Genomic DNA, 63,678 nt, shown 5'->3' on the forward strand with positions numbered 1-63,678 from the left:
CATCATTGATGAACTATATCCAACATAAGATACAAAAAAAAGAAAAAAAAAAGAAAGCACTATTCTCGTTTGAATTGAATTGTGCCAGGACACTATTAGCCCCTAGAATGAACTTAACCGCAAGAAGGACAGCCGATAAAAACATCAGGATCACTACATGTTATCTAACTACTAGCATAAAATTTGGCAAGACATAACTATTCTCGATGAAATCAACAAAGAAAATGGATGGCTACGACTAAAAAATGAACCCTCAAAATCTATGGAAGAATCTAGAGAGCTAGATTGCAGGCCATATACTGTGGAGGAAAAGAATGAACTATTTTTGTTTTCTATTTTTAACTCTAAGGCACAAAATAGCATGGAGGTGGATTCAAAGTACTACAACAACTTTCTTTGGAGATACGAGATAAGCAGCATCAACTCTGAAACCACACCACCCTGCACATTAAAATCAATTAAGGCAACGTTAAATGTAGATAGAGAGTTCACAATTTCTCGGCCTCCCCACCATGAACTCGACGTGCCCCTAAGCTCATTAGCCTGCCCCATGAACTTGATGCACTAGGCATGAGCTTGCAGTGCATCCCTGGAGGCTCTCGACTTGTCTGGCCTTGGCGAGATGTGAACGACCCGCCCACCCATCTAGTGCCGCAACTAGTGCAAGTGCCATGGAGGCGTCCTCAGTGGTGGTGGCGGCGGCCTAGTGAGGACACGACACCATCATCATGAGCTACATACTATTTCTTGTCACGAGCATGGATATGAACTCCGCTGAGTCATGCTTTTTCTCTATCTTTCGCCACTCAAAAAACAATCACGGCTTTCTGTTGGTTTTTTCTTTTTTCTTTTTGGTTCTCCTTTTCTACTGGGGACTGAGAGGATAATGGAGTCTCGTTGGATTTTTGTAAAGTGAGACCCAACGAACACGAGCACCGGAGCAGAGAGTGAAGAAGTGACACCCAACGAGAGAGCATCGGATTAGAGATCAAAGACAGGGAACTTGAAATTTTGAATTCACGAGAGGAAGGAAGAGAGAAAAGGAAATAACTCTTCGCAATAGGTTTATGGCAGCAATTAATGTGCAAACTTATTACTAGGGCAAAAATTTTAAATAAGAAAGAAAAAATTCATATTTTCTATGGTGGGGACCACTCACTAACGTTGAGCCACATAGAGCTTCCTGATTGGTTAGGAACGGTCAGACCTAATATTTTTTCTATTTTCATCTTCTCTTTGGTTTCACATCAAAATCAATCTTTTATTTTAATTAGGGTTAATATCCTGAAAAACCAAAAACCGATATACCTATGACAAATTTACCCAAATTATAGCCTAAACTCGTATACCTTTGATAAATTTACCCCAAACTAGTACACCTGTGACAAATTTATTCTCTATTAATTTTCGTTAAATTTTATTATCAAATTATTAAGTTAAATGACATCTGACAATTGACTGGTATACCAATTTGAGATTTTGTTACAATTTACAATTTTTGTATTTTTTTTGTAATATTAATCAATTTTAGTGGAAGGTATATTTATCATAAATTTATCAGTTTAATAATTTTTTGCGGTCAAACCACTGCTTGTGGTGGCACGGCTAGCTTCGGGCTTTCTCCCCCTCGTGAAGAGGAGGAGTTTGAATCCCAGAGGAGTCCCATTCATGTGACTCACCTGCGGATGGGTCTGCATGGTGGTGACTCGGTTTCCGCCTCGGGTTTACACCGCCATGAGCAGGCATAATGTCTGATGGTTCTCGGGTCACCAAAAAATATATATTTATTTATTTTTTGTGGTCAAATAAATTAGTTTGTGGTAAATTTATACCATTTTAGAATTTTTTATGATTAATCGGGATAAATTTGTCATAAGTGTATCAATTTAAGATTTTTCATAATCAAAAAATTAATTTTTGATTAAATTTATCACAGGTATGGGTTTGGGTTTTCTAAGGTATTAACTTTTTGATTATAACAATAATTGATTCTCGTTGGTCTCCTATTTCAGTTGACTTCCCTCTGCACATTGCTTGAAACAGCAAAATCCCATCTGTCTCTCTCTCCCTCTCCGCTACGCAGGAGAATCAATCTGACCATTCTCATGGCGGACAACAAGCACGGCGAGGAGCAGCTCTGCACCCTCGAGAAGCGCGGCAACCTCTTCATCCTCACCCTCACCGGCGCCGGCGAGCACCGCCTCAACCCTAACCTTCTCTCCTCCCTCCGGTCCGCCCTCTCCCGCCTCAAATCCGACCCCTCCGCCTCCTCCTCCACCCTCATCACCACCGCCCACGGCAAGTTCTTCTCCAACGGCTACGACCTCGACTGGGCCCAGTCCTCCGAGCCCCGCCTCCAGCTCATGTCCTCCGCCCTCCGCTCCCTCGTCCGCGACCTCATCTGCCTCCCGATGCCCACCATCGCCGCCGTCACCGGCCACGCCTCCGCCGCCGGCATGATGCTGGCCCTCAGCCACGACTACGTTGTCATGCGGCGCGACCGCGGCTTCCTCTACATGAGCGAGATGGACATCGGGCTGGTGATCCCCAACTGGTTCATGGCCCTACTGAGGGCCAAGATCGGCGACCCACGGGCACGGCGTGAGGCCGTGATGAGGGCGGCGAAGCTTACGGCGGAAGACGGGGTGCGGATGGGGGTGGTCGACTCGGCGCAGGACGGGGCGGAGGCGGCGGTGGCGGCGGCGGCCGAGCTGGGGGAGGCGTTGGTTGCGAGGAAGTGGGACGGACACGTGTACGCTGGGAATCGGAGGGTGGTGCTGCGGGAGGTGCTGGAGGCCATCGGTTCCGATGAGACGGTCAAGAAAGTGGCGGAGGATAAGGCCCGGTCGAAATTGTATTTGGGCTTGCTCTTGAGGCCCGTTTCGGGTGTTCTTGTGAAACTGTTCGGCCCACTGGGCCGTTCGGCCGCTTCCTACTCTACGTTTCACTGATTTTTGGGAAACCCACTTCGAAACTTACGTGTTTCCATTTTCGCAAGGTGGGTTTAAATCATTCGAGGCAAATCCCAATGGTTAGCCCATTGTGTGTTTACATGTACACGATGTTTACATATTGGAGTATAATAAGGTGGCCGAAAAGGAGATGAGATCATTCTCCGAGTCACTTGAAAAACGAGAACTTTGCAATTATCAATTATTGCAATTATACACTAATAGTGGTACTTTTTGCGTTGTACTTATCCATGTCTTTTACATCATATAGGCTTACATGATCAAAATCTAGAATTTCATTTATCATGAAATCGGCCAAACCAACAATTTTAAGGTTTGTTTATTTGGCAAAAAAAAATTATTTTTCTGAAAAATATTTTTTGGAAGTTATTTTTCTAAAAAAAAAGTTTACTTTCTAGTGTTTTACTCAAACTTAAAAAAGACATTAAAATTTTTATGTCGTTTAGTAAGGAAAATTAAAAAAAATTTGAACTTTTTTGCTTCTTCCTTGATTGGTCATTACTATGGTGACGGCTAGTGACCGGCCACAGACAAGCGAGCTCAAGTCTCATTAGCCTTGAATGAGTTTGACCTTGCTGCATTTAGCGAGGTTTGAGCTCATCAAACGTCATTTTTTTTTATATAAATATTTTTGTAAGAACAAATGTTTCTTTAACGAAGGACTTGAGTTCGAGTGTTGACAACCTGTACACGACATTTGTGGATTCAAGCTTGAGTGCTCAGATTGGAGCTTGAGCGCCAACAACCCAAGCATGGCCCTTATGGACCTAAGCTTTGATATTGAAGCATCCAGTATGAGCACCTAAGGTTTGGGCTTGGTCCACAAGTGCCCAAGGCCTAGGCTTCACTACTAGAGACCTAGTCCTAAACGCTCTATTGAGGAACTGACATTAGAGTTTTAGTACCCAAACGTGAGTTTTGGATCCATACACTAGTATTTAGTCATATTTTAAAAAATGTTTTTCAATTTTTTCAAAGAACAAATTATTTTCCTAATTTTAAGCTTTAATAAGAAAATATTAATATTTTCTATTGATTTATTTTCTAAGTAAATCATACGGCTTGAAAATATTTTCTTGAAAAACGTTTTTATAAAACAAATGGACTTAGAGTATATTTTATAATAATCATTATTTTTTGGAAATTTTTTAAAAAAGGATTCGAAGTGCCCTTATTTTTAAATAAGGATTCAAAATGAATTTTATTTCAAATAATGACTTGAAATGACATTGATTATTTCAAATAAAAGCCTAATCTCGTCGATTGCTCGCCAACTAAAGTTCCAATCAATCAAGAACACTTTCATCCAAATTTTCTCTTCTTTTTTTCTCTTTTCTTCTTTTTCCTTTTTGGTATCGATTGGCAACCACTAGCAAAGGCTAGCGAGGGCTTAGTGACCCTCACAAACTACTGGGAAGGGCCTATAGGCACTCATGCTACGGTGAGGCCGGCCTTGCCAATGGGTGATGACGCTTACCAGGCATTGGCAAGGGTGGTCAAGCCCTTGCTCGGGGCCAATGAGGGCTAGCCTTGTAGATGGTCGTGAAGGGCGACCCCCTTAGGGTGAGGGTGGTCTCGCTTGGGGCCTACGAGGGTTAACTTTGCGGATGGCTACGAGGGGTGGCCTCCCTTAGGGAGAGGGTCGCCTTACCCAAGCAAGGACATTCCTCACTTGTGGTTGGTGAGGGTGACCTTCGCCCAGCCCTCTGTGGGCATCGCCGATGGTCGACCAACCATTGGGGAAGAGGAAGAAGAATAATAAGAAAAAAGAAGGAAGGAAAAAAATGGTAAGTGACGAAAATGCCATTGATTGCCAAAAAGTCAGGCTTGTATTTGAAACGAATATAAAGCTTCTCCCCATCATCCTCATCTTTGGGGACGGGTGAACTCTAAGTCTAAGAAAGGCTCATTGTCTCCGTTGTCCTCTTATTTCAAATTTTTATTTCGAAAAACAAATATAACCACTTTAAATTTTTATTTAAAATAAGATTCATTTCGATTCATAATTTAAGAAAATGGTAGTACTTTAAGTTCTTATTGGATACAAGGTCTAATGCGGGCTCCCTTTTGAAATTTTCCTTTATTTTTAGGGTTTAGAGTATAATTATCATTATTTCCTAAGTAATCACACGGCTTAATTATGGATTTTATTGCTTTTAGCCTATTTGATAATTTATTTCTTTTTAAAAAATAACGAACCCCGCAAAAACCCTATCGGCGCAATTCCTGCTAAAACCCTGTGAAACCGTAAGCGCCCGAGTTTCAGCGCGCTCCACCGGCGCATCTCTCCCGTTTTCCCTCGCGGCTTCTTCTTCATCTCCATCGGATCGTAGCTCGAGATGAAGAATCTGAAGCTGTACGCGGAGGTCACTCTGCATCTCGGCCTCCAGTCCGAGGAAGAAGCGATCTTGTTCTCTGCCATCGACATCGAGCGCGACCGGTTGTTCTTCGCTTCCTCGGGGAACCGCGTCTACGCCGCTCACCTCTCTTCGTTCCAGGTAAAGGTCGCGAGGGGCTCTCTCGTCGTCTTCTGCTGCTGCTGCTAATAGTGGACGTGTAGCTACGCAGTTCCGTCGGCTGGCGGCGTAGGGATTAGGCCGGCCGGAGTCGGGGCGAAGGCGGGATTCTTTTGGGATCGTTCGAGTCGGGATTTGTCGAAAATTACGGGGCTCGTAGGTGTCTGAGTTTGTTTTTATTCTGATTTTTTTTGCGTTATCAATTACTTGCGTATCAATATTTTCTGAAAAGTAAAAGTTTGTATCGCTTACAAAAATGAATGAATGGAAAATCTTTTCATTAACCACGAAAAATTAGTTAGGTATGGATTGTTTTTGATGATGGAAAATTTTCTGGAGACTAATTTTTCTAAGCGATATAAGCAATTATTTTTCGAAAAATGTTTTCTAAATCACTCATTTTTTCTCGAAATGAACGCACCCTATGTGAGAGAATTTCAGAAGTTGTGTATTCAATTTACTGATGGATTTACAGTGCAATGAACTAAGAGAAGTTCAAATTTATTTAAATTTGCCGGTGCATCGAGAATTTGGATCTTAATCTAACTGTTATGATGTTATTTATGCATCTTTCTGGTTTTTACTTCTTTCTATTCAATTTAGTAAACTCTTTTTGGGATCCTAAATCTATAGCCTTTGAGATTCTTGCACTGTCCAAAGGTAAACATGTTGATGATTTTAAAGTATTCTGCATCTGGATTCCATGTAGTTTCTTATTCTTGAATTTTTGTTCAATAAGGTCATTAGCTTTGGAATCATAGTTCTTGACCCTCCATTTAATGGTTTTTAGTAAGGACTTGGTGTTTTCTGGGATAGTTTTTGATTCACGTGATGGGAATTTGGCCAAACACAAAACGAGTACAGTGAGTACAAAGAATGAAGATTACTCTTTTACATTTGTTATCCCTCTTTTTTTTTCTAAACTTAAGTGCTTGTGCCAGAATGACGAAGCATGGACAAGTACCTCTCTACCGGCTGAAGTCGATATTATTGATTTGGAGCCAGGGGACCGCATTACTTCCTTTGATTATCTAATGGAGAAAGAAGCTCTAATATTGGGTACATTGAATGGACTAATCATTCTCCATAGTGTGGATGAAAGTACAACAGAAGTTGTGGGTAGAGTGGACGGTGGTGTCTCTTGCATTTCACCCAGTCCTGATGGAGATCTGCTCGGAATAATCACTGGTTTTGGGCAGCTACTGGTGATGACGCATGATTGGGATTTATTGCATGAAACTACATTGGAGGATTCTCCTGAAGGGGTTGACGTACGTAAGGACCTTTATCCATTATCCGTGATCCATTATTAAACTGTTCTGGACATACTTTAGATTTTGATTTTGTGCAATTCCTTTCTAGCAGTATCCTTATTTGTTCTTGAGAGCGCAAAATTGCGCCTGGTGATGGCTTAGTCCTAAACAGTTAATGACGGCTCTTGGACTGTAAGGGGCATATGCATTACTACCTACCTGCCTCAAAAAAGAAAAAATGAAACAAAAGAGGCAATAACTTTGCTTTTAATTTGATCTTTCTTCTTCTTACTTTGATGCAATAGCTAGATGTAAATGTTTTCTTTTATTTATGCTGGACCTTGCTTGATTTGATTTGATATATTTCCCCCTGATTTCAGTTGAACACGCAATTGCCTCTGGACAAATGCTTGAAAGTTCAGTCTCTTGGCGAGGTGATGGAAAGTACTTTGTAACACTGAGCGAGTCCTGCAATTCTCCTCCTTCTTCTCATAAGAGGCTTAAGGTTTGGGAGCGAGACACGGGGGCAGCACATGCTACTTCTGATATGAAGGCCTTCATTGGCACTGTCCTGGATTGGATGCCTAGTGGGGCTAAAATTGCTGCTGTTTATGACAGGAAGAAGGACAATGAGTGTCCACTGTTAGTTTTGTTCGAAAGAAATGGATTGGAGAGAAGCTCATTTAGTATTGATGATCGGATGGATGCAACAGTAGTGATGTTGAAGTGGAATTGCGATTCAGACCTCCTCGTCATCGTTGTCAGATGCGAAAACTATGACTCTGTTAGAATCTGGTACTGCAGCAATAATCATTGGTATTTAAAACAAGAAATTAGATACCCAAGCCAAGAAGGATTGAAGCTTATGTGGCATCCAACAAAACCGTTGCAGTTGATATGCTGGACTCTGAGTGGCAGGAGCACAATTTACAACTTTTGCTGGAATACAGCTGTCATGGAGAACTCCACAGCATTTGTTGTTGATGGATCTAGGATACATGTAACCCCTCTCTGTATATCTCTTTTGCCACCTCCGATGTACTTATTCAGCATTAAATTTGCATATGCAGTTCGGGATGTTGCTGTTCATTTCAAAAGTTCAAGAAACTTGTTAGCTGTTGGTTTGTCAAATGGTGGTTTGTGTATTCTAGAGCTTCCGCAAATTGATGCCTGGGAAGACCTAGAGGGCAAGGAATACAGTGCTGAAGCTTGTTTATCTGAAACATCATTTGGATCCTTACTACATCTTATCTGGTTGGATTCACACACTCTCCTCAGCGTGTCTCATTATGGTGTTGGTCATGGTAAGTACCATGATCAAAATGGGCTCTCTGGTTACCATCTGGAAGAAATTGAACTTGTTTGTTCTGAAGATCATGTCCCGAGCTTAATGACATGTTCAGGCTGGCATGCAAAAACTATTAATGGAATTCCTTTACAAAGACCAGTTATTTCCATTGCTTCAGATCCTGCCAAGCAGTCCTCAGCAGTCATCCAGTTTGATGGTGGAAAAATGTTTAAATACACATCAAAAACATGTGTACGAGGAGGATCTATGAAACAATGTGATTTTAACTTTTTGTCATCTTGCCTTTGGATGAGTCTTGTTCCTATTGGTGGCTGTTCTTCAGAATCGTTGCCTTTTGGACTTGACGAATTGGGAAGGTTACAAGTTAGCGGGAAGATTTTGTGCAAAAACTGCAGCAGTTTCTCATTTTACTCAAATCGCGGGGACCAAGTGATCACACACTTGATTTTTGCTACCAAACAAGATCTGCTTTTTATTGTTGATACTAGTGATATATTATATGGAGATGTGGTGTCAAAGTACGACAATTTTATTCATGCTGGTAACAAGAGGCGGGATGAAGAAAACAGGAAATACATAAATATATGGGAGAGAGGAGCCAAGATTATCGGTGTCTTGCATGGAGATGAAGCCGCAGTTTTACTACAGACAACTCGAGGAAATCTTGAATGTATTTACCCTAGAAAGTTGGTTTTAGCTTCTATTGTCAATGCATTGTCTGAGCATCGTTTTAGAAATGCACTCTATATGGTGAGGCGGCAGAGAATAGACTTCAATGTTATTATTGACCACTGTGGATGGCAAACATTTGTCCAACATGCTCCAGAATTTGTCAAGCAGGTCAACAATTTGAATCACTTAACTGAGTTCGTTTGTGCCATAAAGAAAGAAAACGTTACAGAGAGGCTATACAAGAATTATATAGATTTGCCTTACACAAATGAGACCAAAGATGAGGGGGCCAGAGAAGTGAAGGGCTTTGATCCCGATAACAAGGTTTCTTCAGTCCTTCTTGCGATAAGAACTGCCATTCAAGGACAACTACCTGAAAGTCCTGCACGGGAGCTTTGCATATTGACCACTTTAGCACGAAGTGACCCTCCTGCTCTTGAGGAAGCTCTTGAGAGAATAAAAGCCATTCGTGAGATGGAATTGTCAGGTTCTGATGACCCAAGAAGAATATCTTTTCCTTCAGCTGAAGAAGCTTTAAAGCATCTGCTCTGGTTATCAGATTCTGAGGCAGTTTTTGAAGCTGCTCTGGGACTTTATGATCTAAATCTTGCTGCTATGGTGGCGCTGAACTCCCAGAAAGATCCTAAGGAATTTCTTCCTTTCCTTCAAGAACTGCAGTGCATGCCTGCTGTCTTAATGCAGTATACTATTGACCTTAAGTTGAAGAGGTATGAGAATGCTCTTAAGCATATTGCTTTGGCTGGAGATGCTCATTATGTTGATTTTATGAACCTTATAAAGAAAAATCCTCAACTTTTCCCTTTGGGACTGCAACTGACTACTGATCCTAACAAGAGGAATCAAGTGCTTGAGGCCTGGGGTGATCATCTCAATGATTTGAAATGTTTCGAGCACGCTGCAGCCACTTATCTATGCTGTTCCAACTTAGAAAAAGCTTTAAAGGCTTACCGTTCCTCTGGTAGTTGGGCTGGTGTGCTTGCGGTTGCTGGTCTTTTGAAATTGGGAAAAGATGAGACTGTGCAACTGGCTCATGAGCTCTGTGAAGAACTCCAAGCACTAGGAAACCAGGTGAAGCTGCCAAAATCGCTTTGGAGTATTGTGCAGATGTGAAATCTGGGGTGGGTTTATTAATTACTGCAAGGGAGTGGGAGGACGCTTTAAGGATTGCTTTTCTGCACAGGAGAGAGGATTTAATCTCTGAAATCAGGAGTGCATCTCTTGAATGTGGGGGCTCACTCATAAGTGAGTATGAAGAAGGCTTGGAAAAGGTTGGTAAGTATTTAACCCGATACTTGGCTGTTCGGCAGAGAAGATTACTTCTTGCAGCAAAACTCCAGTCAGATGAACGATCAATGGCTGATCTTGACGATGATACCGCTTCCGAAGCTAGCAGTAACTTCAGTGGAATGAGTGCTTACACCAGAGGGTATGGCCTTTGTGTGTTTACTTTGTGTTGCGTTTGGATCCATCATGCTTTCATAGCTTGTTCCAGACAGACTAAAGTTTCTCTTAAATATTATGGACTTTTTCTGCTTATATTTTTGAAATGTTAGTAGTACTTGCTTCTGATTGCAACTAGGGATGTACACTTTGAATATTGACTAGATATTGAATTTTATTCTCGGATCAGTTGTTAGGATGTATCTTATGGTCGCATACAGTGGCTTACTTTTTTTAGTATCTCTTGCATACATCCTGCTGCAACCCACCATTTGCAATATCCTGCTTAGTGTGATATCATCTACAACATTGGTATTTCCACTGTGTAATGAATTTTTGTAAGCTGGCTGTCTTTACTACCTGAGATAGATGTCTTCTCCCATATTCAAATGTGCATAGTGACACTGTTTGCTTTGTACTCTTTTCTTTCCTGTTGTTCTACGTGGCTTATCCATTTTGTGATGCGGGAGTTGGAACTGATGCTGGTGGTGTGATATGCATTTTTTATGGGTGTACTCTCTGCACCAGTTTTTTCATTCTCTGAAAGGGAACACAAGTTCCATTCATTTAAGTTCCACATTTATCTGAATGTAGTGCTCTTGTAGCATATGTTTCATTATTTTGAGCTCTTGATTTGCTCATGAGCAGGACAAGGACAGGCTCCACTGCTTCCATCGTCAGCTCTACTGCTGGTAGCAAGGCAAGAGAATCAAGGCGACAGAGAAAGAGAGGGAAAATTCGTCCAGGAAGGTATATCTGCTTTAAGTTTTCTTGCTAATTTCTTTTTATTTGCTTCTTTTTAGTCATAAAATAATGGGTCTATGATGTGTTTCACATCTCAGCCCCGGCGAGGAAATGGCCCTTGTAGAGCATCTGAAGGGCATGTCTTTAACCAATGGAGCTATGCATGAGCTACGATCTCTGCTAATTTGCCTGGTGATGCTAGGCGAGCAAGAAATTGCCAGGAAGCTGCAACGCACAGGAGAAAATTTTCAATTGTCGCAATTAGCCGCAGTCAAACTAGCTGAAGATACTATGTCCACTGATGTCATGGATGAGAGAGAGCAAACTTTGGAGCGTTACTTTCATAAAGCAAGGGTTGAGTTGCAAAATTCAGAGGCTCTCTCCTGGCGTTGCAAGGTCTTCATCTCTCCTTGAAAGATGAGTTAGTCCTTGTTTAGAGCGTGCTTGTATTAATGGGAAAATTTGATTAAACCGGATAGTTGGGTTCATCCCCACCAATTTATTCTTCTGAATGAATTTGGCTGTTTCCCAGCACCATAGAAATTTGTTAGTTTTCTAGGGGTGATGCAGTCTTAAAGTAGCTGCGGAATCAGTTATTTATGCTGTGGATTTAGCCGTGCCCTTTAGAGAATAGTAAGGGTCTGATTGCAACGCTACGATTCTTCTGTTCTTTTTGTTATTTGGAATAGAAATAAAATAGAAATTCGTTTGATAATGTCAATTAATTTTTCTATTCCTCATAATGGAAAAGTGGCCGTTGAATAGATTTAGAATAGAAATAAGAAAAAAAAAAAAAAAAGTAACCTCTTATTTCTGAAAATAGAAATAAATCATGTTCTTTTTTTTTTTTTTTTCTTCTTCTTCTTCCTCTTCTAATGTGGAGACTTGATGCTCGCCGCCGCCGCATGCTGCCTCCTGCACAGCCGTCGCTGCTCGGCGACCGGCTAGAGAAGAAAGAAGATGAGATGAAAAAAAAGAAAAAAAGAAAAATCTTAAAAAAAAAAATTATCAAAAAGTTAAAAAAATTTACATCACAAAAAAAAAAAAAAAAAAATATGAGGTTGTACCAAATGTATTCCTTTTTTTTTTTTTTTTTTCGAGAATAGAAAAATTTTGTAAAGTTATTTTACTTAAAAACTGTTTTATAAAATAAAAATAGAAAAAAATTATTTTGAAAAAGAAATTATTTTCAGCAACAAAAATGTTATCAGATGCACTCTGAATTTCAAACATTGTGGGTAAGTGTTGGAAGCTTCAAGCCTATCCAAAGAGAACCTAAGGTTTTACCTAGATGTTACCAGTTAGACTGTCTTAAATCAAAAGCTTATAGATACGTGTAGTTAGGATTTCAGTTTAGGTTTAAGAAATTCCATCGACTAAAACTACGCACCGTCCGTTCCTCTAATTAGTTTGTCTTATCTTTAGCCGTTTAGCTTCTGCAAGATTATTGTTCAACTTAATAGTCGATGGATGAAATACAAGAATTAGTATATGATTCTAATTTATCGTACCTAATCAATTATCCATGAAGTGTGCAAAGAATGCAAGTTTCTGAGCTATCCCGAATATGTTGGTTGCGCCTAAATCTTCCTGACTAGTGATATATTTTCATGACACTTAATTTCCGCGTCAGCTTTTTGGACATGCTCCAGAAATTCATCAGCAATGACGCGCGTCGTGTAATGACCATTTTAGAAGCACTATTACTCAAGGCAAAACTTTTAGTTGCTTATATAGCTCTCACCGGTGAGCAATTCCTCCATAGCCTGTTCATACGCAACCTTCTCTTATCGGTTCATGATACAAGTAATGGCTGTCACTGATTTGACAACAAGATTTGCTTTGCACACTGGCTAAAAGATACACGGACAAGAGTATCCTGCGGCCTACGTTTTCACTAGTCAAAGCCAAGGGCATAAGCGAATTACGAGCTTAGCAATTTTTCTCCCTCGAGTTCGAGCTATTCCAGCAGCCACGAGCAAGCTTGAATTTATTAACACTTCGACTCAGAGTAACTCATGAACATGAGAGTATTGGAAAACCCAGATGCCCCCTCCCCTCTCAATCTTACTCAGCCGCAGCCCTGCGAACCACTGTTCGTTGTTGTCAGTGCTCTTCCTCTGGCTTCTTTGTTGCAGCTTCTTCCTTGTCGCTTTGCCGCCATCTTTGCCACCTCTATCTTGTCTTTCTGTCAGCAGCCAACAGATAGAAACTGGAATAATTTGCTCCATTGGCCTGATTAAATGCATCTTGAGCTCATCTAGAAGCTTTAATGCTTACACTTGGCATTTTCCTAGCAATAGCCAATTAGCAGCCTTACTTTCATCTCCATCTTCAGTGTTGCTCCTTCCTTGTCATCCTTTTTTCATTGTCCAACCGCCGCATTCTGTTGCTTCATCAAAGTGGATTATAATATCATGTGTGAGACTGCTCCAGCATGGCACAGGAAAATATACACGCACTGAAGAAAGGAGTATGCAATGAACATGATACCTCTCCTTTGCATTCACGATGCAAATTACATATGATCCTCAAAATATAACAATTCTGCGGCTCAATGGGATCTCCACCCCTAGCAGGAAGCATATTGTCGGCTTTGAAGAAAAGAACAAGGGGAGAGATTATAAGGTTCACCTCCTCCCCAAACAAGACCATGCAGCTGACAGATTGGTGTTCTCGCTTCTCCAATCCAAAATTCTTGTAATGCTGGATTAATGTGTGGCCACTGTCACCACTCATTCTTCTCTTTAAGCATTGTGCTACAGATTGTCAAATTGGCATGTTGCAGCAAAGTCACCCGTAGTCCTCACACAAGAAGATGCCCTCCCCCAAGTGATGCAAAAGGGTGGCATCTTGCACAATGATTCTGCGGCTTGTAACTTTTGCAATGTATATGATAGCTGTATGGCGGCAGTCTACACATATACGAAGATTCTTAACTCTCCAGTTTGTGGATACAGGTTCTGTATTTTGAAGGGCAAAAGTTAAGGCTGGTCTTTCACTATGACTCTGAAGGAACTGTTATTTCTTCCACCACATTCTGCAGGACACAGCTCCTGTCGGGAATATGCGCCACATTTTCCATCTTCTCGAGCAAACTGTTTCACAAAATTTGCATTTTCTCGTATTAGGGGTGATTTGAGTCACCCACCAGAGATGTGTGAATCCTGTTTTTCAATTCAAACCAGCTACAACCAGGTGTTTTCTTCATCCCGGTGTCTTTTAGGTTTAACCTTCTCTTTCCTGCATCTGCCCACCTACCAGATTGAGCATACATGTTTGATAAAACTACGAAGTGTGTCGGGTTCCCAGGCTCAATTTCAGCAAGACGCTTCAATGCAACTTCACCCAACTTCACATTAGAATGCATCATGCTGGCCCCCAGTAAAGCTCCCCATACTCCAGCATCAGGTTCCATTGGCATTTTCTCAATTAGGCTCAGTGTTTCATCAAATAAGCCAGCTCGGCCTAACAAGTCTACCATACATGCGTAATGTTTGGCATCTGGCTGAATCCTGCTTTCTTCTTGCATAGTATGGAAAATCTTCTTTCCTTCTTCTATCAAACCTGCATGTCTGCAAGCAGACAAAACATTCACATAGGACACAGAATCAACTTCTATGTGGTTTTTTTGCATCAGCAAGAAAAGTGCAATGGCATGGTCCCCTTCACCATGTACTGCGTATCCCGCCAGCATAGAATTCCAGGAGGCTATGTCCTTGTTTTGTATCTCATCGAAACATCTCTTAGACAAATCAATCTTGCCACACTTAGCATACATATCAATGAGACTATTGCCAACCATCACATGTGACAGAAATCCCATCTTAATGATACAAGAATGGTAACTCATCCCTTCTCTCAGGGCTGCCAAGTATGCTGCTGCAGGAAGGATGCTCACATAGGTAACTAAATTTGGCTGATGATTCTCCAATCTCATCTGGTGAAATGCAGATAAAGCTTTCTTGGCTTCTCCATTCTGTGTGAATGCGGCAATCATTATATTCCAAGATACCTCATCTCTAATGAAATCCAGTCGGTTAAACAAGTACAATGCCGAGGGAAGATTGCCACACTTGGAATACATGTCAATGAGTGCACTATTGACATGGCAATCAGAATCAAACCCACTCTTAATACTCAGAGCGTGAACAGAAGTTCCTTGCTTGAGATCATTGTAGAGGGCACAAGCTGGTATCAAGCCCACCATAGTTCCAGCATCTGGGTGTAGACCAGAACACTGCAGTTTCTGGTACATTTCAATTGCTCGGTCCGCTTCACCATTCTGAGAATACCCATTTATCAAAGCATTCCACGTCACAACATCTTTAGATTGCATGGTGTCAAATAGAATGTGTGCATAACGAAAATGTCCACATTTAGCATACATGGACATTAGGGCTGTTCCCATTGGAATGTCAGAATCAACATCCGCCTTGATGGCACAACAGTGTATGCTCTTGCCTAATCTCAGAGAAGATAGTTCAGCGCAGGCTGGAAGGATACTCATCAGAGTTACCTTATTCGGTTTAATGTTTTCATTCTCCATATCTTGAAGTAAAGATAATGCCTTTTCAGGATAACCAGATTGGACAAGAACGGCAATGAGTGCAGACCAAGCAACTAGATCCCTTCCCGGGAGCCCCTTAAGCAATTTTTCAGCTTTCTCCAACTCTCCACACTTTGCATACATGGTTATAGTTGGAGTAGCAACAACAACATCCATGTCAATAGCTTTTTTTTTGGCAAAATTATGTATCTCCTTCCCCTTCTCTAAATCTTTTATATCTCCTGCAGCTAATAGAGCACTTATGACAGAAACCTTATTCATCTGAAGATCTCTCTCTTTCATTTTGTCATATAAACCCAATACCTCAGAGAAACATCCATTATGAGCATATCCAGCCATCATGGTACTCCACGAAACATCATCTTGAGTAAAAATAAGGTCAAACACTAAGCGAGCCGACTCTACATCACCACACTTTGCGTATGTGTCAATCAGAGCATTCGAAAATTCCAAGCCAAAATCCATCCTAATCCCATAGGCATGCATACATCTGCACGAATCAACATCAGCCAATCTTGAAATAGCCGGAAACAAATTCAACAGGCTGACCGACTGGGGAACCACTCTCGTCAGCTGCATTCTCTTAAAGAGTGACAAAGCCTCGATAGGATCCAAGCTGTGCGATAGGCCGGCAATCATCGAGTTCCACGTAACGACGTCTCTCACATGCAAATGATCAAATATTTCTCGTGCACTCTCCAAATACCCTGTTTTACAATACATATCAATAAGACCAGTGCATATAAACACATCCCTGTCCAGCCCTCTGCGACAAACTTCACGATGGATCGAAGCACCCTCTTGCATATCCAGTGCACCGGCACAAGCTTTCAAAACAAAAGTGAAAGTATACCTGTCTGGTTCCAAGCCTACGCTCACCATGGAACGGTACATCTTCAGTGCCTCCTGGTGTCGGTTCGATCTCGAATAAGCTCTTATCATGGAGTTCCAGGATACAACGGTCGGAGTCAGCGCGGAATCGAGGACGGAGCGGGCAAGATCGCATCTTTGAAGCGAAGAGTAGGAGTTTATGAGATGGGTAGTCGTGGAGGCGTCTTGACCAAGGCCTGCTATTATCATGCGCGCGTGTACTTTGAGGAGAGAGCTCAGATTCTTGCATGAGGACAGCAGACGAATGTAGATGTTCTTGCGCATGTAAGATGTGCCAGTTCAGTTGCCGGGAACTTTGGGAAGAACGCAAGTTCGGTATGTACTGCTGTGCTGTCTTGAATGACTTCTTGTCTACAATGAATTAACCTTAAATTAATTCCCAAAGTAGTTTAATACCAATAGTTATTTCTCAAACTGCGTTTGACAAATCATCGTCAAAATTGCCTAGTCACCCTCTTCTTCCTAATCACTTTTACTTCTCTCTCAAATTATTATTATTATTTTTTTAATTTTGCACAATCTTTAATAGTTTTAGAATTAATCTATCATAAATAATCAAAATCTAAGTACAAGTTTCATGCAATCAGCAACTAAGTTTTAATATCTATTATGGATTTTAGTTGTTCTTTATAGTGGTGCAGATTTTACAAGAGCTAATGTCCTAGTCAACATTTGTTGGTGGTGCTCTTGCTCCTTTGACTTGATCTAAAACCATACATGACCAAAAACTGAATTCCATTGAACCTCTTAAGCCAATTGTTATTTTCAGTACTCTACTCCTTCATTTTCTTCAAGTTGATTCGAATTCATACTCTAATTGACATCTATACATAATTTTTGAAAAATACTTATTCTTAAACCTCGATTATGATAAAGATGTGGCATATTTTGATTAGCATCTTTTCCATTGTACATGATGCATAATTAATGTTGTGTATTCCAAAACACTATTTGAATGGTTTTTGCCATAGCTTGATCTTGAAAAGCAAATATGGTTTTTGAATCCTTATTTCCCTTAAAATCCAATACACATCAAATAACTAAATAAAAAGAATTGGCAATCTCATCTAACGAAAATGCATACCCAAACAAAATATCAATAATGATTAACCCTAACAAAAGGTGTACATATCATGGTATATTTACTATTATGATGGGTGGTATCAAATACCGTCCATCACCGAATCATTCATGTTCAGATTTGGACAAAATATCTCTTCAAAATATGTTTGTCAATGGGTTGCGCTTTTTCCAGTCTCACCATGGCAAAAACACTTCCCATCATATTGTTAACCTTTGTGAGTCCAACCTTTTTTAAGCACCCTTTTTGTGTGGTTCTGGTGGTTTTTGTTTGTTTTCTTTTGTCTTTTCTTGTGAATCCCATTTTCTTCCTCCTTTACTTCTCTCCGTTCCCTCTAAATTCTGATCATGGCTTAAGTTTTGACAATATTTGTAAAAAAAAAAAAAGGAAAAAAGAAAAGAAAAGCAAGAACACTCTACGGTTTGCCTCTTACTTGTTGCCTAGGCCACGTAACACTCATTGGTTTTTGATACCCTAAGCAGAGTTTGATGCCTAGGAACACAATAGACCTAAAAGACAATCTTGCATCGAACTTCTTCACGACAATCAGAACATTGGAATCCCAACAATTGATGGGCAACGGGGCGCATAAATGCTCAAACTTGAGGGTCGAGTTTGTAAGCACCTCTTCAGCCTTCTCAATCGTCGATGATAGCAGCTCAGCGACTGAGGTTGGCGAGGAAGTAGGAGAGAGTGTGGGGGCGAGGAGAGGCAAATCCTCGCCATTGAGGATGAAATTGTTGTTCTTTAAGGTGACATTTTTGGTTTGCTTAAGAAAGTTAGAGAGAGTAGGGGCATATTTGGGCCATGAGTTTGGAGGTTGGTTGATGATGGCAAATTGGTGGAGAGGCAAACATTGCCAATGAGCTTGATAAGGTTTTGGGGAGGGCCTTAGCTTCTGGTTTTGAATCTTTAATAGGGGTTTTTCTTCTCTTCATGATCGATCAATTGAAAAGTTTGATGCGAAATGGAACAAAGAATAACACAGAGAGCAAAAGATATGGAATGGGGGTGGAGTGAAGAGATATGAGGTGGGTTTTTACATACAATTGAGCTTTGAGTTGAAGAAATGATGAGAGAAGACTAGTTGGGTGAGGAGGAGGTTTCTGCAAATCTAGGCTTCAACTTAGTGAGTTGCTTGTGTCAGTGATGGACTTTTTTGTGTGTGTACTATTGACGGATGTTGTGGTGTAAAAAACTTGTCTATTATTGACATGAGAGGGGTGTTATAGAAAGAGAGAGAACCGAGAGAAATAAATGAGAAGAAGGAAAGTGGCACAACGAAAAAAGAGAGAAGAAAAACAACTGAAGAATGCTTTAACAAAGGTTGGACCCACAAAAGTTTATGTTGTCAAAACATTGTCACAATGAGTGTTTTAGCCATAGTGAGAGTGGAAAAGGTGCGACCTATTGTGAACTCTCAATTAGGTCACTAATTTTGTGACCCGCGCAATATGTGGTTTTTATTTTTTCTAGAATGCGATTCCATTAGAGTTATGAAATGAGTAGTAATAGTTCTATGGAAATAAATTAAAAATGTGTGTTCACTAATTTTAATATGCTGAAATTAATTGATATATATATATATATATTATATATTTATATATATGTGTGTGTGTGTGTGTGTGTGTGTGTGTTGATTATATTGAGTAAAATAACTTATTGCCATCGCAAATGATCTTCCAACTTTTTTCTGGGCAAAAGTAAGAGTTTGTTGTGATAGTCGCCAGACCTCGACAACTAGTCAGAAGTGAGGGTCGGCGAGGTTGAAGTCGACCTTGCCAACCTTTAGTGAGCATTGCTGGGCACTAGCAAGGCTCAAGCCCTTGTCAGAGGCCATGAGGGTAGCCTTATGCTGGGCAAGTGAAGCTCTCCCTCATTGGATACAGTGGGGGTCAAGCCTCGCCCTCGCCAAATCTAGTGAGGGTCAAGCCTCGCCCAGCCTCTTGCGAAGCTAGCACAAGGCTACAAGGGTAGTCTTGCGCTAGGCTAGTGAGGGCTTAAGTCCTCAAAAGTGCGACCTTATGGCCTCTAGTGAGGGCTCGAGCCTCTCTATGGGCAGGGTGAGGCTCAACCCTCGCCAACCTAGCGCGAGGCTGCTAGGCCACCCTTGCGGCCTTTGGCCAGGTTGACCTTGACCTCGTTGGCCCTTGCCTCTAGTAGGTCGTTGAGGTTTGAAGACCAGCTCAAGGAAAAAGAAAAAGAAATAAATTGAAAAATATTAAAATATTATTAATAGTTGTTTACGTCAGCGCCGACCATATAATATTAGGTTATCAGCGTTCACATCAGCAATATCCAATAAAAATTAGTTGAAATGATTAAATTGACACTAAGTCAAAAGTTTAGGACTAAATTAACATCAATAGAAGGTATATGACTAAATTAATACAAACACAAAATGTAACACTTTTTCCTATATTAAGCCAATCATGAACTTTCAAATTCTACTAACAAAGTTCTAGTTCTCTGCACAAAATTCAAACATAGTCACTTCCAATCAATTTTCATTGGAAATTGTTGATGTGCCGAGGTGCCGCATAAGATGGTTGACAATGGTTAGACTATCATATGAGCAATTTCCAATAAAAATTGGAATTTCGCATATGAACGTTTAGGATTGAATTGACAAAATTGAAAAGTTTAAGATTGAATTGACATTCGTGCAATAAAATTAGGAGTGATCAGGTAATTTTCCTATTATAAGTGAGAATCACCCATTGCCTATTGGTTGAATAATGGCAATTAGGTGCTACCGTATATAGTTCTTCAACATGAGTTGCGCACCCTGAAAATACTAAAGTAAAAAGAGAACTTTGAAGTAAAATTCTCTAAGCCCAAGAAGCCCATTGGGCACCAAGCCCAGTGATAAGGAAATTAGGTGGTGAAGACATAATTTCAAATGTGAAGTTCAACTCTCATGCTGTAAAAAGAGACATAGTAAATGCATGTAGAAAAAGAGAGGAGAGTTAAAATTGGATAGTCAAAATATATAAGAATGTTCCTTCCAAACATGTGTAAAATTCAAATCAGAAAATAATTTCTTATATCATTCTCATGTACTTTTGAACCTCTAAGGGTAAAACAAGAACTATAGAAACGCATCTAATTGTCATCCACGTATGTGAGAGAATCATTTGTAAAGCAATAATACATCTTCATGCTCTACGGGAGGCCAAGGCTTTTCCTATTTCCACTTGCCTGTTACATAGACACACGACATTGTATTATTCGTTCAACCTAACTTTTGCAAAAGTGAGGAAATGCCTATTGTATGGTAGAAAATAATAGATAAGACCAGGAGAGTCACATTCTCAAAGCATTTCTGTCATTGTGATGTTGGGACAGAAAAAGATGCTCTTACGTAGAATAATCATCTCTTTAATGAGCGAGGTACCACAGCATCTTGGCTTGTGGTGGCACCGGCGGGGTGACTGGTGTCGGGTGACTAATCATTTGTCTCTGGCTGAGTGAGGTAGAGAAGAAGACCATGGGGAAGAAACAACAAGAAAACAAAAGAAAGAAATGACACATCTCAGCCACTCAGTGTTCAATAATTTAGATGTATTTCTATTCCGAAGGCCTAAATTTATAATATTCCTATGCTAAACTTTCTAGCCACCCAACCAATTGAAACAGAACACTATTCCGTGGAATGTGACTGCTAGAAATGCGAACCTATTAATGAATTTCTTGCTGATGAAATCAAAGGAGGCACTAGATGGGACGACAAAATATATTAGCAGCACATGACCTCAAGCAAAGCCAAAAGCATGTGGTTCACTAGATAACTACAAGCTGCGGTTCCGTTGTACACACATGGGAGCCATTTTGAAATTTCTCAGAGCCTATACAATAAAAGATCACTGGACATCATAAGACAATGACTGCTCCATATTAGCGTGCAAGATCATGTGCTATTGTCACATGCTAGAGCTCCACGGGATCATAATTTCTCTCATGACAGGTTGCTAAAGAGTAACTTGGAAGCATGGTATTCAGAACCCCAAGACCCAGAAAATTATCACTTTGACCATCAATAAAGTTCCATGCCCACGGAAACAAAGCAATGGGAATAATTGCACCGGCCACTAGAACTACAAGAACAAAGTCCTTTCATCCCAAAGTGGGAAACACTGGCAGCTGGTATATTTCCCATAAACATGCAATTAGGTGCGCATTCGAAAGCATGTAAAATCATCAAATCAAACTCTGGAGGATGCTAAATTACTACAGGTTCGTCCACATGCAAAATCAACGGAGCAGATTTACAATAAATAATTATGACAACCCAATACTAGAACTACATGAATATGTTCTTTGCTTTATCAGGTAAACTAGCCATAACCAGAGGATAAAAGAGAGACAATTTGCAATTAAGTGGAGTCTATACTATACACACCATAAACATCACATAAAAACTGTATGTGTTGCAATCCCAAACAAAAAAGTCACCATTACAACCGCATATAAGGATCTGGAGCATCATCCGATGCTTAAGATAAAGACTTTGATAAATTTCAGATGACAAGCCAATAGATAAAGTAACTGGAATTTCTAGTTCCCAGAAGATGTAAATATGACACATATAGGACGCAAATGGTGTTAAGAACCTGCATTGCATATAAAACTTTACATTTAGGTGGAGCGGCTCCTAATTACATCAAGGCCCATCTCTGTCGGATCAGTAGCCTGCAGCTCAACCTGGATACCATCCAACTCTCTCTTGAACCTGTCTTTGGAGCTTGCATAAATCATCTTGTTTCTCACCTTAGAAGTGTCAGGGGACCTTCATACAAAATGAAAATGAGTTAAGCAATGAAAAACAAGAGCAATAGTTATTGATGGGTGCAGTTACCAACTATTACCAGGCAATGAAAATAATCCTGCTCTTCTGACAATTCTCTTCAGTCACATAATCAAAGTCATACACAGCATATCTGCACTCATCAGCAGGAAGGCTGGCAGTGAAATCTTCATAACTATTAGTAGGTTCTCCAAGTTTCTCAACAATGACTTGCTTTTGCTTCTCCTCAATTTTATATACTATGAAACGGTAGGTCCTTTTCGCCTTCAATTCTAAGAATTTCAACTTGCAATCATCATGCACTGCCATACCTGAAGCTGCATTTGCCTAGAAGTACATAATCACCACAAGCAAAACATTATAAACAGAGGTGATAACATTATGTAGTAACACAGTTGAGCAACTTCAATGATTGTCACATAATAGATATACTTGGCAGTGAAATCAACTCCTCATCCAAAATTAATTTAGAGTAAGACAGAAAGCAATCCTTCCCACATGAAGTAACTCTTCTGTAACATAAAAGAATTTACACTACGATACTAACTGCCGAACTGCTCCCTCATGCTGAGTATTTGGTGGCGACTCATCATGGGTTAGTATCAAATCAAGCATCGAATACCAAATTCTCCAACAAAAGATGCATCCAAGCCCAGTTTGCAGATCAAAAGCGCTCATCAAGGAATGCCAACCAAAGGAAACGTGCACCTAGGCAAACAAAAAGCAGCCACCTATAAACTAAGGAAAGCAAGAAGTCACCCAGCCAGCCCACAAAAAGAGCAACCCTGCATTTTGTCCGATGTTCAAATCCAAGGCACTTGTGCCAATCAAAAGCATGCGAGATAGTCAAAGACAAGAATCGACAAAATCTGAGTCTTCAGTAGTATGTCCAAACATGTGTAAATTCTGATAAACTCAGTTTAAAAAGAATTAATCAGCCAAAAACATTGCTAATTGGGCATCAAAATAGCTCCCTCGGTTTTCTATCTGTCATCTCTTTCTCCTATCAAATCAACCAACTTTTCGGTTCATTGCTGTTACAACAGAATTGGTTACATCTCTTAAAAGAGAATCTTGCTAACCAAACAAACTTTACAACATTCACTTTCACATGCTTTGGTCTTTGCTTGGAATTACAATTCTCAGCATTTCCTCAAACTAGAATACCGGCGAAGATGGCCTGTGCAAACTCATCGCATTCATCAGTGACCACTCGGCCATCCATCGCGAACGCGCATCATCACGCAGCTCCGAAGCATTAAGACAGAGAAAAACCGAACAAGAAACCGCCGCGATGAGAGGTCGGAGATGCACCGAATCGAAGGCAAAAAGGACGCCCCGAATCAGTACGCAACAAGATCAATCGCCCGAATTAGCCAACTCAAACTCAAATCCGTTGGGAAAAATTCCCGATTATCAACAACGTCGTTCAAGAGAATAGCAGAAAAATACGAGAAATGCCGCCGCGATGGCATGGAAATCGGAGAAGTCGGAGCAGACGACGGAGACGGTGACCGAGATCGCGAGCTCCATTAGACGGACGGTAAAGACGACTCACCATTGTGCCTCGGGAACGGAGCAGGGAACCGGAAGTGAGAGGAAGACGGTGGAGGAAATCTAGGGCTCCAGAGGGGCAGAGAAAAGATAGAAAATGGGATAGAAGAATTCGGAGTTCCTTCGAGTAGGCCTCTTTGCCTTCGCAGTGGACCGGTCTCGATTGACCAAAGGAGGTGACTGGTCAAAACGGGTTTTTCTTCAACGTTGAAGTGGTCTTCTTTATCTTGAGGGTACCCAATTACCATTTCTTAATACCCAACTACCTTGATCAATAACACTATTTGGTTATTAATAATTAGTTTAAGAGAATGAATTGGAAAAAAATTTGCACCTGTCCAGTTCTACGGGGAAGATTGTTGCTGCCGCCAACGATGGTGCTCGCCCCCAAAGAGGAAACGCAACCATCTCGCTAAGCTCTTGGTTAGCGTCCGAATTTGGCATCTCTTGTATGCGTAGGCGTGCACATGAAGAGAGAAAGGGAGATAATCGCACGTTGATGGTCGACGTTCTTGTGATCGTATTCTATTTTAGAGATTGGTTGTGTAGGTTGAAATTGGGTCTAATACGAGCTTCTTATCAAACCCATTCTAACAAAGGAATGGACAGAGGCAAATACGACCCAGCTTAAAAGAAGGAACTGGGGGAGAGAGAGAGTGGGGGAAGAAAGAGAGAGGATCTCAAGATCAAGAATTTCCAGAGCGTAAACTTGCAAGTAAGCTGCAGAGAACACGCGATCTCTCAGCTTCAAAGAGACGCTAACGTAGACAGAACGATAGAGACAGAGTCGTCCCCAACAAAAAGCTACAAGAACAAATCCTCACCTCCACCTAGGGGATCAGAGTCGCATGAACGAGCACAAAGAATCGAATGTTTGCCAAAGGGAACATGCGGAGGCTCAAAGTTAAGAGAATCCCGACACTAATTATTAAGCAACACGGTACTTCCGGCCAACCCCAGAAGTCACGCTGCTATGATTGCCATAGGTTCAAGTTAAAGTCATCACACTGGACAAGCATGAACATCCATCAAACAAACACATACAAAACTCATCAGGACATGCAAGGAGGTAGCTAGATATCTAGCAAATGTCTCAGCATATATAGGCATGTCCTCAAGTTAAAACCTCCTGTATCCACTGGGGAAGAAAGAGAGACAAATTGGCAAACATTGGGAGCGTATACACTCCATAAACCACAACATACAACGCTGAACGTCGCAATCCCGAAAACAGCAACCATTACAACATATAATGATCCTGCGCCTTAACTAGCGCTAAAGATAAGATGGAAGACTTCTTTGACAAGCCAACAAGTAAAATAACTGCCAGTCCTATGTCCCAAGTGTCCCGAGAGATGCAAATATGGCACATATGGAAACCGGAATGGTATGAAGAGCCTTGGCTGCATATGAAACTTTACATTCAAGTGGAGCGGCTTTTAATAACATCTAGGCCCATTTCGGTTGGATCAGTAGCCTGCAACTCAATCTGGATACCATCCAACTCTCTCTTGAACCTGTCCTTAGAACTTGCATAAATCATCTTGTTTCTCACTTTAGAAGTATCAGGAGACCTGCACGTAAAGTGAAGATGAGTTAAAGAAAACTTCAACAAACTAAAAAAGGAATTCGACGAGTGCATCGCCAGCTATTACCAGGCAATGAAGATAATCCTGCTCTTTGGAACATTCTCTTCAGTCATGAAATCAAAGTCATACACAGCATATCTGCACTCATCAGCAGGAAGGCTTGCAGTGAAATCTTCATAACTATTTGCAGGTTCTCCAAGTTTTTCAACGATCACTTGCTTTTGCTTCTCTTCAATCTTGTATACTATGAAACGGTAGGTCCTTTTCGCCTTCAACTCTAAGAACTTCAACTTGCAATCGTCATGCACTGCCATACCGGAAGCTGCGTTTGCCTAAAAGCATATTGATGATAGAGATAAGACAGCAGATTGGGCAAGTGGAACCAAATTATGAAACCAAAACATACACATTAACAAAATTGAGCCACTTTAGAATGACAGTCACGCGATAGATCTAACTGACAATGGACATTTTCTCCTCCTTCGTTTTTAACACGAGGAAAGGAAGATGGAGACCTATCTATTGCACCTTTGTAACATATGTCAATTTCTCACTCTGCTAGCAACAGCTCCCTCATCTTGAATATTTAATGGCAACTTGTGATAGTGTTCAGATTCCAAGAATGTTGCATGGTCAAATAAAAAGGATCAAATACCAAATGCTACATGAACAGATGCACACATCATTCACTTAAAACACAAAAGTTCCCTACAATGGATGATGTGTGCTGCCAAATTTACAGTGGCCATTTTCCAGAACCAGAAGCAAGAAATCATCCTGCACCCGGGAAAGGTGAGATGGCATTTTAAAACAAGAAAGGCAAAGATTGAACTGCTCAAAGCCACGGCACTTGCTGGGCCATATCAAAAGCACATGAGATAGTTAAAGACCACAGCAAGCGCAATCTGGGGTTTTAACCGAAGTTGTAAGCATTTGCAAGTGCAGATGAATTGAGTGTGAGTCAAGAAGATCTGTTAGCCTTTTAAGGGACTAAGCAGGAATTTCAACTAGCTCCGTTGTTTTTCCATTGTTCATTTTCCCATGCAGATAGATCGACTTTTCCACGCTCACCATAGCCAAATTCAGTTTCTTAGACACGACATACGCTGTTAATACTATGGTACAATCTCAAAGATAATCTCAAACGCCAACGAAGCTTTCCCATCTATCATTCACTTCCAAGGATCTGCTATTGCTTTAGTTCTTCAGTTTCGAACATTTATTCAAATAATAACCAGAGGAACTGCCACGGTTCCACAAAGTCCCCTCGGCCCTGGGCATTTCAAAAGTCGGCACATCTTTTCATCACTTAATCATCGTTCAAGAAACGTTTGTTTTTTGCTTTCACAAGCTTTCTAGCCCCGGATGCTCCGCATGTAAAACCGACACATCATCAGACAGCTCGGGAGCACACGCGTGGCGACAGATCGAACAAGAAACCCCGACCGCGATTGGGGGAAAAGAAAAATCAGCCGCACCGCATCGGACGACAGATCGCCCTCGAATCCACCACATCGGACCCAGATCGGACCGAAAAACCCCCGATTACCAACCGAATCTACAAGGGGACCGCGCGAAAATCGGGAGAAAACCGGCATCCAGCAACCGCGCGGCTCGTTCGGCAACGAACCCGCGTCAAGAAAAAAAGTGACAAGGCAGATATAAGAGGAATTGACCAGATGATGCAGGAGGAGCACAGAAGAGTCTTACCATCTCGCCGAGGAAATCGAGCACCGAGAAGGTGAGGGGACGAACCAGAGGAAATCTAGGGATCGAGGGAGGGGAGAGAGAGAGAGAGAGAGAGGAAGGATTTTTCCTACTTGGTTTGATTTACGGGGGGGATAGTGTAAAGCTTATATGATTGCATATTCCGTGGGCTTAGTTGAAAAGACGTCTTTGCCCTCCGCGGACCGAGACGGTCTCTATCGACAAATATCGGGTGGTTGGTCTCTCGTCCCCGGGGAAAATTCTCGGAGAAGTGATAAGCCCATCACGGTACGGCTAATTCAATTATCAATTTTTCAATTTGACCGGTTGAATCAAGCCGGTTTCATTTACGGCGGGATTGAATCACCAATCTTTTCACATTTTACCAATGAAATTTATTTGATCAATTTTAGTATGACATGGATGCGGATTGTTTTAGATGTTATAATCGATTGATATATACTCTTAAAATTTCTGAATTTTTTATTAATTATTTTTCTTTTTCTTTTTCTCTTCCAAGCCTATGGTCACAAGCGAGGTTGGCCGATTAGAATTGGTTAAAAAAACAAAGAAAAGATAGTAAAAAGAAAGAAGAAATAAATAATAATAATAATAATAATAATAATAATAATAATAATAATAAATTCACTTAAAAATTATAAAAAAAAATTTGTTTTTATCAATACTGAACTATTGGTGTTCACGTTAACGATTTTTGATTAAAATTGAACGAATGAACTTAATTGGCAAAACATAATAAGGTTGATGTATTAATTGACACAATTAAAAGATTTAAGACTGATTTAATCGAAATGCAATAAGTTTACGACTTTTTCGACAATTTTGCCCTTGTCCTTGTGGTCCCGATTGGCCGTTGCCAAGCAATTCGATGCAATTAATTACCTAAGTGCTTAATTTCTTAAAAAACCCCAAATTTTATATTCAATCTCAATTATGTCCCGAACTTTTTTTTTTATCTAAAAAAATCATTAATTTTTACTTGGGTCTTAAATCTATATTGCATCTAAATATTGGCATTAATTTTTTTCAAAATTATCCATATCAAGAGGTTGTTCTTATTTCATATGAAGGTAAAAGTGTTGATGAAAACATAACTTCTAATAATGAAACCCTAATTGGCCCTAATATTGAAAATTTTGAAGAAATTAGCGGCAAGCGGCAAAGTTTGGATGCGGGGTAGAATAGCGACTAAAACGAAAGTTTGTGACTTTTTAAGACAAAAAAATGTGTGGGACATAATTTGAATTGGACCGAAAATTGAGAGTTTTTTTAGGGAATTAAGTAATCGCGAAAGATGTTTTTAATTTGTCATTTTCAAAAAAAAAAAAGTAAAAGCAATTACATTTTCCAACCCCACCTTGTTTTCTTTTATTAGACTTTTATCGAGAGTAACTTTTCCACTTTCCATAAAAAAAAATATATAAAAATATTAAATCTAATAATAAAAAACTATGAAAACATGGTCACTTTTTCTTTCTCGAATATTTTATAGAGAAAAAAGAAGTTAAAATACGTACCTCACGGACCCCCAAAAAAAAAGAAAAGAAGAAGAAAAAACACCATTTTGTACGTGTCGACTGGGGATCGAAGTCGAACGGTTGATTAGTCCTACATTTCCAGCAAATACTAGTCGACGCACGCATGGTTTTGATTAGACCAGTACGGAACACCATCTTTTGCATCGAATCCTTTTTAGGCAAATTGAGCTGTCTATGAGAGTGACAACCCGCCTTTTTAGCTGGAACGGGGACTCGTGCTCATCTTCTCTACACAATTCACAACAGCCCTTCCTTCCCATCACAACTAGAAACGACAATGATCTAGCCGAGCTAAATACCCGCCTCCGTCTCAAGAACCGGCACAAAAAAAAAAAAGCCCATATAATTTGGGTCTCCGGCATCCTGAATCTTTTGCGGACGGGAGAGGAAGCGAGAGTAGTCCTCTCCCCCCGTCCTCGGGTTTGAGAAAATGTTGGGTTTTTGTGGACCTGTACCTCGAGCCCCATAAATCAGAATTGCTCCACGCGATCCTGGTATGTCTGCATCGGTTCGAAAGTGTAATCGCACATAACACTTGTCTGTTTCGATTATGTGAGAAATTTTTTCTCCTTTTGATCATGGCACCAAGGTGTACAGACGAGCGCTATGCATGTTCTAATGAAAAATTGCACGACTTGCAAATGAATTAGGATTTGAATCAGTCGAGGGCTGGGTCGACTCGTCATCCCGGGCAGCCTGGCTCGGTTCGAAATCCCAACAGATATATTGGCAATTTCTCCTCTCCTCAGGTGGTTCCGTCAGATCCGGGTAATGTACATGTCCTTATCTAGGAAATGCGGTCCATTAATAAGGATAGAGGGGCGAATGTATGAACTCGACGTTTTTCCAAGGACGACCGCCAGTTTCCCAGTATTTCTTTTATTCTCTCCCCCAACCCCAACCCCACCACACAAAACCCAAACAGCCCAACACCGCAACTTTCCTGTGCACAGCAGTAGCTTTCAGTTCTTTACACCTCTAAAGTGGGATCATTATGCTGAGTTGCATAAGCTTTAAAGTCTAAAAGGATCTTAGCTAGGACAAAGTTTCTCCATTTTTCACACGGCATAAAGAGTAAGAATCTCTCAAAAAAGGGCTGGTCCTAACTCGCTGCCATCCGCATAATCTCGCTCGCTCTCCTCTTCTTCCCTCCCTACCGAAATGCCCAAAAGTTCCAACCCAGGCCTTCTATTCTATAGTCACAGCCACTGCCTTCAAAGCCCAAACAGAATTCCGGCAACCATATCCAGAACTAGGTACGAAGGCTAATGTACACCTGGACAAAACATCCTCTCCGTCGTACACATTGAAACAATCAAAAGCAAAACCCAGATTCGCAAATGCAATCAAAGCACAAACAAAAAAACCTTGCTGTCAGAATCCTGCAGTTCAATGATTTCTCAAAACAGAAACATGTCGACTCAACCTGACAGCAACTGAAAGGTATTATTCCTTGCTGGCGGAGAAAGGTCCCTTAACGAATTGTCTCAAGCTAAAAAAATTTCAAACTGGACGACAGAGTTCAATGAAGTGCAAAGCAAGCATTAAGTTCAAGCATCCTCGAGCACCGCTCTCTACCTCAAGATTCTTCCTCAGGTAGATTGCTAATGTCCCTAAGCTGATGGAACTAGGTCCTCTGCGTTGTTCTGGTGACGCGCCTGGGCGGCAGCTGAAAATGATGCAGAGAGAACAATAAAAATCTGTTAACATATAGCTTGTCATTTACAATACTACTAGTGCTAACAAACATAGAAGTACAAACAAAGAAGTGAACATTCCTCTTTTACATTTTCTTTGGCTGATTTCACTAACACGCCTATCCTACGACAGGTCGATTTTGATGGAACATGATTGACTGCAGTTTGAGACAATATGATTGATGCGCTTCTGCATTCAATCAGACAAAATAACAGGTGCTTCTTTGGATCATCGCAAAACTAAATGACTTGCTAAGTGCACGTGAACCGATCCACGTGGCAATAGTATGCATATTAAAGCGACAACTTATAGTGCGACATTTTAATCAAGGGAGGCGCTAGAGAGGAGTTGGAAATTAAAATGACCTTTCCAAAGGTGAAAGTGTAGCCGACTAACAGCGGAACCAGCGACGGTAGGAATTACATGAAAAAGCATATCCTCCGGTGTGTCCCTCAGGACTTGAAAAACTTCGTAGATAGTCTTGCCATTCTCCAAGTAGATGCAAGCATTTGGATGCCTCGTCCTCCCCCCAGCATGGAGCTCAAATTGGTAGGGACTAATGTACTGCACCGTTCAACATAAAAGATGAGTTATTTTATGAAACTTCAATTTATGTGATCTTCTTCTATTATTTTTCCTCTTAAATCTCTCCAGGACCAAATAGAAAAAGACAAAAAATTGGAGTACAATGAATTGCTTACTTCAGAATTGTGGCATTTATTGCAGCTGCAAAGAATCTTGTGCCCTTTTATAACACCACAAAGCCTTATCTGTGGAACTCCGTACGTCAAGTGTTGAATGATGAACCATAAAAACTAAAAAAAAAAAAAAACTTTAAAAAGATTTAAGAAATAGCTATATGAGAAATAACTTACATTACGCCTCTTCAATTTGTATTTCACTGGAGCACCATCAAATATCCCAGTCGATAATAGATTTGGAATGGATGATAGGAATGCGTTAGGGTGAGGCGCACCGATCATCCTTGGCTTCTCCATTTCGAAATCATTAGGCTTTTTAGCATTGCTTGCTGAATTCAAATTTCTGTGTGGAGAAGGATGAGCATTTGGCTCAACTACGCCTACTCGACTAGTTGCCTTTGAAGATTGAGCAGAGTTCTGATTATCAACCATTGCCTCATCATTGGCAGTGACCTTAACTCCTCCAAAAACAATGACATTTCCTCTGTGCTTATAGTTGCAACCTAAGGTTCGATAGGCATGGCCTCCACCATTGCGAATCACATACACCGGTATGTTATTCCAATGAGCATTTGACTCAATAATGTTCGTCTGGCTAGTTGCTCCTAACAATTGAGCATATTTTGGATAGTCTCCAATCGTCCTGTTATAAGTAATGGCTGTGCTAGATGCATGTTTAGCTTCTTCATCAGTTGTGCTAGAAACAATGTTCTCCCCAGAGTTGCGACCTAAGGTGAGTCGTAGGTCCAATTCTTCATCCTGAATCACATTGACCGGTGTGTTACTTCCATCCTTAATGTGAGGTGGACGACCTAAAGACAATAAGGTGCCATAGCACTTATTACAAATACCAGTCCTCAGCAATCTTCCGTCATCGACCTTTCTCAAAAAGCTGTTTGTCGGCATAGACGTTACATTTTCAGAACCATGAATGTGATTGACTTTTGTCTTTGCAATTTCACAAAGATGGTGAGAGTGCGCTGAGGCATCACCTTGACATGTGTTCTTGAAATCCTTCCTTCCCGCATTCATACCGTTGGCACCAGATGATGAATCAGCCATGTACAGAAATTGTGAGGGCCTCGATATAAGTTCACCTCGAGCTTGGCTTGGAATCAACGGATAAATGGAGGCTTTGCCTAATGGATAAACAGTCCGGTGTATAAAATCTGGCCTGCTGATTGCACCTTCAACTGCTTGTTTCTTGTTGCTCGCCATTCCAGGGGTTACATAATTTAACCACGGATAGACACGCTTCACATATACTCTTGGAGTATAATAGCGCAGCCCAGCATAATTACTGCATCCATTGTCCTTTGCCGTTGGAAAAAGTTCATTCTCGAAGCTCTAGAAAATAAATGAAATTATTTATTTATTTATTGGGGGACAGATGACTAATTGACAAAAAAAAAGAATCTAAGTATCTTAAAAGGAAGAGAAGTGTGTACTGCAAGCGAAAACAAGTATACTTTACCTAGCAGAATGACAACCATTAACTCATGCATAGGATGTACACTGCTGAATTGACATAAGGCCCTCATGATAATGCAAGGGCAACTATAGCAATTTCATAGAAATAAATGTCGCTTATGATAGCACAATCAAAGTAGTCGGACTGTTCACAGCACATCAATATGCCAAATTACAAGCTTCACACACATGCGTTGTGGTTATTAAGGAAATAAGGGAAAGATATTCTTGAAGCCAGAAGTTCATTTTCTTAAGGATAGCTCACTCATTTTCTTTTGAGCACTTTATTCTTTTTAATTGCACTGGGGCTTGATGTGGAAACTGAAAACTCATTTTCTCTTCAGCAAATCCCTAATAAAGAGTTTCTTGAGAAGCCACCATCTTCTTTCTAAACCATTGCCAGGATTCGAAGGGAGATAATTTGATTGTAAAAAGATCTTCCAGTTTCGTACTTAACTCATCATCAATGAGCTTCCATGTAAGTATGGATATGACTATCATACGTGAGATGGCAGAAAAACTCATCATTCTCAAAACTCTGAAACATGTTGCACTATTATGATCAATTGTCAAAGGCATCTTGTTAACAAATGTTCTAGGTCGCCAATTAAGCCAACTATGCATAGTAAGTTCATATTTTCAGGACACTTGAACCTAGTAAAGTGCAATAAATCTGCACATCACAACAAAATTCAACATGAAAAAGAATGAATAAGCTTTCTTATCCGTCCAAAACGAGCTACTTCTTATCTCTGCAAAACAAGCTAAGTGTCCTATGGAAACTGTTAACGACATCCTAATTAGATATCTTTCCTAGCTTATACGAGGGAAAGAAATTGCAGGTAAAAAAATTGAGAAATGCCAAAAATAGTCGTATCTATTTCCTAAATGCAACATCAGATGCGTAACTGTCACATATAAGCATCAGTTACTTTAAAGAATAGCAGAAGAGTCATACCATTATCCGTTTTGAGCAGAATATACAAGAATCAACACTTAAATAAGAGAAAAATATGACTTCTTAAGACGAAGATATTTGTGGCTTACGTGACCCGCACCTGTCAACTTCGAAAAAAATCTAGAGAGTTCTAGTGTTAGCAAATTTGAATCATGACGAAACTCTGCTAAAGTTGAGCATTTGAGTATAGACAAGTATTCTCTCCATATTCTCAACCATGTTTCTATATTCTTCCCATGTTCCTAGTCTCTAGCTTTTGATTGACACTGAGGCTTCGCAAAGGGTGTTCTTCAAACTTGTTTAACAAAGGCAACACCTTACTCTTGATGATGAGTTTACAGTCAACACTGATCCTTCATGGAGAAATGTAAGTTCGTAGGCAAGACAATCAGTTTTGCTATTTTTACAAATATGGGATCCTCCGTCACACTTGGTCATGCAACCCAGATGCAGATGCACGCTATCATGAAAGTTGAAAGATTTTCTGACCTTACTGTATTTTAGTTCCCTCTACTGTTTCCCCTTTCTATAGGGAACATGAGTAACACTCATTTTTTAAGTTGTGTTTTCTCAACTACAAAGGAATTGGTTAGTCACAGACTTGAATTAGGATCTTCGATGACCAAGAAGCTACGGCGATGTGTGAAGGAGAACTGTGACTATTTGGCGGACTGCATAACGTGCTGGTTGCTGTGTTGTCTCATTGGTCCCAACCGCCTTGTGTCTATGATAGAGGTCAAATTCTTCTCTATTCATATGTCACCGCGGTCTCTTATGGAAGCTTTTCTACTGTTGCCTGATCTTATAATTGGAAGTACTATAAATACAAGTCCTTTCACGGGACTCAAGCTGAAAGGAATTCTGTGAGTGTATCCCACTATAGCTATTGTCGTGTTTAACACTATCATACGTTGGTTTTTCCTAGTCATCTTAGGGTATGCACAAACAGACGCAGGGCGAAGCATTGGATGGGACAATTCAAGCAGTTTTATGGAAATTGTTCTAAAAATTTGAACTGTTAGAAGAAAGCATGGTCTATTATTTAAATATTCTAACACTTCTCCTTATGCTTAGTCTGGTCCCTTTGCCTAGTACTAAGCGTGGAAATTTAATGGGAAGGTAAATGGAGTTTGAAAAGATGTGAACTCATTATCTCCTCATTTGATACCATGCGAGATTTTGTAAGACTATTATCAATTGTTCTAAAAACTTAAACTATTGGAGGAAGGCGTAATCTATTATTTAAATATTCTAACAATACATATGAGTCCTTTCATGGGACTTAAGTGGAAGAGAAATTCAGTGCGTTTATCCCACTACAGCTATTGTCGTGTTTAACACTGTCAGAACGTTGGTCTTCCCTAGTCATCCTAGAGTATGCACAAACAGATCCGAGGCGAAGCATCGGATAAAGACAATTCGAGCAGTTCTCATTATGAGAGGAAGAGAAAGTGGGGAAGTTTTCACAGTTGATGGATGTCTAACAGGCCTGGCTTTTATCATTGCCCTTAATATAATGCTTGTTCGAGTTAGTAAGACACTCGAACTATCTGAGGCCGGCAGAAAATTGGCATTTGTACTTGTTCATGAATGTAATCAAGACATAATCTCACATTCTAGGACGTACAACAAAAGATAAAAGGAGCTGAGTAGTCTCATAGGCCTTCAAGAGGAATCTTAAGATTTAGTTTTGTGGTGGAAGGAGTCCTAGGCATCTCTCCAGATCTAGAAATGTGCAAAAGCAATTGTTCAGGATCATAAATGATCTTTTTACGATTCCGATTCGGTTTGAATTACCATTTTCTACCCTCAAGTCGTGTTATGGCAAAACCTTAGTAGCTAAACTTCCAGTAAGTTTGTAATAAACCGACAATATTAATTACAATTACGGATAAAATTGCTCATAGACGAGGCACGTGTCATGCCGAGCAATGGCATCGAAGTATGCTTAAGTATCATAAGAGAATTCAAGTATTCCAATTCAGCAGATATGTTTCAAATAACTAGATTAACTGCATATCGTGAGCCTACTGCTTTGAAATCTTGATAAAGTATACATAGCCACGATAAAAAAGTTGAACTGCAAGGGAAACAAAAGATCAATAGCATAGATCCTTCAATCTACAAGGAAAACGCTTACCGCCAAATATTCAAAACCGCAAGATTGCAGAATTCGAGAGTAAATTTACAAGAGAAAAGCTTCACTAAGAGTTCAAAGATCGGTACCATTTTTCTTGCTTGAAAGTCTTGCTAGCAAAAGCAAGGTCACCGTTTAGTCACCTTGAGGTCGTAGTACACTGCGTTAACCACCAAAAAATCATAAGTTTACCGGAATTCTTAGATCTATTAGACGAAAAAGAACAACAATAGCCTACCCAAAGAAAAAAAAAAAGAAGAAACGCGCGCGCACATACAAAGGTTAAAACCCGAATAAGACGAACAAGCAACGACTGATGAATTTCAAAGCTTCTAAAGGTTCGGTCTCCATAGATGCATGCACATTGGCGCACACACGGAAGTCGGCATACTCCAGGTATTTCACATCTTTTCAAAGGAAAAAAGGAGGAAAATAGCAGACATAAGCAATAAAAACGACATGTCCATAGAGTGAAGTACCTTGGTTGGAAATTAACCGGAGTTGTCGCCTAGCCGGCGGCTCTTTTTTTTCCCTTGACACAGAGATTAGGGCGAGTACTCTTCTGAGGAAAATGGAGGTGAGAAAAGGTTAAAGGTATGACTCTTTTAAATTACTAATGGCAAGGTCTAAGAGTGATTGCATTACCATCTATGCAATTTCCATTTTCAATTTCACAGCTTGGAAAATCATGCCTAATTAGATGGGTCCATTGTCTCCATTCCTAGAGCCAAATTATGTACCAAATATTCACTAGCTGAGTTATGCCTCATAGAAGTCGAGCTGATATTATTAAATTATTGGCAGAGTAAATTTTAGAACAAATCATGATTATAAATTGTACTAATTGTTTTTTTTTTTACAACACAAATGAAGAATAATTGAATAAATTGCATTTAGCATCGCATGAAAGGAGACCAAATGATATGATGAGTAAACATTTTGTTTATTTTTATTTTTTTTTTGAGTTTTTGTATGAATATCATTGTTTTTTAATAGAACTCGCTAAAGAAATTTGAAGGACGTGTTTCGGCAACAAGTTTCTGTCAAGGAAATTGTATACGCGGAATTATTCTTCAAAAATAATTATTGCTGGGGAATTGTTGGCTTTTTGGATTAGCCCAAACCAGATTGCCTTCCAAATGTGGCAGAAAACAAAATGAAGGGGTATGGATGGATGGTATGCTCACGTGACTTTCATCATGCACGTAGATAAAGGAACAGAATCCAACCCCATAATTAATGCCTTCATCGTTCACGTACATGTGAGTTATGTTTAATTACTACCAGGTCTGTTCAGCATCAGTCTTAATTACGAGAATCGGGTAAAGACAGTAACAGTGACAAATTGGGAAGATTGGAAGCTGCACCAAAAACATGAAATCTTATAATTCCTCGTGTATTTATGTGGATAGTTTTCGAGTAAAATTGAATTAGGGGTGCTACAATTTCTTTCCCTAGAAGACGAGAGGGCGCTTCTCTGGAGAACTTCAGGAAATTTTTTTAACATATAAAGCAGTTCAACATTATAGTTCATGAAGATTGCGAAGTATCAAGAGCCACTAATTAAACACGACTGCTGACCTCAAAGTATAGTTCCAAGATTGACCATTATGATTTTTCGGACAAGAAAATCCATTGTAGATAAATTTGAACGCATGAGACACTTTTTAATATCGATGCTCAAATAAAACACATGCCAATGGGGGATCCAACTTTAAAACATTTTGCAGTAGAGAGTCAAAGTTCCTAGTCCACACACATGTAGGTTTCTTAACTACTAAAACAGCTCGTTGTACCTAAAATACAGACAACATTTGCATTTATCAAGCTCATAAGATATGAATAAACCTGAGAAAGATCTGAATGTACTTGTTCATTTATGTTCAAGCCATTATGTTATCTTCCTGGAGATACAACTGAAGAAAAAGGAGCTGTAGAAAGTCGCATAGGCCTTCAAGAGGAATCTCATAATCTAGTTTCGGAAGGGAAAAGTAGTCGACATCTTTTCAAATCTAGAAATGTGAGAAAGCGATCGTTTAGGATCATAGACCATCATCTATATTCGTTTCTGACTTGGTTTGAATCACCATTACCTATCCTCAAGTCAGGTGATGAGATAATCCCAGCAAGTTAAGCTTAAAAAAAATCGCACTAATACCAACCACATTGATTAAACTCTGCTATATACACGATTTGCGGAAGAAATGCTCATGGATGAGGTGCGTGCTTCATGCAACACGATGATGTCCCGGTAAGCTTAAGTGTCACGAGACAATTTAAAATGTTTTGTTTCAGTGGATATACATCACATAACTAGATTGACTGCATACCTTTACCCCACTACTTCAAAATCTTGACTGATTATACATTACCGCGATAAAAAAACTTGAGCCGGAAGGGAAAAATAAAGATCAATAGCATAGATCCTTCGATATGCAACCAAATTCTCAACGCCAAAAATTCATGAAAGTGGAATAAGAACTTCAATAGTCAATTCGCAAGGAAAAAACTTCACTGAGAGTTCAAAGACAACTACCATTTTTCTTGCTGGTAAGCTAGCAAGCAAAAGTGGCGGGATCGTTTTATTGCCTGGAGCAGGAAGTACACTACGTCAACCACAAAAAATCATAACTTTATTGTCGTTCTGAAATTTGAGACAGAACTCGGAAAGTGACTCAATGAAAAAGAACAACAAGTAGCCTACCACAAAAAAACTGCGCATCCACGTACAAAGATAAAAGCTTTTGATCAAACGGACATGATAATAATCCATAGAGTGAATAAGGTACCTTGGTCGGAAATTAACCGGAGTTGTCACCAGTGGGAGTTTTTTTCCCTCGCTGGATAGATTTGGACGATTGTATTTCTCTAGAGATAACGAAAATGTCTGTGAAATAAATGTAAAAAATATTAGGCCTCTTAAATTACTAATGGCCAAAGTTTAAGAGTTATTGTGTTACCACCATTTATGAATTTCAATTCGCAGACATTCCTAACTCGGTACAACTTGGATAATTTGGGCCACCCTTCTCGTTTATGGAGCCGAATCACTTACCAATTATGTACTACGTGAGCTATGCCTCGTAGGATGTTGAGGTGATATTATTGAATTATTGGTAAAGTAAACTTCAGAACCAATCACAATCATAAATAGTACAAGAAAGAAATTTTACAAAAAATTCCATCAATGACATTTAGCATCTTATTTATATAATAGGTCAACATGCTTTACTTGTGTGTGTGTGTTTTATCATTGCTTTTCAACAAAACTCGTTAAAGAAATTTCTAGGACGAGTTCCAGTAATAAATTTCTATCAAAGAAGGTTTTGTATTTAGAATTTTTCAAGCTATAAATGAGATCAAAAAGGCTTTTCTTGTATAACTGATCCATCAATAGATTCTATACTTATTTCTCGGTAAGTTATAATTTTGCGATGGACTTAAATATGGCTATTCTAGTTGTCGGAAACTTGATATGGCTATTCAGTACGATGAATAAGAAGACCAAATTTGGTTGCCCTCCAAATATGGCAAAAACCGAAATGTACGCATGGTATGCTCACTTGCCTTTCATGCACGCTAACACTGAAGGGAATCTGATCCCATAATTAATGGCACATGTAGCTGTGAGTTAATCTTAGTTATGAGAAGAGGTAAAGCGGTAATAATGATCTGGACGAAGCTTTCCAACTAAATTGAATTTGGAGTGTTAAATTTCTTTCCTGCCAAGACGAGAGAGGGCCTCTCTAGAGAACTTCAGGAAACCTTGTCTAAACCATTTAATTTAGAAGTTGAAGCAGTCAATGACTTACCTATTTAAAAATTTTAAATAACACTTTATTAGGGGTGAGAGGTTATATATTCCACATTTCACCTATCTAAAAGGTTCACTAATTTTTAGAACTTGAATCCTATCCTGTAAACTCGAGAACTTAGAACCAATCACCTACTTTGTCACAAGTTCTGTGGTCAATTCTAGGGTCTATGCAGGTCCCACTTGTGCTCTTAATTGAATGATTGTAGTGATTCATCACTGTTAATGACTACTATTTGCAACAATCTATAGATCACAACTCTCATTTACCACATGAAAATTATAACATATTAACATAGTAAAAGTCTTAGTCATGGATATTATTAGAAATGGAAGCTCAAACTAGTGATTTAGATTACACACTTCTCATTGGATGTCCTCATTGGATGCTATGGAATGCTGCAATGTCACGTGAAGACATAAACCAAGCAAAAGATAAAGATTTGTTCTAGGTCCTACTTTCACTTGGAATTTGAAACTTACTCATCATAATAGGTTTCCCAATTTTTGGAATTCATAACTTATTATGCACATCCTAGAACCTACAACCAGATTAGTTCCAATTTATCCGGTTTTAGGTTTTCGATTTTATCCTGAAATCATGCTCACCGCTATATTTATCGATGAAACTCTTATCATCTTTGAATGACTTTGTATTCTAGAATAGGCAATAATAATTTTTTTTTCTTTTTACACGTTGAATGTGCTCAATGTTCTCAAATAAAATAAAAGTTAGTTCGAATACACTTTATTCAATGCAAATAAGGTTTTTCCATACTCGCCAATTATTAAATCATTCCATGCATTAATGCACACACCCTTTAGATTGCGTTTGGTAGTGAAGATAAAATTTAGGATAGAATAATATCTTATGTTGTGTTTAGTGCCTACACAAGACAAGACAAAGTCAAATATAATGGATATAAATCGGATAAAATTATCTTATGGAAAATGTGAGATAAATGTAGATAGAATTTCTAATCCATAAAAGGAAAGTTATTTTCACAAATATAAACTCCTTAAATCAACAAATTTTAAATTATATTTCAACATAAATAATATTTAAATTCTAATATAAGAAATTCAAAATGCCAAAAAAAAAAAAAAATAGTTTTTTTAATTTAATCTTGTTTTTATTTATATATTCAAATTTAATTTTACATTATAATATAAATTCAATATATAAATATATATTCATTACAAATTTTTAGGTGTTTTGGTATTTTAGGTACATTAGTACGGTTTTCTATTTAATAAAAATTTATTATAGAATGATGGAAGGGGAAGAAAGAAATAAAAAGAAAAAAATAAATTAAATAGAGTAGAAAATAAAAAAAAAATAAAATAAAAATAAGGTAGACAAGAGTGTAGTGAGAAATTTCTACCATCTCAATTTATAAAATTTGTGATTTATTTATATTGATATACTGTTTATATCCAACAATATATATAATATGATGTGAATATATCCAATTTTATTATTGCAATCACCAACTAATAGATATGATATAACAAAATCTCATGGATTTCATATAATATCCTATCCAGTTCTATCATGATTAGAAATTCAAATGACCAAACATAGCTTTAGAAGATTGTGCATATCTTAGTAAGGTCATTGCTCTCTTGCCATTTTTATATGCTGTAAAAATGAAGACATTAATCATCCAGCTATTGATCAAATAGATTGACTAAAATAATTTATAACAGTAAAAGCACTATAGATGTAAGGGAATTTAGAAAGAAAAGCTGAACTTTAACTAGATTTAATGCAAAGATGTATACATAATTATTTTAACAAGACATCGGTTTAAAATGAAAGTTTATAAAGATTGCCAAGTATTTGTAATCTTTTTAGTATATATGAAGAGCCACTAATTAAACACGTGTGACCTCAAAGTATATTTCTGAAAATTGAACAATGTTTTTCTGAAAGAAAATCCATTGCGAATAGATAAGTTTTGAACACATGAGTTATTTGTTGAAACTCAAATTTTATTGACAAATTCATTATATATTTTCTAAAGGCATAATAGTTCATTAGTTCCTAGGTTTCCGTTCATGTAAGTCATCCACGCATCCCATAACAATGGGAGATTGAATTCACCGATGATAGCCAATTTGTCCCCTAATCAAAAGTGTTGTCATTCTATCATCCTATATTTCTTTTATTTGCCAAGCTTCTTTTATACTTTTGAACTAGGGATGTTATAGTTTTGATATCTCGAGCCCGGCAACCTAATATTTGACCAATAGAGGTCGGAAAGCCAACCAATATGCCAGTCCAACCTGGCATATTCAGCAAAGCCCATTTAGGCTTTTTAGCCCAATCCAAGCCTAATAAACTTAATTTTGATCCACCAAGCTTCCTAACCCAACCTCAGTCTAATGAGGACAAAATATTAAGATCAAGGATACCTTGGGCCCACCAAGCCTGGCCTCGCCCAGTGTATCAAGCCCCCATTGGTTGGCCTCCCTCTCACTCTTTTTCCCTCAAATTCCTAATCAAAAGCTAGGTGAAAACCTTAACTTTCCAACATCCCTCTATGACCTTAGCACTTCTTCATTTGCTCTAGGGGATAAATTGTACTTGGGATGATGTCAAGGTGGAAGACCACCTTCCCTTCCTTCCCTTCTCTCTCTTGCTTTTGTTATTTAAAAAGCCCCCCCCTCTCTCTCTCTCTCTCTTTAGGCATCTATATCTAATCACTCACATACACACTCCCAAAACATTCTCAACATCTCTCTCTCTCTCTCTCTCTCTCTCTCTCTCTCTCTCTCTCTCTCTCTCTCTCTCTCTCTCTCTCTCTCTCTCTCTCTCTCTCTCTCTCTCTCTCTCTCTCTCTCTCTCTCTCTCTCTCTCTCTCTCTCTACCCCTTTCTCTTATTGCCATCATTTATGGTAATTCATTAGTGTAAACACTATGATAAGGGTCCTTGCTTCTATTGGCTCAAAACTAGTTGTGTTTGAGGCTAAATATTCCTATTTGGGCAAAAGATGTGAAATTAGAGGTGAGCATCGATCAAGGGTTAACCTTGGATTGACCTTAGACCTGCCCAACCCTATCAACCTAGTGTGTATGTGTGTTTGATGTGCACGCACGCGCGCGCGCACACACATTCTTTGTCCAAACCATGGATCACTCCTCTTCTTTCTTCCACCATTTAAATAAAACCCCAGTTGCCTCTCTTTGCTAGATCTCTCACCTCTACTCACTTGCCTCATGAACGCAACTCACTCATCTCTCTTCTCTCACCACACAACTTGCAGCTCAATCGGTGAGTTCTCGGTTTGTGTTGGGTATTTATTTTTTCACTTTCGCTTCTTGGTTTGTGCATGATCTGAGAGCTTCAAGCTCATGTAATTTCCCGATTTGTGTTGGGTATTTATATTTCCCATTTCGCTTCCTAGTTTGTGCTTGATCTAAGAACTTTAAGCTGGCTAGAAAAATCCTTTTTTTTTAGGTGATGATAATGCTTTCTGATTTACCGTTGCTCACTGTTTAGTTGCTCAAAATCGTATTGTCAATGAATATGTTATTTGAAATAGCACCATTGTCCTTTCAAGAAATGCAAAAAATGAAACAAAAAAGTTGTGCTTGGTCTCAAGTTGACTGTAGAATCGGATAAGACCCATAGGGTCGGGCCAATCCTAGATCGGTTTTGGGTCCCAAAAATTGCGAATCGACACTATGCAGATTGGTCCTTAGGTTAAGTAATGGATTGGTCCTATCTGGACTATGCTTTAGTCCTATGCGCAACAGGGTATAGAAGGAGAGCCACTAGTGGGATCATTTGAATTAGTCATGGTCTACCCATCATGGGCGGTCCATCTTAGTTAAAAAGTCCAAGAGATAAATTGGCAAATCCACTCAGGTGATTCCACGAGATATGGGTAATGTACATGTCCAATATCTAGGAAATGTAGTCAATAACATTAGGATAACTTGAGGCTTTTCGAAGGATGCGCGCCAGTTTCCGAGTATTTCTCTTAGTCCCCCAAGAAAGTCAAAAGTTTTACCGGGGCTTCTAATCACAAAACTCTGTGAAATGTGCTTTCCCACTTTCCTGTGCTGAGCTGTCGCAACTTTTAGTTCTCGACACCTCTCAAGGGGGATCATTATGCTGATCTGCATAAGCGTTTAAGTCTAAAGATCTTAGCTAGGACAAATTTCTCCATCTTTCACACAGCACAAAGAGTAAGAAACTCTCAAAAAAGGGTTGTTCTTACTCTCTGCCATACCCGTTTACTCCCTCTCTTCTTCTTCCCTCCCTGCCCAATTGCTTAAAAGCGCAACGGGGACTTCTATGCTCTGGCCACTGCCACTGGCTCCAAATTCGAAAACAAAAACCCCTTGACCATGTTATTAATCATTTTTGTTGTATTCGGAGAAGTTAAAGTCACCAATCCCAATCTCAGAAGTGGTCCATGTTCTTTGTCTCCTGGGCATATCCTGTTGAATATTTTGGCAAATTTGAAATATTTTAGAAAACAATGGCTTTGAACGAAGTTATAGTCGCCATGAAAGCCATTACTATTTTGATGACTATATAACAGCCTTTTAACGGTCAAGTAATGGCATTATAATAGCTTTGTAATGATTATTTCTTCATAAACTCTCTATTATTTTACAATGACTTTATAATGGTCACCTCTCTGAATTGATAAATATTAAAATTTAAACCACAATCCTTAAAAACACATCGAATTAAAAGAGTACTTTTCTTTCCTTGTCATTGTTTCATTACACATTACGTTGTTACTATTCATTCTATTATTCAGTATGGAATAAAGAAGAAGTCTATTTAAGAGAATAACAATTAGAGCCTATAACACCAAGTTTCATATTTCAAGGGGTGCAATTATCTTTAAAGACAGTGTTTACACACCTCAAATATTTGATATTATTTTTTTATGTTTTCATATTTTCCACAAATCTCCAGCACTTTCTTGTTTTTGATATTTTCTAATATTTTTCCAACATATCCTAGTACAGTCTTCCTTTATTCGCGCCCTGGAGCCTCCAGAAAAGAACTCAAGCTGAACAGATGGCACCCACATCACCACAATTGACAAAGAACTCCAAAAAACCACATCCAGAATTAGGTACAAAGGCTAATGTACACCAGAATATAACATCCTCTCCGATGTCCATATTAAAACAATCAAAAACCAACCCAAATTCACAAATGTAATAAAAAACAAAAAGTAGCTGTCCGAATCCTGCATTTCAATGAAGTCCTAAAACAGAAACACTTCGACTCAACCTGACAGCAACTGAAAGGAAAGATTCCTTCACGGAAGGGAAAGGTCCCTTAATGAATTGTCTCAAGCTAAAATTTTTCGAACTGGACGACATAGTTCAATAAAGTACAAAGCAACCATCGAGTTCAAGCATCCCCGAGCACTGCTCTCTTAACTCATGATTCTTCTTCAGGTAGATTGTTAATGTCCCTTAGCTGATGGAACTTGGTCCTTTGCGTTGTTTTGCTGAAGCGCTCGGGTGGCAGCTGAATATGATGCTGAGAGAACAATAAAAAAATCCGTAAGATATAGCTAGTCATTTACAATTCTACTAGTGCTAAAAAACAGGGGATTTGTACATTCTGCTTTTACATTTTCTTTGGCTGATTTCGCTGACCCACCAATTCCATGACAGGTCGATTTTGATGGAAATAATTGACAACAGTTTGAAAGAATATGATCGATGCGCTTCTGCATGCAATCAGTCAAAACAACAGGTGTTTTTTGGACCGTCGCAAAACTAATGACTTGGTAAATGCATCTGAACCGATCTACTTGGCAATGGTATGCAAATTAAAGCAACAACTTAAAGTGGGACATTTTAATCTGGGGAGGGGGCGCTGGAGAGGAGTTAAAGATTAGAACGACCTTTCCAAAGGTGAAAGTGTAGCCGACTAACAGCAGAACCAGCAATTTTAGGAATTGCATCAAAAAGCATATCCTCCGGTGTGTCCTTCAGCTCTTGAAAAACTTCGTAGATGGTATTGCCATTCTCAAAGTAGATGTACTCATTCGGATACTTTGTCCTCCCTCCAGCATGGAACTCAAATTTGTAGGGACTAATGTACTGCACAGTTGAACATTAAAGATGAATTACTTTACAAAACTTCGATTCATATGTTCCTCTTCTATTTTTCCCTCTTAAATCCTTCCAGGCTAAAAAAAAAAAAAAATCGAAGTACAATCAGTTACTTACTTCAGAGTTGTTGCATTCATTGCAGCTGCAAAGAATCTTCGGCCCTTTTATGACACCACGAAGAATTATCTGTGGAACTCCGTATGTCAAGCATCGAAGAAAGAAATATAAAAATTAATAAGAAACAAATCTTTAAATAGACTTAAAAACAACTATATGAGCAAGAACTTACATCACGACTACTCAAAATATACTTCACCGGAGCACCATCAAATATTCCAGTTGATAATAGATTATGGACGGATGATAGGAATGCGTTAGGGTGAGGCTGAATAGTCCTCTTTGGCTTCTCTCTTCTAGAAGCTTTTTGTTTTTTCGGATTCACTGCCAAATTCATAATGCTCTCTCGAAAAGGATGAGCCTTTGGTTCAACTGTGCCCACTTGACTGGCTGGCCTTGAAGATTGAGCAAAGTTTTGATTGTCTAAAATTGCCTCGTTATTGGCAGTGACTGTAACTTGTCCAAAAACGACGACATTTCGTTTGTGCTTATCGTTGCAATCTAAGGTTTGATTCACATTGCATCCACCGTTGTGAATCACATGCATCGGTGTGTTATTTTGATAAGCATTCACCTTGATAATGTTCATCTGGCTAGTTGCCCCTGACAAATTAGCATATCTTGGATATTCGTCAATTGCCCTGTTATAAGCAATGGCCGTGCTAGATGCATGTTTAGGTTCTTCATCAGCTCTGCTAGAAACAATGTTCTCCTCGTAGTTGCGACCTAAGGTGAGCCGCAGGTCCAATCCTTCATTGCGACTCCTGCGACTCACATCCACTGGTGTGTTACTCCCATCCTTTATCTGAGGTGGATGACCCAAAGACAAGAAGCTGGCATAGCACTTACTACAGACAACAGTCCTCAACAATCTTCCGTCATCAGCCTTTCCCAAAAAGTTGCTTATCGGCGCAAACATGACATTGTCAGAATCATGAACGCGATTGAATTTTGTCTTTAGGATTTCACGAAAATGGTGAGAGTGCGATGAGGCATTACCTCGACGTGCATTCTTGAAACCGTTCCTCTTCGCACTCATACCACCGACACCAAGTGACGAATCAACCATGTACGGATATTGCGAGGGTCTTGATACAAGTTCACCTTGAACTTGACCTCGAATCAATGGATAACTGGAGGCTTTGTACAATGGATAAACACTCCGGTGCATAAAATTCGGACTGGTGAGTGCAGCTTCAACTGCTTTTCTCTTGTTACTCGACATTCCGGGCCGGGTTACATCCGTTAACCACGGATAGACGCGCTTCACATGTATTCTTGGAGTATAATAGCTTTGTTCAGCATATTTGCTCCATCCGTTGTCCTTTGCCATTGGAAAAAGTTCACGCTCTAGAAAATAATGAAAAAATATTATTAATTGGGGACAGATGACTAATTGACAAAAAAAGAATCGAAGTATTTTAAAAGTAAGAGAAGTGAGCACTGCAAGTGAAAAAAGTATACTTCACCTAGCAGAATGAAAAACATTAACTCATGCATAGGATGTATATTGCTGCATTGACATAAGGTGCTCGTGATAAAGTAATGGCAACTATGGCAATTTCATAGAACAAGATGTCGCTTATGATAGCATAATCAAAGTAGTTGGACTGTTCGCGTAAAAAAGCCAAGTGTCCTATGGAAACTGTAAACAAAATCCTTATTAGATATCTTTCGTAGATTATATGCGGGAAAGAAACTGTGGATACAAAATTGCGAAATACCAGAAATAGTCATACCAATTACCTAAATGCACTATCAGATCATACCTGTCACAACGAGTTACTTCAAAGAATAGCAGACATAAGAGAGTCATACCAGTTTTCATTTTGAGCAGAATATACAAGAATCAAAACTTAAATAAGAGATAAGTGAATGACCTATTAAGAAGATGTTTATGGCTTACTTGTACCGCACCTGTCAACTTCAAAATAAATCTAGAGAGTTCTAGTGTTAGCAAATTTGAACTGTCAGGAAACTCTGCTAAAATTTGGGCATTTGACTTTAGACAAGAATTCTGTCTATATTCTCAACCGTTATGTTTCTAGATTCTTCCCATGTTCCTAGTTTCTAGCTTTTGATAGACCCCAAGGCTTCGGAAAGGCTGTTCTTGAGACTTGTTTATCAAAGGTAACAGCATACTCTGGACAATGAGATTACAGTCATCACTGATACTTCATGGAGAAATGTAAATTCATAGAGAAGACAATCAGGTTTGTTTTCTTTACAAATATGGGATCCTCCATCACGCATGGTCATGCAACCCAAATGCAGATGCACGCTAGCATGAAAGTTGAAAGATTTTCTGACCTTTCTGTATTTTAGTTCCCTCTACTATTTCCCCATTCTATAGGGAACATGAGTAACACTTATTTCTCAAGTTGTGTTTTCTCATTAATTTTAACTACAAAGGAATTGTTTACTCACGGACTTGGATTATGATCTTCGGCAATCAACATGCAATGGCCATATATGAAGCAGAACTACGACTATTTGGTGCAGGGCATAACCTGCTGGTTTGCTGCGTTGTCTCATTGGTCCTGACCACCTTGTGTCTATGATAGGGGACAAGTTCTTCTCTATTCAAGCGCCACTGCGGGCTCTTATAGAAACTTTTCTATCGTTTCATGATCTTTTAATTGGAAGTACTATACACACGAGTCCTTTCATGGGATTCAAGTTGAAAAAAAAAAAAAATTCAGTGCGTGTATCCCACTACAGCTATAGTCGAGTTTAACATTGTCGAATGTTGGTCTTCCCTACTCATCCTAGAGTAAGCACAAACAGACCCAGGGCAAAGCATCGGACAATTCGAGCAGTTCTCATTGTGAGAGGAAGAGAAAGTGGGGAAGTTTTCATAGTCGATATATGTCTAGCAGGCTTGGCTTTCATCGGTGCACTTCCATACAATGCCTGCTCAAGTTAATTAGAGGCGCGAACTATCTTAGGGCGGCAGGAAATTGGCATTTGTACTTGTTCATGAATGTAATCAAGACATAATCTTATATTCTAGGACATACAACAAAAGATAAAGGAGCTGAATACACTCTCATAGGCCTTAAAGAGGAATCTTAAGATTAGTTTGTAGTGGAAGACGTCATAGGCATCTCTGCAGGTCTAGAAATGTGCAAAAGCAATCGTATGATCTTCTTTTTACGGTTCCGACTTGGTTTGAATTACCATTTTCTACCCTCAAATCAGGTGTTGACAATATCCTAGTAAGCTAAACTTTCAGTAAGTTTGTAACAAACTGACGACATTAATTACAATTTACGATAAAATTGCTCATAGACAAGGCGCGTGTCGTTCAACGCAATGGTGCCAAAATAAGCTTAAGTGTTATAAGACAATTCAAGTATTCCATTTCAGTAGATATATTTCAAATAACTAGATTAAGTTTCAAATCGGGAGCTTACTGCTTCAAAATCTTGGTTAAGTGTACATAGCCACGATAAAATAGTTGAACCGCAAGGGAAAATAAATCCTTCGATCTACAAGGAAAACGCTAAACGCCAAAAATTCAAAACAGCAAAATAACAAAATTCGAGAGTAAATTGGCAAGAGAAAAGCATCCCTGAGAGTTCAAAGATCAGTACCAGTTTTCCAGCTTGAAAGTCTTGCGAGCAAAAGCAAGGTCACTGTTTCGTCACCTCGAGCTCGTAGTGCACTGCGAATGACCATAAAAAACCATAAACTTGTACATTTATGACAAATTTACCCCGAAAAAAAATCAAAAGTTTACTGTCATTTGTGGATTTTCAAATGCAATTCATAGATCTACTAGGCGAAAAAGAACAACAATAGCCTAATACCAAAAAAATAAAAAAAAAAGGCCCACACACGTACAAAGATTAAAACCTGAATAAGTCAAACAAGCAAGGACTGATCTATGGAGAGAGACATGTAGTCAGGTAGAAAGACCAAGCTCAAACGATAATGAATTTCTAAGCTTGTAAAGATTTTTTTTTGGTCGTAATTAGATGATTTCATTCAAGTTATAGAAACAGAGCAACTCCTGGCTAAGGCTTCAGTGCGTACAAGATCCAAAAGGGTTTGGGGAGGGGAAACAGCCCAGTTTGGGGATAAAGTGCCACGACCATGGTCTCCATAGATGTATGCACATTGGCGCACACACGTACAAGTTGGCACACTCCAGATATTTCACATCCTTCCAAAGGGAAAAGCGAGGAAAAAAGCAGACATATGCAATAAAAATGACACGGTGCATAGGGAGAAGTACCTTGGTTGGAAAATAACCGAGGTTGTTGCCGGCCGGCGGGTCTCTTTTTCCTTGGCACAGAGATTAGGATGAGTGCTCTTGTGACGAGGAAAAATGTAAGTGAAAGAAAGGTTAAAAGGGTTACTCTTTTAAATCACTAATGGCAAGGTCTAAGAGCGATTGCATTACCTTCTATGCAATTTCCATTTGCAAACTTCATAACTTGGAAATACGTGCCTAATTATGTGGGCCCACTCTCTCCATTCCTAGAGCCAAATTACTCTATCAATAATTCAATAATACCAACTCGACATTGTACGAGGCATAAATCACGATTATGAATTCGTACAAAATGTTTTGATTTACAACACAATTTAATAATAATTGAATCAATTACATTTAGCATCCTAAAGGGGACTGATGATATGATGGGTCAACACTTTTTTTTTTTTTTAAGATTTTGTTTGAATATCATTGTTTTTTAATAGAACTTGCCAAAGAAATTTGGAGAACGAATTTAAATAACAAGTTTCTTTCAAAGAAATTGTTTATGCTGAATTTTTTTTTTCAAGCTACAAATGGACATATTTGGCGGTTATTCTTCAAAAAATAATTATTGCAGATGATTTGTTGGCTTTTTGGATTAGCCCAAACTAGATTTGCCTTCCGAATATGGCAGAGAACAAAATGAGGGGGTATGGATGGATCGTATGCTTACACGACTTTAATCATGGACGTAGATATAGGAACAGAATCCGACCCCATAATTAATGCCTTTCATCGTGCACGGACATGTGAGTTATGATGATTTACTACGAGATTCGTTCGCAGTCAGTCTTAATTACGAGGACAGGGTAATCACAGTAATGGTGACAAACTGGGAAGAGAGGAAGCTGCACTAAAAGCATGAAATCTTTTAATTCCTCATGTATGTATGTGGATAGTTTTTGAGTCAAGTTGAATTAGCGGTGGTACGATTTCTTTCCCTAGAAGACGACGGGGCGCTTCTCTGGAGAACTTACTGGAAATTTTTTTAACATATATAGCAGTTCGACATTATAGTTCAAGAAAATTGCCAAGTATCCTTAGCCCGTTTAGCATGTTCAAGAGCCACTAAATTAACACGTTTGCTGGCCTCAAAGTATAGTTCTAAGATTGAACATTATGATTTTTCAGACAAGAAAATCCATTGTAGATATATTTTATACACATGTGATACCACATTAATATCGATGATCATATGTAACACTGTCAAAATCCAAATGGGAGATACAATCGTAAAACATTTTGCAATAGGGAATCAAAGTTCATAGTCCACACACACAAGTAGGTTCCTTAAGTAGCAAAGCAACCCATGTTACCTGAGATATAGACAAAATTTGCATTTATCAATCTCATAAAATATTCATGAATTAGTTTGTCAACTTCAAAATATCATAAAGGCTTTTCGACATATTCATGGCCTCAATTGGGCTGTGTAACCCTCCAAGCCATGTTGTGGTACTTTCTATGCATTTTCCCTACATTTTGCATCATCATAGGTATGTCTTTAGGCATTATCCTTTCGATGCAGAATTTTTTATACAGATGAGCATTTGCCCAACTCGCTTTTGGTATGGTAAGTCGAGTTCTCACTTTTTCATTTGCAATTCGTTTCTCTAAAATTGACTCGCAACATTTTTCTCATGTCATCTCGAAGTTCTCGAAGGTAGTGCGATCCAAGTAGGAGGTTGTGAGGGTTAGATATGTTTTTCAATCTCTCTCCTTTTTATTAAACGGACATCGTTACTCTGTTCAAAATTTAATTAGGACATTTTTTGTGCATAGTTGTTATTTTCACTATATAAAGAGCCTAATTCCTTTAAAAAACACAAACTTTAACTTGGGTCCTAATTTTGGCTAGCCCATTTTTTTTCTCATAAAAAGACAACTTTAGTTCATATCTCAATTCTAATTTGAGTTTTTTTTTTTTTTTTGTCTCATGCAAACACAAACTTTAGGTCCAGTCTCAATTCTAATCCTTTTTTTTGTCTCCTAAAAATTTGCTAACTTTAATTGGTTCCCAAATCTAGCCAAGTTTCCTTTCAATGATGCGTTTAAAGATTCAACACATCACTCCACATGTACTTGATGTAAACTTTAATTGGTACCCAAATCTAGCCAAGTTTCCTTTCATAGATATAGGTATGGATTAAAACTTAGCGTTTTCTATGTAACAAACAAAAGGTTTGAGCTAGAATTTGGACTTGAGCCAAAGTTGGTGTTTTTTTTTTTTAATGATAAAAAGAGAGTTTGGGCAAGAATTGGGAGTTGACTTAAAGTAGCTTTTTTTTATGAGATGAAAAGAGTTTTGGCCAAAATTGAAACTTGAGCTAAAATTGGTGCTTCTTAAGGCATTTAAGCCTTATATAAAGTTATGGATTTCGATAAAATATAATTGTCACATTGCTTGTGCAACACTAGAGTTTTTCCAAAATCCATAACTTTATATAAGGCTTTCCATAAATTTCTAGAGTTCATAATTGTGTTTTTCAGAAATTTCGAGATAAACCCATTTGGCTTCTTTGTGAACATTGTAGAGTTCTTGCACATTCCTTTTGCACGAATGGCATCTTTTTGGTAATCTAGAATGGGTAATAACAATTTTTTTTAACACGTTGAATGTGCTCAATGTTAAGTAATAATAAAATCTCAGATAATTTAAAGTTAGCCCAAATACACCTTATTCATCGTACTAAAGGTTTTTCCACGATCGCTAATTATTAAATCATTTTTGTACTTTTAAAAAGAGTTTTGGGGCTTAACTAGATTTTTCGATAAAAGGTTTGGGGCCTATTGAGCAATTAAAAGGTTTCAACTGATAAATGTTTAGGACTTAGGGTGCATTTAGTTAGACTTTTGGGGAAAGTTTTTGAGAAAATATAAAGGACTTTAAGTTAAAAGAGTTTTTCAAAATACAAATTGTCTTATTAAATTATAATGTAAAAGTTCATTGTAAATTAAAGCAAAATAGTGTTTAAAGAAATTATATTTATAAAAGGAGTTTTGTGATTAAATTAAAAAAATCGGTCAAAAAAAAAAAAAGTTGGCCAATGAAGAGCAAGTGGATGTTAGCGATTGCCAATGGCCAACATCTGAGGTTGCAAGACCTCAGGTGGCCCCCAAAGACAACTAACGAAGGCCACTTAGGGTCGGGCTACCCCCGTGAGGGTCACACGACCCTTGCAACTTCTTATGGAGGCCGCGTGACCCAGATCTGGGTCATTGCGACTCTCAAGGGGTCGTGCGACCTCAAGCGGCCCTTTATGAAGATCATGCAACCCAAATCTGGGTTGCTGTGACTCACAAGAGGTCGCCACGACTCGCCAAGCTCATGCAACTAGCCTGTGACGGTCACAGGGGTAGTCACAACCACCCGGGTCTCTCTCCAACCAGTCATAACCCGTTGTAGCCACATGCAACCACGTCGGCCAACTTAATGGAGAAGAAGATGAACAATGATATCACAAGGACAAAAACGGAAAAACAAAAATTAAGTGAGGATGGTTTTGGAATAAAATTTTTATACTAAACCCTAGAAAGGATATGCCAAGAATGTTAAAAGCCCACTATAGTCTAGGATCTGCATTGGACTTTCAATCTTGTGAAGGCCAACTTTTCCCTAACGAGGTTGGCAAAAATTTTCCCGAACACTCAATATTTGGCCAAATAAGTTTAGGACATACAAAACCCCTTCCCAATGCCCTCCCCAAACGTAGCCTTAATTGTTTTAATTAAAAAATTTATGATTCAATTGTGTCCCAATGTGGCATTTAGGATTTATGGTGCGCTTACACCAAAATATGCACAGAATGTACTTTCAATGAAATATTTTTATCTAATTCTGTTACTTTTTAGATGCGCGATGGGTTTCCTGGTGATTTGATTATAAATTTCACATACTTGCCAGAAACGTTATAGTACAATCACCAGCATTTATTTAATGATTGTATCGTTTTCGAAGATTGATGAAAACTAGGCAGGGAAATGAGCCTAGCGTCGAAATGGTATGAAATTAAACTTAAAGAAAAAAATTCATAAAAAAATCTCAAATTATGTATACAGTAACACATTTATCTTGAATTTTTTTCTGTGACATCAAAATTTTAAACTATGTCCACTTGGACACATTTATCCAAAAAAAAAATAACGTAAAAAATCTTAAATTTATATTTATGTGATATATTTACCTTCCATTAAAGTTTTATTAGATAATTTTTCAACCAAAATAATATCATTTTTATTTCATTTAAGCCACTTAACCAACCACTCATGGTTACCCTAGTAGTCACCTTTCTCACTTGAGACGAGAAAGGTGGAAGTTCAATTCCCTTACCTTCTTGGAGGGTTGGGGCCCAAGGTGGGGGAGGTGTGGTTGGGTTGGGACACGTGATTGAGGAGGGAGGGTTTGCAACTTATGCACAACATACACATAGTGACTTGTAAAAGAGATGTAGGATAGGATCAGACGAAAAAAAAAAAAAAAAAAAAAAAAAAAACCTTAAGCCACTTAAGGCATGTTAACACTATTTACTTTCCAGCATCTATATAGATAAATTTTTAACAATTTTCATCAACAAATTTGATAAAAAGTAAATGTGTCACATAGGTACAATTTTGGAATATTTGTTGTCACATAAAAAAGTTTAAAATAAATGTGTCATGATGTATATAGTTTAGGATGTTTTGTGGCTTTTGTCTTGAACTTAATTAACAAAAAATTTCGAAATATTTGTTAGAAGAGGACTAGAGGAGTTTCTCCCAGAAAACAAGGAGGTAAATTGTATTCTTCTTTTAATCACAAAATTGCTGCAAGGCTTCATTTGTCATGTAAAAAGTGAATGATTTGTAAAATATTTTCGAAAAGATAATCTCTTTAATAACTCAACATAATTAACCAATAGAAAGTAATTCATTTTTCATGTTCATTTTTTCGCGAAGCAGATGGATACTAACGAGGGTAAAGGATAAAGGACAAGGCCAAACATGACAAAATTTCTCATGATCTTAACAAGGTACAAGAAACGATACTCCGAAAATAAAATATGAGACACAAACAACACCATTTTTTTGTTTTGTTACAATGTAACAAACCCAACTTCTCGCTACATGCCTGACAAAAAAGAACAATTATTTTTGCATTTCACCGAATTAAACAAGATCAACGAAAAAGCCCTAGAAATCGGCGGTCGGAAGAGGCTCGTGCGTGTTGTCGCCGATGAAAATATTGTCGTACACGATAGCCGCGATACCGGCGCCAATGAGCGGGCCGAGCCAGTATACCCAGTGGTTGTCCCATGACCAGCTGACCACGGCCGGGCCGAAGGAGATGGCCGGGTTCATGGAGGCGCCGTCGAACGCGCCGCCAGCCAAGATGTTGGCACCGACTATGAAGCCGATGGCAATGGGCGCGACAATCCCGACGTTGCCCTTCTTCGGATCCACCGCGGTGGCATACACGGTGTACACCAGGCCGAAGGTCATGACGATCTCGAAGACCAGCGCGTTCCACACGGAAACGTCGGACGAGAGCGAGAATGCTGATGTTTCCTGCACCCAAAAAATAATCAACAAATAACTAAATAGATAGGTTTATAATTTATAAGATTCAATTGTTTAAAAATCTTTTAATTTTTTGAAAATTTCTGGTCTATAAGTAATGGCATTGTTGAAATGTTAGTTATCTTTCATGCTAAGCATTCACCTTATAAATGACAACATACTCATGTTTTTCAATATAAGCAAAAAAATAAGTAGCAAATTAGTAATGGTAGTATTGAATTCTTTATGGCAAAGGCATCATCAACCCATTTAGAAATTCATTTTTTGTGGGGAATTTTTTTTTTCTTGGATTCCGACGGATTTCTACATCGGATTTAGGAAGGCATGTGTTACATGAGTGATTCTCGGAGAGTTTGCTTTGGACTTACCAATCCGCCAGTAGCGAACTTTAAGAGCAAGCAGGCCACGACGGACCCGAGCAATTGCGCGATCCAATACAAGATGCCCCTCAACAAGGTTATGTTCCCGCCGAGGAACGCCCCGAACGTCACGGCCGGGTTCACGTGGCCGCCCGATATGTTCGCGCCCACTGACACCGCCACGAACAGCCCGAATGCATGGGCCAGTGCCGCCGCCACCAGGCCCGCCGGGGTGGTCGATCCGTCGTCCGTGAGTTTGTCTGACGAAATGACGCGAATATACAACTCGTGAATATATATACAAATGCTGTTTGGCCATGGGAAAATATCTGCGTACTCGAGTGCTTGAATCGATATTGTGTATTCATGGCGCGAAGCGGTTTTCAATACAAATGAAAGGCGAACTGATCCAGCCAAATACTCAATGCACTAGAAGGAGTAGGACGACTTACTGAAGGCCATGCCAGATCCCTCGCCGGCGAAAACAAAGATGAGCATGGAGAAGAACTCAGCAAGCGCCGCCCTGATCGCATCGGGGCGGCTCGCCTCTCCCGGTGTCCCGATCGCGATTTTATAAATTGCCATTTTTTATTTTTCTCTTCTTGAGCTCCTCTCTCTCGCTCTCTCTCTTAAAAGCCTCTAGTTTTCTCTCAATTCCACACTTGTAAAATGCTCACTCTCTCTCCCTTTATATATCCACCTAAACTAGCGGCAGTGGAACCGGTACGGCCGGTTGCCGGTCAAAATAGAAGGCCCCGGGAGGGGGGGGGGATTCGGCTAGGCCGCACGTCGGTGACTTTACAGCTAATGACCGCGACGCCTCACTGGATCCGGCGCTGCCACCTGTGTGGTCCCGATGGGACGGGGAGTGATGTGTGGAGAGATCGACGGCCGGCCTATGACGCGCGGCGGGACCCGCTCGAAGATTTGAGGAGGCGATGCGATGGTCGGCGAACCACTGGATCATGGAACCGCCCGGCCCCACGCTTTGAATACTTCAAAATTTGGAAACGAGTGGGATTGTTCGTCACGTTTGTTTCGCGTGGGGGGCCCACCGGGATTGCCGCGATCAGATCACTACCCGTCAACATCATCATGCGCCGTCCAAAAGGTGGGGCCCTTACTTGGGCGGGGGCAATAGACGAACGTGATGGAAACATGAAGAGTTGGGCCTCATTCTTGTATTCGGTGCGATGTCAATGATTGGAGGGGGGTTAGAATTTCGGATCCGTTTGTTTTCCCAAAATAATAATAATAATAATAATAACAATAATTTGAAAATTATTATTTATATTTTTAAAATAAAAATCAATGAAAATAATGTTTCTCTTACTGACAACAAGTTATAATTGGATAATTCTAAAATGATGAAAATACCTTTTTGTGCATTTATAAGCATATTTTTAAATCATTCATTTCTTAAGTCCATATAGAATGGGTGCGAGATCCTACTGCTTGAGCTCAAGATTATCGAAGCTGCAACCTAAGACTAAGTGCCCATGACCCGAAGTCTATCAAGGCCAAGCCCCGAGCTCTAGTGCCTGTGTCCATTCCTCCGCTGTCTATGCACAAGTTGTTAGGGCAAAAATAGTGCATATCTATTTAAGAAAATCAAATCAGATTTCCTATACCAAACAAAGAAAATGTTTGATAGTTCATTCTCAGATTTCGATCAAACATAAAAAAAAAAATATATCGTTATTTTCTTGTAAAGTAATTTTCTCGAAGATATTTTTCATAAATATTACATTTTTCGTGAAATGAATAGAATTTCAAGATGTAAGTCTCCCTTTTTTAACTTTAAAGTATCTCAATCCTTGGAGAAGCATGTACATATGAGTTTTACCTCTCTCCTTTTTGTCGACTTAATGGTCTGCTATTCAATTTCAAGAGGACAACGCAAGCACTTGCTGTCATGGAAAGAGAAGTTCTTCACGACTTAGCCTTTTTATGCACGACTGCACAGTAGCGATTGGTAAAGGACGCAAGATATGGGAATCGAGCCAAATCAGTTGCAAAAGGAACTCGTTTGGCTCCATATAAAAGGGTCGCCGACACGTGCATCCCATTCTTCATTTGGAAACGCGAACGGCTTCTGAAGATCTCCCGACTGTTCAGCAGCTATCCTTAAATTAGGTAGAATACTTTAGAAGTATCATTCATTCATATGGCCAATCTTCTTTTTCAAAAAATTGGAAATTAGCCGAGTAATATAATTAGGGTTAATTTGTCACGCATGTATTAGTTTAGAGTTTTTGGTGATTAAATAATTAATTTGAAGTAAATTGATTACAAGTGTACTCATTTGAATTTTTCGTGATATTAACCCAAATATTTTATGTATGTAAGAAGTAGAATTGATCATAGTTGAGAATTAACACGAGATCAAACTCCATTTAACACCATTGCATAAAACGTAGAAGTCCACAACTGTTCATTCATGGCAAAGAGCTTTCATACAAAGTAGTTGGCTAGTCAATCCAAGCGAGAGAAAAGGATATCACAAGTATTATAATATTATATAGCACTTACTTAAATATTATAATTTATATATGCCGTTCACTTGAGTGCTATGATTTTTCTATGATCACTTAAATGCTAAATAATTTTTCAATAATTCACGTAAGTGTCATAACTTTCGAAAATTGACCAATACATTGGATTCCCAGCAATTGGGTGAACATTTTTAAAATATTACGATACTCAAGTAATTAATTGAAAGATATGGCACTCAAATAAATGTTTTTTTTTTAAGTTATAGCACTTCAGAGGTTTTTTTTTTTTTTTTTGTCAGTCATATTCTATTCCTACTCTACACTCACTCTCAGACTTTTGTCCTGCCTCTTACAGGGCATGGGAGTCGAAACCCTCTTTTGAAACTTACGCGTCCCCACCCCATCCCCCCTAAGAAGGTGGGGATTTGAACCCCTCACCCCATTTTTCATGATGGAATGGTAGCCACTGGAAGGAGTCCCCGTAAATGCTATGAAAGTTATGTCGTTCGTAATATCCTTATCCCACCAAACGAGGATGCATTAATCAGTGGGGCTATTCGGAGGAATGAGACAACTGTGAAAGCTAATAGGTATGTTTAGTCCGATTTGTTTTCGCACTGCACCTCCCGCAATTGTGAAGTGGGTGCTTTGACTTTTTAAGTGTTCGATAGAGATCTCAACTGCAGCGCCTTCGCAAGCAAGAGTACTTTCACAGCGGCTTCTACAAAATTGCCTCTAGTAGTTCTTTTGGTGTTGTACTTTTTAAAGTTTGTAAAGATTATTTTAGGAGGAGAAGTATCTCATGAGAACCCTCATCTTTCATTCAAATGTAAGTATCAATTAGAATAATGATACTGATAATAATTATAGTTATCATTATTATATATTTTCAAATTCTCAGTGACATTTTCCCTAGAAGGAAAGATATTGAAACTTTTCTAGAATTTTGAAATTACGATGTCAATTTTATAGATAACAAAAAAAAAGCATATAAATTAATAATCTCGATCATAATAACAACAACAACAACAACAACAACATGATGATAATAATAAGGCGAAAAGCAAATGTTCTAATGGTATAAGTATAATGTTGGTAACAACTATCAGGATAATGTCATGGAAACTTTTACCAAATGCATTAATCATTGTAACTATAATACCTTTGAAAAGACGTGTTGCTAAACGCGTGCACTTGGACACGGTACGGCCACAACACAGTGAACAGACCCTAAAGCTTCAATTCCTGGTGGTCTATTTTTGTTCTTGTCCCACATGTCATGCTATAGAATTAAGAGGGAGGAACAAGCGCGGGACGGATTCATTTGTTTTCATACCGACAGACTTCTTTTTCAAATGATTTCTGTTTATTGGACCGACCATGTTCGGATTGCTCGACGACCCCTTTCTTGTCATTATTGAGTTTTGTCCTCAAGCAAAGTCTTCATCATCGCAATGAATACCAAAGACAGTGAAGTCTACATTCTCTGTCCAGGAATTAGAATCTTCAAGATGACCATCTAGGGTTTGTTTCCAACTCTCCATCTCACGATTTCAAAGCAAATTATTTGTTCTGGTGATTGGTGGAATAGAGTTCTTATTTTCCTCCGATCATGAATCTAATTGATTTTGCATATGAATAATATCCGCAACCTGTGACAGCACCAACGGGAGTCTTGGTTGGATGGAATTTCATTCTACGAGTTTTGGAGGAGCCAAAGACGAATAAACAATAGAAGTCAAAGAACCATTGATGTTGATGTTGCCCTAAATGCACACTGAATATTAGGTAATGTAAGGATATAAAAATATATCATACTCAACTATAGTTGATAACGCAAATTTGATATATGTTAATATTTAATTGAGGTGTTTTTGGACCATATTAAAGATAAATTGATTCACTCGGTATTAGATAAAGTCTTCTTAAATGCATGTGTCGGCTTTAAGCTAATCCCAAAGAAAATCTGGTAAGGTTAATTGAAAAGGGAAATGAGAGGGTGACCGTACCGTTACTTGTAGGAGAGTAACCCAAGGAAACCCGGTTTCCCTAGGAAAATCATGAATCCTAGTTGGTGGGTTTGCTAGCCCACCAAGTGGGAATTCTTATTTTTAAAAAAAAAAGGCCAAAATAAAAATAAAGGGAATAAAGGAGAAACTTATTAACATTATCAATGTTAGATTTAATTTATTTATTTTTACTTAAGTGCCAAAAAAAAAAAAACACCAATTCAAACATTTTTATTTCAAGAGAAAATAAATATAGAATTACTATTAGTGATAACACTTATACGAAACATTTTTCACACTTGTAATTTTTGTAATCAGTAGCTTGCTTGTTTCAACAAGAAAATAGCAAAAAAAAGATTTGTAGCCCAGATTGAAAGACCTAGAGCTCGTGAATCAAGTTCTTTCTTTCCCAAATCAAAAGTTAGTGTTTCAAATGTTGATTTTCAACGAATTTATCAATTTGTAGGGATGGAAAACTTAATGGTAGGTTATTTTATCTCTTAAGTAATTCATGAATTTTTTGGATCATTTAAAAGTGGGAATATTAGTTTTTGTGGACGTAATTCATGCTTCTTTTTGGGGGGGAGGGGGGATGTGGAGGGATTTGGTTGGAAGTATTACAAGGGAAAATATTTTTAATGCCATCAAATAGAACTATAAACATTTGATTGGACAAAGCTAGAAAGATAGAGGAATAAAGCGTGACATTATTCCTTAAAATAAATTAAAAACACCAAAGCCCTCTCTCCCACAATTCTCCAATCCAATTGCCCATCTTCCACAAAGTGAAAATTGTTGTCAACATGCAACTGTTAGAAATTCAGCATGACTATACCGTCATACTAGCAAGACCCAATTGAAAACATGTATCAAGATTTTAATGACGAAAGTAATGTTTATTGTACATGTCGATGCTTAAGATTTTCCGTTTCTAATCCAAAGATGTTCATGGATTATATCACCGTGCCTAAAATCTACAATGAAAAAGTTAAATGAAGAGTTGAATAATCCATAGAAAATATACTTGCATTAGGTGGGTCCATGTAAATGTTAATTGCTTATCCTTCACCAACTTCACAGGCCAAAAAGAGCACTTATGGAGTGCATTATATCATCTCCACTTTCCCCGCCCTTGGCTCAATGAGAATGGCAACATACAAAATTATTTCGGCCATTTTTGTTAAGATCGAAACCTTTATCATGAATAATCTTTTGATGTATATATAAGAGGAAGAATATGATAGTTATGTAATGAATTAAAAAAATTTGTCCGCAAATGTTTGGTTATTTTCCACAACCAATTATTAAAACGTACGTAGTTCATGTTTCTGTTAGTGAGATGAATGGATATATATATATATATATATATATATATATATATATATATATATATATATATATATTTCTTGAATCTTTTGCAACAAAAACTTTTCTGATATGTGAGACACGAAAAAGGAATTTCAGAACACCAATTGTTTGAAATGATAATCTACATATCATAGGTAGCTAGTTCATAACCTACTTTTTATTAAAATATAATAATTTTACTTGATAAATTGAGAATCATATAAATGACTAAGATTGATACAATTTTTTTTTTGTCTAAATGATATAATTTATTCATTTCCAAATATTCTTTTGCTAAGAATGACAGAAATGATAGTGTATATTTAATTCCTGAAAATTTAGAAAATAAAAATTTACAATTTATCTAAAGATATATATTTACTTCTTATCCTCTTAAATCATTTAAAAAATCCATTTGAAAAAAAAAATGAAAAAATATCTAAAATCCACTTAACTTGAAGTTAACTTACAAAAACATATAAGTCCATAAGGTTCCCTTTATTATTTTTTAAAAATAGTGTTAGATACGGAGAACTTGTCTCAGGTTTCAACTTAGCCATTATAAAAATTGTATGAAAATGTCATTTAAATAATAAGACTATGAGTAAGCAAATTCACGTATTCATAAAAAATCTAAGGACAAGTGTACCGGAAGTCCTAAAAATGGTCACAAAAAATAAAAAATTAAATCTTAAAATTTACAATACGATCAAGTTGTAAAATTTATCAAATTTGTGCAATTAATCCTTTCCGTTAACCATTCAACTTGGTTAATGGAAAATGCTAATTTAGCTTTTTATATATTTTGTCTCTCCTATATGGTAATGACATGGCTTAAATATGAAACGTAAGACTAAAACCACATCGTTTTGTTTTGAATCTGATTTTGAGTAGAAATTATATTTAGATTAAATTAAAAAGAAAAAAAAAAAAAAGAGATCCCACTATTGCCAAGAAGGGTTGGCAAGGGTGGGGGATGGCCAGCAAAGGTCATCGAGCCTCACCGATCGCAAGCGAATGTCATGACCCTCACTCAGATTTAGCAATGAGCTGCCATTGGTGACCCTCGTTTATGTCGGTGAGAATCACTAGGCCCCAACCAATGGCTAGTGATCCTATGGCTCTCACCTAGATTTAGCCAAGGGTCGCCACTAGTGACCCTTGCTAGCGGTGGCCCTTTGTTTACAGTTGGTGAGGGTAGTCAACCACTAGTCGTGGCCCGTCAAGCCCTGATGACCATCCCCCACCCTTAACAACCCTTCCCAACGATAGCGGGGCAATGACAACTAAGGCTACTATTTTCTCAACCACGTCGTTTTGTTTTGTTTTGAATCGATTTAGAGTAGAAATTATATTTAGATTAAATTAAAAAGAAAAAATAAAAAAAGAGATCCCACTATTGCCAAGAAGGGTCGGCAAGGGTGGGGGATGGCCAGCAAAGGTCATCAAGCCTCACCGATCGCAAGCGAATGTCATGACCCTCACTCAGATTTAGCAATGAGCTACCATTGGTGACCCTCGTCAATGTCGGTGAGAATCACTAGGCCCCAACCAATGGCTAGCGATCCTATGGCTCTCACCTAGATTTAGCCAAGGGTCGCCACTAGTGACCCTTGCTAGCGGTGGCCCTTTGTTTATAGTTGGTGAGGGTAGTCAACCACTAGTCATGGCCCGTCAAGCCCTGATGACCATCCCCCACCCTTAACAACCCTTCCCAACGATAGCGGGGCAATGACAACTAAGGCTACTATTTTCTCAACCCCCCGGCTTAGCCACATTAACATTTTTCGTTAGCCAAGTTAAACGCAATTAATGGATGGACTCGATTGCACAAATTTAACAAATTTTAAGACTTAATTGCATTTTCTTGATGTACTAATTCCAAAAATCCAACCCAAATAAAATACATACAAAAATACTGACACTAATAATATTAAGAAAAATAGACGTGTAAAATTATGTTTA

General features: G+C 38.7%; 8 protein-coding genes across 11 annotated transcripts; 2 read left to right on the top strand and 6 right to left on the bottom strand.

Annotated features, from left to right (window-relative positions):
- Positions 1-2,004: 2,004 nt before the first annotated feature.
- On the top strand, positions 2,005-2,951 carry LOC104420920 (enoyl-CoA delta isomerase 1, peroxisomal). Its single transcript, XM_010032695.3, has one exon. It carries the CDS (start codon positions 2,106-2,108, stop codon positions 2,949-2,951), a length of 846 nt encoding a protein of 281 aa, XP_010030997.2. The 5' UTR covers positions 2,005-2,105.
- A 2,232-nt stretch (positions 2,952-5,183) lies between these two features.
- LOC104420921 (elongator complex protein 1) lies at positions 5,184-11,583 on the top strand. Its single transcript, XM_010032696.3, is given in 6 exon segments — positions 5,184-5,470; positions 6,430-6,763; positions 7,122-9,803; positions 9,806-10,169; positions 10,832-10,933; positions 11,026-11,583. Coding segments are annotated over 6 exon segments (3,957 nt in total). The 5' UTR covers positions 5,184-5,311; the 3' UTR covers positions 11,342-11,583.
- Positions 11,584-12,673: 1,090 nt separating this feature from the next.
- On the bottom strand, positions 12,674-16,732 carry LOC104420923 (pentatricopeptide repeat-containing protein At2g39620). 4 transcript variants are annotated; one of them, XM_039303215.1, is made up of 3 exons: positions 13,421-16,732; positions 13,208-13,313; positions 12,674-13,115 (listed from the first exon to the last, which is right to left on the bottom strand). In XM_039303215.1, the coding sequence occupies exon 1, from the start codon at positions 16,650-16,652 to the stop codon at positions 14,055-14,057; it is 2,598 nt and encodes an 865-aa protein (XP_039159149.1). In that variant the 5' UTR covers positions 16,653-16,732; the 3' UTR covers positions 12,674-13,115; positions 13,208-13,313; positions 13,421-14,054. The 4 variants fall into 4 exon arrangements, with proteins under 4 accessions (XP_039159149.1, XP_010031000.3, XP_039159148.1 ...); XM_010032698.3 differs by having other exon boundaries at positions 12,674-13,313; XM_039303214.1 differs by having other exon boundaries at positions 13,208-16,732.
- A 5,106-nt stretch (positions 16,733-21,838) lies between these two features.
- LOC104420924 (actin-depolymerizing factor 2) lies at positions 21,839-24,009 on the bottom strand. The gene is made up of 3 exons (XM_010032699.2): positions 23,835-24,009; positions 22,338-22,603; positions 21,839-22,258 (listed from the first exon to the last, which is right to left on the bottom strand). Exons 1-3 carry the CDS (start codon positions 23,835-23,837, stop codon positions 22,108-22,110), a joined length of 420 nt encoding a protein of 139 aa, XP_010031001.1. The 5' UTR covers positions 23,838-24,009; the 3' UTR covers positions 21,839-22,107.
- Positions 24,010-24,854: 845 nt separating this feature from the next.
- On the bottom strand, positions 24,855-27,248 carry LOC104420925 (actin-depolymerizing factor 2). The gene is made up of 3 exons (XM_010032701.3): positions 27,130-27,248; positions 25,486-25,751; positions 24,855-25,404 (listed from the first exon to the last, which is right to left on the bottom strand). Exons 1-3 carry the CDS (start codon positions 27,130-27,132, stop codon positions 25,254-25,256), a joined length of 420 nt encoding a protein of 139 aa, XP_010031003.1. The 5' UTR covers positions 27,133-27,248; the 3' UTR covers positions 24,855-25,253.
- Positions 27,249-29,873: 2,625 nt separating this feature from the next.
- Positions 29,874-32,302, bottom strand: LOC108955527. Its single transcript, XM_018863464.2, has 3 exons — positions 31,259-32,302; positions 30,780-30,947; positions 29,874-30,056 (listed from the first exon to the last, which is right to left on the bottom strand). Exons 1-3 carry the CDS (start codon positions 32,300-32,302, stop codon positions 29,874-29,876), a joined length of 1,395 nt encoding a protein of 464 aa, XP_018719009.2.
- A 12,581-nt stretch (positions 32,303-44,883) lies between these two features.
- Positions 44,884-47,016, bottom strand: LOC108955528. The gene is made up of 4 exons (XM_018863466.2): positions 45,856-47,016; positions 45,684-45,752; positions 45,387-45,554; positions 44,884-44,985 (listed from the first exon to the last, which is right to left on the bottom strand). Exons 1-4 carry the CDS (start codon positions 47,014-47,016, stop codon positions 44,884-44,886), a joined length of 1,500 nt encoding a protein of 499 aa, XP_018719011.2.
- A 7,932-nt stretch (positions 47,017-54,948) lies between these two features.
- On the bottom strand, positions 54,949-56,511 carry LOC104420926 (aquaporin TIP1-3). Its single transcript, XM_010032702.3, has 3 exons — positions 56,315-56,511; positions 55,872-56,122; positions 54,949-55,491 (listed from the first exon to the last, which is right to left on the bottom strand). Exons 1-3 carry the CDS (start codon positions 56,445-56,447, stop codon positions 55,117-55,119), a joined length of 759 nt encoding a protein of 252 aa, XP_010031004.2. The 5' UTR covers positions 56,448-56,511; the 3' UTR covers positions 54,949-55,116.
- Between the last annotated feature and the right edge of the window lie 7,167 nt (positions 56,512-63,678).

Source organism: Eucalyptus grandis, chromosome 10 (genome assembly GCF_016545825.1).
Source record: "Eucalyptus grandis isolate ANBG69807.140 chromosome 10, ASM1654582v1, whole genome shotgun sequence".
In the NCBI taxonomy this organism is placed as follows: domain Eukaryota; kingdom Viridiplantae; phylum Streptophyta; class Magnoliopsida; order Myrtales; family Myrtaceae; genus Eucalyptus; species Eucalyptus grandis.

What these genes read in the sequence shown, in the direction of transcription:
- LOC108955528 (XM_018863466.2), bottom strand. Translation starts at nt 47,016, where the DNA reads ATGGCAAAGGACAACGGATGGAGCAAATATGCTGAACAAAGCTATTAT. An exon ending in ATATTTTGAGTAGTCGTGAT is followed by an intron (nt 45,753 to 45,855) that starts GTAAGTTCTTGC and finishes GGAGTTCCACAG; the next exon opens with ATAATTCTTCGTGGTGTCAT. An exon ending in ATGAATGCAACAACTCTGAA is followed by an intron (nt 45,555 to 45,683) that starts GTAAGTAACTGA and finishes TCAACTGTGCAG; the next exon opens with TACATTAGTCCCTACAAATT.
- LOC104420924 (XM_010032699.2), bottom strand. An exon ending in AGGATTATTTTCATTGCCTG is followed by an intron (nt 22,259 to 22,337) that starts GTAATAGTTGGT and finishes TTTTGTATGAAG; the next exon opens with GTCCCCTGACACTTCTAAGG.
- LOC104420920 (XM_010032695.3), top strand. Translation starts at nt 2,106, where the DNA reads ATGGCGGACAACAAGCACGGCGAGGAGCAGCTCTGCACCCTCGAGAAG.
- LOC104420926 (XM_010032702.3), bottom strand. Translation starts at nt 56,447, where the DNA reads ATGGCAATTTATAAAATCGCGATCGGGACACCGGGAGAGGCGAGCCGC. An exon ending in GGGATCTGGCATGGCCTTCA is followed by an intron (nt 56,123 to 56,314) that starts GTAAGTCGTCCT and finishes TCATTTCGTCAG; the next exon opens with ACAAACTCACGGACGACGGA. An exon ending in AGTTCGCTACTGGCGGATTG is followed by an intron (nt 55,492 to 55,871) that starts GTAAGTCCAAAG and finishes TTTTGGGTGCAG; the next exon opens with GAAACATCAGCATTCTCGCT.
- LOC104420923 (XM_039303215.1), bottom strand. Translation starts at nt 16,652, where the DNA reads ATGCGCAAGAACATCTACATTCGTCTGCTGTCCTCATGCAAGAATCTG.
- LOC108955527 (XM_018863464.2), bottom strand. Translation starts at nt 32,302, where the DNA reads ATGGCGAGCAACAAGAAACAAGCAGTTGAAGGTGCAATCAGCAGGCCA. An exon ending in ACAAATTGAAGAGGCGTAAT is followed by an intron (nt 30,948 to 31,258) that starts GTAAGTTATTTC and finishes TGAACGGTGCAG; the next exon opens with TACATTAGTCCCTACCAATT. An exon ending in CTACCGTCGCTGGTTCCGCT is followed by an intron (nt 30,057 to 30,779) that starts GTTAGTCGGCTA and finishes GGATTCTGACAG; the next exon opens with CAAGGTTTTTTTGTTTGTGC.
- LOC104420925 (XM_010032701.3), bottom strand. An exon ending in AGGATTATCTTCATTGCCTG is followed by an intron (nt 25,405 to 25,485) that starts GTAATAGCTGGC and finishes CTTTACGTGCAG; the next exon opens with GTCTCCTGATACTTCTAAAG.